General features: G+C 32.6%; 3 protein-coding genes across 3 annotated transcripts; all 3 read left to right on the plus strand.

Moving 5' to 3' along the window:
* Window positions 1-10,785: 10,785 nt before the first annotated feature.
* On the plus strand, window positions 10,786-12,450 carry LOC131072002 (linamarin synthase 2-like). The gene is made up of 2 exons (XM_058008002.2): window positions 10,786-11,254; window positions 11,337-12,450. The coding sequence occupies exons 1-2, from the start codon at window positions 10,792-10,794 to the stop codon at window positions 11,804-11,806; spliced, it is 933 nt and encodes a 310-aa protein (XP_057863985.1). The 5' UTR covers window positions 10,786-10,791; the 3' UTR covers window positions 11,807-12,450.
* Window positions 11,807-12,292, plus strand: LOC131056861 (UDP-glycosyltransferase 85A1-like). Its single transcript, XM_057991131.2, has one exon. The coding sequence runs from the start codon at window positions 11,807-11,809 to the stop codon at window positions 12,290-12,292; it is 486 nt and encodes a 161-aa protein (XP_057847114.2).
* An 18,176-nt stretch (window positions 12,451-30,626) lies between the features above and the next one.
* On the plus strand, window positions 30,627-31,508 carry LOC131056859 (7-deoxyloganetin glucosyltransferase-like). Its single transcript, XM_057991133.1, has 2 exons — window positions 30,627-30,981; window positions 31,063-31,508. Exons 1-2 carry the CDS (start codon window positions 30,627-30,629, stop codon window positions 31,506-31,508), a joined length of 801 nt encoding a protein of 266 aa, XP_057847116.1.
* The last annotated feature ends 40,581 nt before the right edge of the window (window positions 31,509-72,089 follow it).

Here is a 72,089-nt window from a genome sequence, read left to right on the forward strand (position 1 = left end):
AAAACAACTAGAAATTACAAAACAACAAACCTCTATTACATAATAAAAAACATAACCAGAACAATCCAACTTAAACTACTCAAAACATAACCTATACGATGACTAGCCATAAACCTACTATCCATAATAATAAGTTGGTACACATGCCTTAAAAAGGTCATAAATAGAGTACAGTCTATCTTAACCAGGTTATAAAACATTAACAAATCAACCAACAAGACACCGCCGCCTTCAAAAATTATGAAGAAACAAGGAAACTAAACCATGAAACCTAATTTCTTGGGCCTTTGATAAGACCCCAATTCTTTTCAAGCATCTATAGGTTCTTCTTCCAATCTTCTTGTTCAGGATTGCAGCCTTGACTGTCTTCATAATTCTTGTTGCTCTTCCCTACAATCTTGTTTTGTTTCTTCTTAATTTTTCTTTGTCCCGACACCATTCCCATCACAACCTTGCACATTATGACATCAATGATTTAGTGAGGGTCTTGATAGCGTATTCAAAGTTCTTCTTCCCCACTTTGATCTTCTCAACTCTGGTTTCTATTCTTTCATTTTCACCTACATATCAGCTACTTGAGTTGTACGGTTTGCAACCATTCCATTATCTTCCATAAAATCATTAGTAGATTCTTGGATGTTTTCGCAAGGGATTGTATCATCTTTAACTCCTAGAGTATCAATTTCCTACACTCTTGATCTTCCTTTTCTTTTTCCACATCTTTAGCCACAACAATGTCCTCACTAAAATCCTCCATATCATCTTCTTGTTAATTGTATTCTTCATATTCAAACTCATCACTATTGATGTATTTTAATTCTTTGGCTTTGGAATCCTTCTCAAGGAGTCTAGTAGATCAATGACCACTAGGGCTTGTATCTTGCTTTGTCATCTCCTATTTTGAAGTCTCCTTAACTTTATTATCTAGGGAAGGTTCATCAAGCTTAATAGTATTTTTTTTAAATTTTGGTAGACTTATAACCAACTTTCTAACTTTAGAATTCCCTAATTTTGGACTAGGACTTACATTTTTTAAGGATGGGTTTTAGGAGTTCAACTTCCTTAACACCCTCTACATTTTCTAGGGATGGTTTTCAGGAGTTTACCTTCCTTAACACCCTTTATAATTTTTTAGGGATGGGTTTCAGGAGTTCAACTTCTTTAACACCCCCACTATGGTTTTTCACAGGATTGCCTTTTTTGTGCCTAGGGTATTGGCGTTTTAGGGGTATGGAGTTTTCTCTCAGTAAGATTAATTTTAACACAGTCGGTAGGGTTATTAGTATTCTCGTTTTGGTTTCATTCAATTTTGTTTAATCAATAATATGATATGTATTAAATTTGTCTAGTTATTTATACTACACAGGAGATAGGACTCCATGGTGATAGGTTGTAATAACTTATAATATAGATTTTATTTGTTCTAAGAATTTTATTTAAAATTGTTTATAATTTTTTTTTTAAATAATTATAAATATAATTTGTAATCTAAAGCATTAAGACTTCAAAACAATTTAATCAATTTTTTATATTGAAATGTTTGCTTAAAATAATATATTTTAAAAACATAAATAGAGTTCGAATATACATTCATTTTTTTCAAATTAGTAATGTGTCATTATTTGTATATATGAAAAAGATTCATATTAATTGTGACTGATATATATCCTCTTATTAATAGTTATATGTATTTTACATAACAAGACATAAGATTTATGGCTGGAAAGTGACTCGCTTAATATTGTGAACTGCATCAGGGGTAGTACTGAGCCTAGTTGGACTATTTTGAGCCTGATTAAGGATTACCTTGAAATGATTTCTGGCTTGGAGGAATTCAAGATCTCACATATTTTTTGGGAAGGAAATAAACCAGTAGATCATGTTGCCAACTTGGTTGTTGATAACATGGCGATTAAATGGTGGAGGGGAAGGGAAACCTTCCCCCAAAACTCTGTGCAACTTGCCAAGAAATGATGCCAATATCTTTGGACTTACAAATGACTTTAATATTGAAATATTATGATGGGATGGGAGTCGTTGGGATGGTATTTCAAATTATTACCACGTTGAGAAGTTCTAGAACTTTCAACTCACACTATTTTTGGTTTTGTCTCTTCCTCATTTTGCATATGGAGTGTAGCTTCCTGGAGTGCCTGAATAATAGAATGGGAAGGGACAAGAATAGGCATGAACCTATGACCTATGATAAGTGGAAGAAAAATAAGGAGGTCTAGTATGAAATCTCTGATGGTGGGATGGTTCCCTATCTGGAGAGACTTCATGGTAACTCTCCCCTGATTACTGAAATCTTTGTCAAAGGATGGAAAAAGGGTGTGTTAGTTGTGTATGGGGCGGAATTCTATTTTGACGAAACCCTGGTTGCCATTGTTACTGGTCTTGAAATGGAGGGAAGGAAATTTTGTAGAGAGAGGAAGTTAGTGAGGAGGCCATTGCTTCTATTTTTTTACAAGGAAAAGGAACGACAAAGGGTGACAAAAATGGCAGATGATGGATACAACATGAAAGAACTGAATTCCCTCTTGGCAGACATCGCGGAATTCATCATGAGGTATATCACTCTTGATGGCAGATATGCTAGTATTTTCTTGTATCATTTTACAATCTTAAATCACTTTAGGTTTGGTAAAATTATTTCCATCCTCTTCTATTTGGTTTCTTCCTTGGAAAATAGTTTAGCTAAACATGTTGAGAAATAGGATAATCTGATGCTTCATGAGGGGCTTATCATGTTAATAATGGAGTATGATAAAGCCCATGAAGTGAAACCCTCCCCCATGGATAAAACCCACATTTCTTCTTCTAACCCTGAGGTGTAGTTTGTTTCTGACACAAAGATGGAAGAGGATGACAGTGGCACTGCCTTGGATTGGCATGATATCAAGGATTCAGAGGGCCCTAAGTATAGAACGAAGAAAGAAGAGGAGCCTATGGTGACCCCGAGAACTAACAGTAGTAGAAAAACCAACCCTCCAAGGTGGGCGGCAAGCAAATTTAAATCGAGTAGCAGGAAAATGCAAGACCTGGAGACCCCCATAAGAAAGAAAACAAAATTGACTAAGTCAAGTGGATCCAAAGACAAGGACCATGAGATTAGGTTAGAAATTCCCATCAATGTGGATAACGAGAAACAAGGCACTATGAATAAGGAGAAACAAGGGGAGAAAAGGGGGGAGAAGAAGCTGGAAGACCAGATTTCGGAGGTCACTAGAGGCCAGGAAAATTGTTGGAAGTGGGTGGATAAGAAAATTGGAAGTCTAAAAGATGGTATTAAAGGAATTATTGAAAAATTCACTAACTCCCCTGGGCCTAGTAAATTTAAGAAAATCATGTGCATGATTCAAAAGATATCTCAGTATGTTGAAACTACGAAGATCTTCCATGAGCACAGAATTGATAAGCTGAAGGAGTATGTGTATGACATCAAAGACAACCTAAATAATTTGGTGGAAATCAGCAAGGAGGCGATGAGTAACAACGTTGAATGTTTGGGGAAAATCAATGCCATGATGGCCGACTATAGAAATAAATCCATAGCCAGTGAGCCTCCATTGGGGGAAAATTAGAAAAAGAATCCTTGGGAGGGTGGTCAGAGTGTTGCTGGTGGGAAGACTAGTTCGAGTCCCTGTACTAGGACCAAGAGTCGAAAATAGGAATAGGGTACCCCTATATTCATCATGGAGGATCTGGAGAAAATCAACAAGAATATTGTTTAGAAGAACACTGATCTGGTGCACTCTCTTAGTTGAGTTCTTTTTCCTATTTTTTTGGATCTTTTCATCTTGTTTTTTGGAGTTGGGTCTGTGTGGGGTTCTTCCCTTGTTTCGCTTTTATTTAATGTCTTTTTGGTTGTCAGACTTAGTTTGTAAAACTTTGGGTTTCAAGTCCCCGTAAAACTTGTTTATCTCTATCAAAAACAAGATATAAGATTTCCAACCAATAATATATAAAAATCATCTTACCAATAATACAAATTGTTTCAAATATCAACCCTCTAGCAATAATTTGTAGTATAACATGTTCAACTACTAGCCCATTTAACATGCACATTTCCTGAAACAATCACAGATATACCATAAGGCTCAAAACATAAAAATAAGTAAATAAATGAAATCAATTATTAATATTAAATATTAAATCCATCTATAAATGTAATATTAAAGTAAACTCAAATTGTTTCATTAATTTTACAATCTTAAATGCATACTAAATCCAAATTGATTGTTCAAATTTGCACACTATTCTACAATCTTAAATGTGTTGTTAATAACTTTCTCAAATTAACCAATGAAATACAACAATGTACAAGTAAAGACAAATTTATCCAAAAAAAATTCTACAACTTATTTTAATATTTTCTTAGATATTTAATTTAATTCTTTTATCATAACCTCTATTATCTAATTGTAAATAAAACAAATATGTATTTTTAATTCTGCTGACACTTTATTTTTTTATAATTTTATTAAAAGTTCAAATATTTTAATTTTAATTATAAATTCAAACCAAAATAAAAGTTAAAATATATGTGTGTGTGTGTGTGTGTGTGTACACACACACACACACATATATATATATGCTCATATTATTTAATTAATAAGAAAGAAATGAAACTTTCAAGCTATTGAATGATAACGTTCATTTAAAAAGAAAGCATATTAAATGACACGAAAAAGAAAGGTATTATCATATATTTATATGTGTATACATTTGCAAGTATATATACATATACATAAATACATTCATACATATATACATATATAATTAGGCTTTAAAATATGGTATAGATATAGGACATTTTGCATTCACAGTTCGGTTAATAAAATGAAATTGGCAACTAAATAGATGGGTGGAAGCTGAAGACAGAGGTGTTTGGAGAAAAAGCAAAAAAAAAATTAGTGTATAGATGAAAATGAATTAATAAAATTTATGGATTGCATAGGCAAGAACAAAAGGAACTTAAACTATAGTCAAGACAAAATATATAATGCTCCACTTAAAACAAGAGTGAGGGAAGGGTTGTAAGAAAAAATAAGAGGGTATGTGCATAACTAAGAAGAATAAAACCGATGCTGGAAATTACAGATAAAAGAAAGAGATTTACAGATGTGTGGGTGAATAAGAATGAGGAGAGATACTAGGAAATTAAGGAATGAAAGCCATGAAATTAAAGCCATGTGAGCAGATCGGTTCAGGTCATTTGTTTGCTCTGCAGTAAGAAGGTGAGCAGCCACATCCCTTACTTTTATCTTATATTTTCTTTTCTTGGGATAAACATAACCCTAGTGCTCTGTTTACTTTTTTGTTCATATATTTTGCCGATAGCCAATTCCCTGTAAGGGTACATTGCCACCGGAATTGTCTCACATGGAGAACCGCCTGCCTGAAAACATTTTTTTTGCCGATCGATGGTTTGTTGTTTAATGGTACCGGGATGTGCGTGTCAAACTATTTTGTGAGGCCAAAAAAATGTTGCCTTCGTCGCTCGGGCACCACCATCGTCCTTGCCGCGTGGCTAGGGTTTCTCCTCTAACTGTGTGAGGGGTTCCCCATCGAACGCATTGGCAAATCACTATAGCTGTGGTGGACATTGTTGTGCCTTCCCGCATGCGTCTTACACTCCACGCGTTTCCGCCATGGCGTCTTTTATATTCAAAGGAAGTGACGAAGACAAGACAAAGGACGGGAAAAAACAAATCTTCAGAATATCGAATATTTTTAGCGTCTCTTGGTATGTAACTCTCTGCAATCTTGTGACATTTCATTGAATTCATGTCCACATGCATCAAGAACATAAAGGAGACCTTGAATTGATAGATGACTCAAACAATTAGCAATTTAACTGAGTCATCTCTTATGTTTGATGTTTAGATAGAACTATTTAAGACAAGAATAACATATTAATATCATTATTACTGTTAATATCATTATTACTGTAACTTGCAATTTGATTATATGAGAATTGAAGTGGGTTTCCATTTATTTGGATCAAGTTCTCCTTGCCAAAGATATAATATTTTCAGTCCAAGCTTACATACCTAAAGAATAACAAAAATGTGACAATGATATGTTGGGTTGTTTCTTTTTAGTGCATAAAATTTCTTATAGTGATAGGAAAAGTATTGACTATGTTGAGTGAGAAATGTCCCAAGTGTCTCAATATCAATGGTGGTTGAAGATTAAATAATATATGTAATGATGTGAAACAAAGTGTGCATTTTAAATCCTTGTTGTTGTGTGATTGACAAGATGAACAATGTATTTGTGCTAGTTTGGTAACTTGATTTAGCAACTAAGTCACACAAATAAATGGAGCACAAATCTTTAGAAATTTATAAATCCCAATAAATCGTGAAGACCTGTAGGATTCTTTCATTATGTCAAGTTCTAAATGACTCGAACCTTGGTTGGGTGCACATACAGTCCCTATGTGTCTATATTGTATCCCATGTATTGCTGCTCTTGCATGGGAATTGAATATTTCTCTTGGTTTTGGAACTATAACAAGAATTTTGGAACTGTAACCGTAACTAGTTTTGGGAACTTAAGGGGATGTAGGGGAAACAATAGCCCATAGAATAGTAGGGGTGTGTGGGGGGTTGGGTGGGGGCTAAAGTTTAACAGGCTGATTAATTAAATGTAGCAGGCTGATTAATTAAGTAGGAATTTCATTGTGTTCCGTTTCTGGTTTGGGTGGGGGGCACACCTTATAATAGTAGTGCCCTTGCATTGTTCTCCCACCTATCCCAATCTATAACCTCCAACCCAACTACAGTTTGACTAATAGTCTCATTATCCTTAATTATTTAACCTGCTAGAATAAGTTGTTAATGAAGCAAGGTGATAAGTATACCCCTATCCAACCCATGTTTACAAACAACTTATATTCTTGCCACAGGGAAAGGCACTAACTACTATCATAAGTGTGACTATCTTGCCACGGTAAGGGTGGCTATGCATCATTCATTTGAATATGAACATTTTGTCCATTTTGAAGGTCTGATATGATTTCTTAAAATAATTATTATGCGACAAATTGAATGTTTTTGTCAGTCTGTCTTCACTAAAACAATAGGGCGGCCATGGTGGTGGGTTTCCTATAGCTGCCATAGAAATTGATATTCTGAGATTTTGTTTATTGTAAGAGTTTTTTCTTTTTAAATTGTTTTTGATTGTGGAAAAGGGACCAAAATCCCAATCCTTTAACAAAATCCCACAACAGAAAGCTATCAAACGAGAAATCATTTAAATTGATAATTTTTAGCTTATTATTTAAAATTTATAATATAAATATCAAGATTTTTCAAAAGAATTTAATTAATGTCTAATATTAAAATGTTTATTAATAAGAGCTAATTTCAAAGAAATTAATTAAATAAAGAGAATTCAAAATATATATTCAATTTGGTTAAATCACTGATGAGTTTGTGCAAGTCTGGACATTGGATTTCACCTTATTGACAGCCCACTTTTAATTGGCCCTTGGATTAATGTGTTGATCAATGATTGGATTAGTAATATGATATATTGAGTGTGTCTACTTATTTATTATATTAATATGAGAGAGGGCTTCATTTTGCAGGTTCCAATTGACATAAGAATTGATAATGTGGATCTTATTTGTTGTAAGAGTTTTATTTTAAAAAAAAATTATACTAAAATCTTTTAATTTGTTAATTATAATTGTAATCTAAAGTATTAAAATTTTCATAATAATTTAATCAATATTTAACATTAAAATATTAATTTAATATAGTATTTTTTAAAAAGAATTAAATAAAGTGAATTTAAATATATGTTTAGTTTATCAAATTAGTTATTTTAAATATAACCATCTTGTCAAAAAGACATATTGTTCCAAATATAACCTTCTTGAAATAATTTGAATATCAAGATGTCCAGCTATTAGTCCATTCATATGTACAATGCCTACAAAAATACAAGATAGGCTAAAAAAATTAACCAATTACAAGTAAATAAATAAATGGAATCAATTATTAATATTATGTCCATTATGTGTTATATAAGAGTATATTCAACTTCATTAATTAATTCTACAATCTTAATTGTATACACAATTCAAACCCATTCATTCAAATTTTATATAGTAGTTCTAAAATCCTAAACATGTTGATCTCAAGTATTAAAAGTTATTGTATAATCTTTTTAGACTCAACAATGAAATGCAACCACACAAATAAAGATAAACTTAGGATAATTTTATAGATTTTATATATATTTCAAAGATAAAATAATTGTTACACAACACCAGATTTATGTGGTTTGCCAATTTGACTACATCCAGGGAAGAGCGGGAGAAATCTTATATATTACTTTTATGCTCTGGTTACATGTACAACTTATATGCTTCAATATTACAAATGATAATTACACTATTCACTCCAATTTCAAGTCTCCAAAGGAGTAAATAAAAGAGTAAAAATGATAATCTACGCAAACTTTTTAATCTCTTAATCTCTAAGATGGTGAGATAACTAATATTTTTAATCATATTTTGATTTCGTCAAATAAATAAATAAAAGCTTTTATTTAAGTGAAAATTATTTCAATAATAAAGTTATTTTCCATTCACAATCGTTGGCCTCTGACCTAACTCAATCACATGATCCACATTTCTCAACGCCCTTTCTAATTTGAACTGGTAGTTATGTCATCTGACGGTCTTATCAGGGAAGAGTGAGTTATATGGTGTTCCTTTCTGATAATTGTTTGTTTTGTTGACAGTATGAAGCGTACGCGAATAACTGTCAAAATAGTTATGGTGATACTGAACTTTGACAGTATAAAGTGTATTAAAGTTATGGCAACATTAATTGAAGTGATGGTCCAAGTATGAATTATCGTCAATTGATTTTAATATTACATATTGATGTGGACACAAAACATTGGTTACAAGTAGGAACTTTGTCAAATAAGCCAATGCAAAATATTGGGAGTTCTTAATATCAATTAAGCCATTGAATTTCTAATCAATTATAATGTTCCATGCAATCAATTATAAGTGTACTAAAGTTATGTCAACATTAATTGAAGTGATGGCCCAAGTATGGCAACATTACATCTAAATTAGAATTATAACTGTAAATGTATGGGTGCACTCCAAACACTGAAAGGATAACTGTAAATTTATGGGTGCACTCCAAACACTGAAATTCCTTGCCAATCGTTACTGATTTAAAGCATTTGTGAAAGTTTGCCATTTCTATTAGGCATACAATTCTAAAATTTTCATTAGAAACACTCTTTACTCAATATAGACATTCAATTAGATTTAGAATCAGAGTTTATAATTTTTTTTAATTGTAATCATTTATATAAATTTTAAAATTTATAGTGATGATCAGGACTGAGGATTTAGTAGATAACATGTTTGAATAATTGTCACAGTATTTATTGGTTTAATGTTCAATATTTTTAATAGAATAAAACTAGTAATTATGATTTTAATATTGTTAGCATTGATTGTGAGTACTTATAGTTAAATGAAACATATTCTTCTAATCTAAAAACTAACAAATCATGTAATGTAATGTCTCATCAATGCATCAATAAAATATGACTTAATGCACCATTATTATAGTTTAGTGCACAATAAGTGGTCTATATTTTTGGGCACTTCAACAAAAAACATAATGATGTGGACATAAAACATTGGATACAAAAAAGCCAATGCAAAATATTGGGAGTGATTTGAAATAGCCACATATAATTTTGAAAGGCATATAATTTTGAAAGGCACTAAGTAAGGATGCTCAATTATTGAGTCACCGCTCTTAATATCAATTAAGCGATTGAATTTCTAATCAATGAAATTTTCTCTGTGATGAACATTTTATCCATTATTAATTCATTGAGTGAGTGATTGGTTGTGCTCCAATTGCTTGTTTGCACTGTCTAGTAAAATTGCAATAAATGACAAGCAATATTTTTAAATGCTTGATATGCCTCACCTAAAGGTAAATTAGATGCCAAACCAAGTTATGTAGATATTTTTGAAATAATGTATTAATCAATTATTATGAATAAACAACTAATTTTTTTTTGCTAACTTATATGTTGATAGAAGTTTTCACACAATATTTCAATAATACATTTTTTGAATAGTCTCTACTAGCTTTTTTTAAAATTACAAATTGCTCTCTTTTCAAATATTTGTTAATCAATTAATTAATGTCTATTTAACTAATTAATTAGTCAATTTCCATCTTCTTATTAATTAAATAATATTTATATTTAATTAATAAAGTAATTATTCACTCAATCTCATTTCTAACATGAAATAATTTAAGCAATATTCTTAAAAAAATCACTTAAGAAAATGAATGTAACGATTTATTTTCAAAGTCTTTTATCCCCCCTCCAAAAAAAATAATTAAATATACATGTTTGTTTATTTTTCATCTATTTTTATTTAACAAGTTAAATTTATCAATTTATTAATCTGCCACTTGTACACATTAACCTCACTCAATCTTTCATAAATCTTGCACATCCTCACTTTTGTGCACAGACATGTCTTGGTGTTCATGACATGGACCTTGATACCATGTTACATGGAATAAAGACCCACCCATCCCTTATGATACTCCAAACAACCACTTTTCCAACTCGCTCTTGTATTTTTTCAAAAGAATTCAACACCACATATTATTCTTTAATCTTGAGTTCTTCTCCATCAACCAATCATGTGAAACACTTGTATCTCATTTAACCTTCCAATATTCTCAATCAATGAATGGCCTGCACGCAGTGATGGTGCCTTTCCCTGTGCAAGGCACTATAAATCCTCTTATCAATTTCGCTCACCTCCTCTCTTCACGAGGGGTTTTCATTACCTTCGTCAACACGGAGTGGAGTCACAAGTGCATGTCCAAAACCGCTCATAATGATGATGAACTCTCCATTTCCACATTTAAGTTTCTCACCATTCCAGATGGGTTGCCGCCAGATCATGGCCGTCACTCCAATCCTGCCGAGTATGCAATGGCAGTGGAAAAACTTGGCCCCGTCTTGGAGTATCATTTGCAGTGCAGCTTATCTGAGGGAACTCCTCCGTTCACTTACATTATAACAGAAACTTTTATGTCTTGCACTTATGAAGTGGCCAACAAGATGGGATTGCCCCGAGTCATCTTTTGGACAATGTGCGCCGCCTCTTCCATTGCTCAGTGCAACGCCAACCTTCTCCTCTCCCGCGGACATATTCCTGTCAAAGGTACAAAATCTATGGTAGTAATCCTCAAGTTTATTTTGATTGCTCAAAAATGTTTGTAAACACTGAACATTTACAATTTCAGTGGAGGAATCGAAGAGGGCAGACAAAGTGATTACTTGTTTGCCAGGTAATCTTCCGCCTTTGTTGCCGACTGATCTACTTTCCTTTTATCGCGCTACCGATACCTCAGACATTATTTTTCAGTACTGTCTCTGTGAGTCCCAATTTCAAAGTAAGGGAGATTATGTGCTGGTCAACACGTTCGATGAGCTGGAGGCTCCCGACACGGTAAGCGCGCTGTCCTGTAATGGTTGCCCTGCTTTGGCAATAGGCCCTGTATTTCTTCCCAATTTCCTCCAAGGAAAAGATGTAAACGGGCGCGCGAGTCTGCTCGAGCAGGACGAGAGCTGTCTCAAATGGCTTGACGCCCAACAGCCAACTTCTGTGATATACGTTTCCTTTGGTAGCGTCGCCGTGAAATCAAACGAGCAGCTGGAGGAGTTGGCAATGGGGTTGGAGAAAAGCCAGCACCCATTTCTGTGGGTGTTGTGAATGGATATTGCGGGAGGCATGCTTGCAACTCTGCCCGAGTGTTTTGAAGAAAGGACAAAAGATCGCGGGCTGATTGTGAAATGGGCGCCTCAGGTGAAGGTTTTGTCTCACCCTTCCGTAGGAGGGTTTCTCACCCACTGCGGGTGGAACTCGTGTTTGGAGAGCATGAGCATGGGAATTCCAATGCTTGGATGGCCCTATAACTGTGATCAGTTTCTCGATTGCCGCTTCTGCAAGGATGTGTGGAAGATTGGCATTGATTTGGAGGGCGTGGGCGTTGATGAAAATATGCTGGTCAGAAAGGAGGAGATAGAGAAAGGCGTGAGGAGACTGATGCAGGGCCCACAAGCGCAGGAGCTTAGAAAAAGGGGAATGGAGTTGAAGGAGGCTGCTTGTAAAGCGGTTGCGCAGGAAGGTTCTTCTTTTACCAATTTAAACAGGTTTATTCATGATATGGCACAACTTTCCAAATCGGCTTCTGTTTAAAAGCATTTCGGCCCTCATCGATCACTAGGTATTATTGCCATCTCCGATTTTCTTCCGTAGTCTGTTTTAACTTACCGTAAATAAAACAAGTTTATAGAACGCCTTCCTTTTGTGCTTGGCACGTCGTTATTCAGCTCTCATGACAACTACTAAATAATCAGTATTGGCTACCGATTATTTCTGGAAACGTACTGTTATCAATTTGAGATTTTTAATATGCTTTTTACGCTGCTAATATTGAGCTAACTGTATGACATTTTGTACGCCGTAGATTTTGTTGGTATTCACTAAAGTGTTCAAATTCAGCTGATTGTGGAAAGTATAGATTCATTTCAGAGAGCTTGGAGTGCATTCCAGGAAGCTTAGACTGCGGGAACAACTGTTGCAATTCCCCTTTTGTTTACTTAAAATTTACTTTCATGTTGGATGGTACTTTGTGATAATTGTGTCCCATAATATAAATCATCATGTCACTCACTTTATTTACTTTTTAAGAATATTGTAAATCATTATGATTCTTTTATTTTATTTTTTTCTTGTCTATCCAGAGTTCAAAATATATCATTCCCTTACAAATAAATAAATAGTAGGTATTAGTTTTCTACAATCTATATTATTAAGAGTTTTTTTTGTAGTAGAGAAAGAAGAAAAAATTACAAATACAAGATCAGAAGCAACTGATCAGCAACAACAACAACATATACAGCTGTAGAAAGTCAAAAGCCTTAACAAATAAGAAAAATTTACAAATATAGAAAGTCAAATCCCTTAACAAATAAGAAAAAATTACAAATACAAGATCAAAAATAACTGATCACCAAAACAGCAACATATATAGCTGTAGAAAGTCAAAAGCATTAACAAAATTAGTTGTTCGTAGGCAAATACATGAACAAAGATACAACTGATCAGCAAATACACCATCATATACAATTGTAGAGCAGCAAAAGCATTAATAGATGCAGCTGGGAAATTAATCTTGATTGAGCATTGATACATGGAAGTCTCAACATGTCTTCTTTGCTGAAAGTGACAAATCTGGGATTGGGTAGAGCACAATAGCCTTTACAATAGGGGAAAGGATCCATTAGTTGAGCATGTACCAATTGTTGTGAGGGTTGTTAATACCTTTTGTTCCAAAAACTGAACAAATAAAACCTATTGTTTGAAACAAAAAATATCATTTTTTGTTAGGAAATGTATCATCAGTAGTTGTTAAGAAATGTACTTATATTGTAAAAAGTAACCAATCAGGTGATGCCATGTCAGCTGCACAACTATTGGGGTCTCTTTTGCATGCCTATTGGTCTTACTTTTTGGGGGGCTGTTTTGGACACCTTGGCAAAAAGCATGCTGATGTGACATCATATTTGATGATGTGGCCCTGAAACCTTAGTTATAAGCAGGGGATTTGCCAAGTACTCGAACCATCCTCGTTATCAATGGTATCCTCCTCCTTCATATACGGCCTGGCTTAATTGGCACACTCTAATCTGACAGATTAGGTGTCCGGGCCCACATCTCTCAATACACCTCAGTTTCCGTTTTTGAATTCATCATTGCCGTTCTCTCTTCCGTTAAGTTGACTCCACCGCATTTTATTTGTTTCCATGTTTTTTATCCCACGTGGTGAGTAATAACAAGCAAGGAGATTATATTGCTATAAGGAGGAATTACAATGCCGTGAGGATACACAGGGTACCGTAGTTTGATTTTTTTTTGACCTTTTTTCCTTTCTACACTTAGTTTTATTATTAAAATTGTAAATCAATACTATAAAAATAATAATAGTTTTATTTCCATTCAACGCATAAAACAATGTTAGGTTTGTTTTTTGGGGGTTTATTTATATTTAATTGTTTTATTATTAAAATTGCAAATTAATATTATAAAAATAATAGTTTTCTACAATTTGGATTTTTATAATAAAATTATTTGTAAATTATAATTTATATTTAGTAAGAGTAAATAATATTTAATTTTAGTTATATTATTAAAAGATAATTAAATTTTTTTTATTTTTTATTTTTTAAAATAAAAAGTAAATTATATTTAGTAAGAATTAATTTTAATTGTTTTAAAGAGTTTTAAGTAATTAATAATTATTAAAAATAAAAAAATTATTTGCAAATAATATATTGTTGTGGAAGTCTAGAATTTAATATTCTAAATGGTTGTTTATGTAATTACAAGTTTAATTGGTAAATCATAAAATTTTACTAAAAATAAATAATATAATATAGTATTCTATAACTTAATAACATTACTATAAAATATAATTTGATTTGTATTTTTAAAACATTTTTAATAAGAATGTTTAGGTATTTTTTAATATGAATTTAAAAACTTGATTATAGTAGATGCACTTTCAGATAGGTTAGTTATTCTTAGCTCCAGGGAAAAAACTAAAATACGTTGTGACTCATCAAAAAAAAGTATAGTGGAAAAAACTAATTAAGAACAACTTTGATTTTTTTGTCTTTTCATCAGGTTATACAAATAACTTTCGACGAACAAATATATATCAAGTCACTAAGAGAATATGGATCAAAGTATCTCGATGATAGTCAAGGATATAAGGATATGGTCAATCAAGTCCTTGCTTTATAGTATGTCAAAATTTGAAATGTCCAAAATATAAATTATATTTGAATAATTTTAAATATAAATAATAAATAATTAAAATTGTTATTTAAATTTTATTTTTAATTAATAATTTAATAATATTTGTAAATTTATTTATTTTTTTATGGTAATTGATTTCATAAATGTCTTTGAAACAATTAAAATTAGTAATCACACCCTAAACAAATTTGGTCTATTAATTGCATAAATTTGTCAAATATACGAGATTAATCAAATAATGTTGTTTGTGCAACAAATTTCTCAATGGAGAAGTGATATCTTTGAATAAATTATTGAGCCTTCTAAAAACAAATAAAAAAAAATCTTTAAGTCAAGAAGATAATGAACATCCTTCTATAATTTTTTTATATATTTTACCTTAGTGTTTAAATTTTAGTTTATTTTGTTTAATTTAATTATTGCTTATTTTATTTTATTTTATGAATTGTAGATTTGTTTGATGTTAGATATGCTCACAATTAGACCTCAAATGTGATGGTCAACCCTACTTGTCAAGAAAATTTTATGATAAGATTCTAATTAATATAGAGTTTTATTTTAAAATATAAACATTATAAAATCGTGTATATATATTGATATTAAATGATGATAACTAATGTATATTGCAATCTTAAAGTGTATATTATAAGTAAGTTTTTAAATTTATATTAAAAAATATTATTAAAAAGGTTTTGAAAATTAAATTACTCAAATTTCTAAATTCATATTTGAAACTATTCTAAAAATTTGGAACTTCATTTTTTTAAAATATTCTAAATTAATTTGTATTTTATTATAAATATTATAAAGTTATATATTAATATTATAATGAATTAGAATACTATATTGTGTTTATGTATAGTAAATAAAATCGATTTATTAATAAAAGTTGTAATATAAAATCTAAAATTGCAAAAACAAGCACTTAGAACATCAAATTCTAAACTTTTTCACAACAACATATTTTAACAATTAAAATATTTATTTTTAATAATTATTAATTATTTAAAAGTCTTTTAAACAATTAAATTAATTTTTACTAAATATAAATTATTCCTACTAAATATATATAATACTTTGTTGATTTACAATTTTAATAATAAAACTCTAAGTGAAAAAGTTCAAACTACGGTACCCTTAGTTGTACCCGTCATAACATATAATCCCCTTGCTTGTTATTACCCACCACGTGGGATAAAAAAACATGGAAACAAATAAAATGCGGTGGAGTCAACTTAACGGAAGAGAGAACAGGTAATGATGAATTCAAATACGGAAACGGAGGTGTATTGAGAGATGTGGGCCCGGGCACCTAATCTGTCAGATTAGAGTGGGCCGGTTAAGCCAGGCCTCCATGGACTTCAAATTTTAATGGTATCCCACTCCTCCATATACTCCCCGTCATCACCCTCATCAAATTTTGATAGCTCCTCCTAACCATCCTAACTATGCGAAAGTCTCTGTACTTTATGAGAGATATTGATAAACATAGTTTATGTCTTCTCTTAAATACGAAGCATATTTAAATCTATATTTTATAACATTTCCACACACATCATATGCAGATTTTTCTATGTTTTTTAGAGCTACTAAGTGGTCATAACAAAGAGAAATTTTAATAGTGTGATAAATGATTTAAACTACCAACCATTTGAATAAAACTAAATAATTTAGGTGAAAGAAATTCATATCTATTGTTTAGAAAGGATGTAGTAATGATCTACCACTAGACCAATAGATAACATTGAATAAATTGTATGAAATACTAAGATGCATGAGTGATAAAATGCTTTGATAGTTATCGGGTTTTAAATTTTGTCATGTCATAAAAAATTTTGTTCAAGTTGAGTGAAGAAGAACCTTTGTGCCCTAAAGATAACTGATGCTTGAACATTTAGGTCCACCTTGTCCTTCTACCATACAATTCACCATGCTTGGAAAGTAGCTTCAGTTAGATTTTTAGACAATAGCTATAATTTGCATCAATTTAGTCTTAGTTATATGCATGAAAATAAGCATGTCCATTCACATACATTAATTTTTTGATTAGCCCCTTTTAGTATGCAAGGTAGTTTATTTTAGTTTAGTTTAGAGGCTTTGTTTCTTTTTCTAGAAAATAATGTAAAGAAATATATATTACTAGCATTCTACTATTTGTTTTCAAAAGTTGCAAATGACACATCTATGCATAAACTACAATTTAGTCTTAGTCATCAATATATTATCTTAGATGTAACGATTTGTTCCTATAGACTACAAACTATTTTTAAATTTCAAGTTCCTTATTTTTTCTTTAAGTTCAGTAAAATAAACGTTCTGCATATAGTTGAAAATCATATTTGCCTATTGGAGGTGTATGTTGAATATTTTGTATTTATGAGTGTTTTACTGGTTGTATAAGTTTTGATATTTGTTTTGTTGTTTTACAAGATTTGAATGATCATCGATTGAAGGAATTGGATTTTTTCAGATTTTACATTAGGTATTAGAGAAATTATTTCATTTTGGATAAAGTTTTTTCTTTTGAAATTTTGGCAAAGTTTATCATGTTGAATTTTAACAATTTGCTTGTCCCAAAATTTGTTGGAAATGAGTATTGATTATTGGAGCATAAAAATGATCTTTTTTAATAGGAAAATATATGTGAGATATTGTTGAGTTAGGTTACTACGACCTAGCTGATTGGAATGCCCTTTCAGCTAATGATAAAACAACCAAGAAGAATACTCAAGCATTGTTTCACATTCAAATAGTTCTTGATAAGAACTTATTTCCAAAATTTTCAGATGCAAGGGCAACTAAAGATGCCTAGAAGACTTTAAAATAAGCTTACCAAAGTAGTGGTCAGGTCAAAGTTGTCAAGATACAAACATTGAAGAGAGAATTTGAGATTTTGAGGATGTAAGAAGCTAAAATGCGAGTGACTATTGTGTTAGAGTCAAAGATGTGGTCAATAAAATAGCTACACTTGGGGAACTATGAGCAATGAGGTTTTGATAAAAAAAAAAAAGTGATGTGGAATCTAGCACCAAGATGGAACCATGTTGCCATAACCATAGAAGAAATCAAGGATTTGATAACCCTTCCATTTGATCACCTGGTTAGATCTTGATGTATTATGAAGAAAGATTGAGAGATTCTTTTGGAGAAAGTGTTGAGAATGCAATTTTCTCCAAATTACAAATCACAAAGAATGAAGACGTCAACAACAACTCCAAATACAATCAAGACCAAGGTAGAGGTCAAAATTAGAATCATTCAAGAGGAAATAGAGGCATAGGAGGCTCAAGAGGAACAAATGGTTCTAGAGGAAGAGGTAGAGGCTAGTTTGATAAGAAAATTATTCAATGTTACATTGTAACAGGTGTGACCACTTTCTAAGAGATTGTAGATTAAAAGAAGGTAAAAGTGTTTATTATTCTCAAGAAGGTGATGTGAATCCTCTAGATCATTTATTTTGTATCTAATCCCAAAGGTGAAAATACTAGTAAAGATTTTTTCGTATCAAGTTCTAGATGTTCTAATCATATATTAGGAAATGAGAAGTTGTTTTGAATAGTAGATGGAAGTTTCAAATCCAAGATCCAATTTAGTGATGATGAATCATTGGAGCTTGCTGAAAAAAGAGCAATGAAAGTGAACACAAAAGAAGATATGAAGAGTGTTCAAGAAATTTATTACACTATATAGTTGGTAATTATGTGAGAAGAAGTATAAAGTTGTATTTGATAATAATGCATGTACAATTTATGATAAGAATCGGGGAAATGGGATGGTTAAAATTGTCTCTATGACAAAATATAGGATCTTTCCATTGAATTTTGGTGAACATAACAACAACCTTTCTAATATGGCATACGAGGATACAAGTTCATTATGGCATCCTAGGTATGGCCATTTAAATTTTCACAATTTGAAAATTCTAACATCACAAGCATTAGTTTCTAGTTTGCTTAATGTTGAAGAGCAAAAGGAGACTTATGAAGGATGTGCTAAAGGAAAGCACTCAAGGGAGAAATTTTCAAAGGACAATAAAAGGAGGGCCCGTCATCATTTCATCTTGTTCATTCAAATATTTGTGGTCCTATGCAAACAAGGAGTCTGGGTAAAGTCATCATATTTTCTAACTTTTATTGACGATTACTAAAAAAAATGTCGGGTGTACTTTTTGAAGGCCAAGGATGAAGCCCTTGATACATTCAAGAGGTTTAAAGCCCTTGCATAAAATGAGAAAGGGTACAAAATCAAATGCTTAAGGACTGATCATGGGGGAGAATTTTTTTTAAAAGGTTTTCAGAGTTATTGTGATATGAATGGCATCATGAAGAAACTCACCACTACATACACACCTCAATATAATAAAGTAGTTGAAAAGAAAAATTATACAATGGTCGAAATGGTAAGGAACGTGTTACAAACTAAGGGATTAAGCAATTCATTCTGGGGAGATTTGGTTGCTACAATAGTATACATCCTCTTTTGGAGTCCCACCAATAAACTAGACAAGATGAATCCTCACTAATAGGTTGTATAATCCCTCACGAATAGGCTTATTGCGTCAAGATATGTAATTTTTTATGAAGGGAGAGTTTATGATCATAGAAAAGGCCATGTCGAGAAGACAAAATATATTTTCAATGTTGTTATTATTGATGATATTGATCTTGAGCAACCCACTAATGTTTCTATTTCAAGTGCTACAAACCCACCATATAGCCCCTTGTCTAGTTCTTCAATTCCAAGTGGAAGTCTAGCTTTAACTCCAAGTTCTACGAGGAAGGTAAGAAGATTAAGTGATATTTATCAAAGGAGTGAAAATCAAGCACATGAAGAAAAACTAATAGGTGAGGCTGTGAATATTGCTTTACTTGCCAAGGCTAATTTTGAACCATCATGTTTTAAAGATGCATGTACTAATGAGGTTTCAATGCAAGCAAAACAAAAACAGATGGATTCAAGTCACAAGAATGACACTTGGGAGCTTATGGAGATTCAACATGACAAGAATAAGATTGGCACCAAATTGATCTACAAGTTAAAGTACGACAGTGATGGAAGTGTCGAAAGGGATAATGAAAGATTAGTTGGTAAAGGCTTCACACAAAAGTATGTCATTGATTATGAAGATACATTTGCACCAGTAGTAAGACAAGAGACTATTAGAATATTAATTTTATTAGCAGCTCAAAATAATTGGAGCATCCATCATATACATGTGAACAGTCTCTTCCTGAATGGGTACCTAGAAGAGGAAGTATATGTGAAATAGGCCAAAGGTTTTGAAGTGGAAGTAAAATAATATCATGTCTAGAAGTTGAAGAAAGCTTTGTATGGCCTCAAACAAGCACCAAGAGCATGGTATGCTATTATTGATGGATATTTATAGGAGAATGGCTTCAAGAGAAGCAAGAGTGAACCCACCCTTTACTACAAAAAAGAAGGTAATGATAATCTTATTATAAGTTTGTATGTTGATGATTAGTTGTATATGGGTAATAGTTCTAAGATGAAAGATGGGTTAAAAGTTGCTATGATGAATGAATTTAAGATGAAAGATCTTTGTCTCATGGAATGTTTTCTAAGAATTGAGTTTTTTTAAATTAAGGATGAAATTTTCATTTGTCAAACAATGTATGCAAAGGAAATAAGAATTTTTTTTTATATGGTTAACTGTAACCCATCCTCCACTCCAAGTGATCATGGAGTTATTTTGTGTAGAGATGATGGTACTATAATTATTAATGAGACCACTTACAAAAATATTATTGGGATTTTGATGTTTCTAACCCACACAAGGCCTAATATTGCATATTTAGCTTCACTTGTTTCAAGGTACATGACAAATCCTTAAAAAATGCACATGAAGGCAACCAAGAGAATTTTGAGGTATGTGAAAGACACTTTAAATTTTGGTATTCATTACTACTCTTCTAAAAGGTTCAATCTTGTTGGCTTTAGTGATTCAATTTGGGGAAGTAGTTTGGATGACCGTAAGTCTACATCTAGAAAATGTTTCTCCTTTGGATTTTGTTTGATTAATTGGAGCTCAAAAAAGCAAGTCATTGTTGCCCTCTGATCCACAAGATCAGAGTAGTTGCAGTCACCTTCTCAAGTACAAAATCTCTTTAGCTTAGAAAAGTTTTAGAAGAAATTGGAGAGAAGCAGATTTAGCCTACAGTAATTTTTTGTGACAATGTAAGTGTCATCAAATTAGCAAAGAATCTAGTCCATCATAGTAGGACAAAACATTTTGATTTGAAGCATCATTTTACCTAAGATTTGGTACAAAAGAACGAAGTGGAATTAAAATACATTAGTAGTCAAGATGAACAAGTAGATATCTTGCAAAAATTGAGTTTTCAACACTTTGAGCTTAGATTGTGAGTCCTCTCAGCAGCAAGGAGGAGTATGAAGATAACTAATGCTTGATCGTTCAGTTCCACCTTGTCCTTCTACCATGTATTTCACCATGCTTGGAAAGTAGTTTTAGTTATATTTTTAGACAACAATTATAGTTTGCATTACTTTAGTCTTAGTTACATGCATGAGAATAAGCATGTTCATGCATTGATTTGATTAGCCCTTTTTAGTATGCAAGGTAGTTGTTCTTTTTTTGTAAAGTTCAATTTAGAAGTTTTGTTTCTTCTACCAATGAATAATGCAAAGAAATATCTATTATTAGCAAACTGGTGTTATCAACCTCTACCATAGCATTCTATTATCAATTTCGAAAAGCTGTAAATAATACATGTATGCATAAACTCTAGTTTAGTCTTAGTCACCAATTAGCTTAGATGCGATGATCTATTCCTAGGCTGGGAACTCTATTTATGTTCTAGGCTCTCTATTTTTCTTAAGCTTCAATAAAAAATTGTACTGCAACTGTTATACAGTAGAAAATCAGATTTACCTATTTGAGGTGTATGCTGAATATTTTGCTTTTTATGACTGTTTCACTGGCTATGTAAGTTTTGTTGTTTTACAATATTTGAATTATTAGTGCCCCATCCTTCAAATCCATTCCCCTTTTTCTTAGCTCCTCCACTTCCATTAGTCTTCTAATGTCTTTATCAATCTCCTTCCTTTTGACCACCAGATTTTCATCAACCTCCATACCCTCCAAGTTAATGCCAATCTTCGACACATCCTTACAGAGGCGGCAGTCAAGAACTTAATCACAAAAATAGGGCCATCCAAGCATTGGAATTCTCATGCTCATGCTCTCCGAACAAGAGTTCCACCCGTAGTGTGTATGAAACCCTCCTACACAAGTGTGGGATACTAGTTTCTCCTTTGGTGCCCATTTTAGAATAAATCCCCGATCTTTTATCCTCTCTTCAAAACCCTCTGGCAGAGTTGTAAGCTTGCCTCCTACGATTTTCATTCGTAACACTCAAATAAAGGGTTGCGGACTTTTCTCCAATTCGATTGCCAACTCCTCCAGTTGCTCGTTTGATTTGATGACAATGTTGTCAAGGAAAACGTATATCACATAAGTTGGTTATTGGGCATCAAGCCAAATAAGACAGTTGTCATCTTTCTCTAATGGTCTCGTACACCCTTTTAAATCCCTCCCCTCCAAAAAATTGGGAAGAAATACAGACCCTACTGCCAATCCAGAACAACCATTACATGACAGTGCGCTTACTATCTTAGGGGCTTCCAACTCATCGAATGTGTTGACCAGCACATAGTCTGCATTACTTTGAAATTGGTACTCATGGATATAGTACTAAAACAAAACGTCCAATGTGTTAGTAGCACGATAGATGGAAAGCAAATCGGTCGGCAAGAAAGGCGGAAGATTACCAGGCAAACAAGTCATTACTTTGTTAAATGCCCTCTTTGATTCCTCTATTACAACTAGGAAGTGTTCAGTTATTACAAACATTTTTGAGCAATCAAAATAAACTTGAGGATTACTACCATAAATTGTGTGCCTGTGATAGGAATATGTCTGCAGGAGAGGAGGACGATTGTGTTGCAGTGAGCAATAAAAGAGGTGGTGCACATTGTCCAAAAGATGACTCGGTGAACTCCCAGATTGTTTACCACTTGGTAGGTGCAAGACATGAAATTTTCTACTATAATGTAGGTGATGGGAGGAGTTCCCTTCGGTAAGCTGCACCGCAAATGATGCTCCAAAATGGAGCCAAGCTTTCTATTGCGATTACGTAGTCGACAAGGCTGGCGAGCTAACCATGATCTGGCGGCATCCCATCTTGAATGGTGAGAAACTAAAAAGTGGAGGTGGAGAGTTGTTCATCATTATCTTTATGAGCTTCTTTAGACATGGAGCAGTGACTCCACTCTATATTGACGAAGGTGATTAAAACCCCTCGTGAGAGAGCAACTGGTCCAAATTGATAAGAGGATTGATACTGCTTGCACAGGGTAAGGTACCATCACGCCATGTAGGCCATTCATCTTCATTCCTTCTAATTTCTTAGGATGAATTGAGCCTGACCTTTGTCTATATAAAACAGACTAAAGCTACACAAATTTCTTGTTAAAAATGTTGTACCAATGGTGTTCATGCACTTCCCGTTCTATGATTTGTGTCAAAAACTTACACGTTGACATTTGTGCCGATGATTGTAAAGCCCTATAATCTAGGTTGAACAAAATGTTGAACTAGTAGCACCTATATCGGAACAAAATGTTGAACCGGTAGCACTTCGCGTTCTATGATTTGGAGATGACAAAGAATGCATGATCAAAGGAAAAGGAACAATATCATTGGATGGTAAGCATAACACTGATAATATTTATTATGTTGAAGGTTTAAGGCATAATCTTTTGAGTGTAGGATAGTTGGTGGATAAGGGATTTTAGTTACAGTTCAAGGATGGAAAATGCAAGACTATCAATAGATCTAGATTGAAGATTGCAACCGGTACATAGACTAAAGATAATATATTTCATTTGAAATCCGGTTAGAAGACATGTTTGATTGAACAAATTGATGAGAGTTGGCTATGGCATAAGAGGTTGTGTCATGTGAATTTTGATTGCATTGTGAAGAGAAGTTCTACTAAGGCAGTTAGAGATATGCCTATGATTGTAAAGCCCTATAATCCGGTATGTAAGGAATGTCAAATGAGAAAGCAAGTCAGAATTTCTTTTAAGAGTATACAAGACAAATCTAATGATGTTCTTGATCTTATTCATACGGATTTGTGTGGTCCTGCTAGAATCAAAAGTTTTCAGGGTGATAGATATTTCATGTTAATTATTGATGACTATTCAAGAATGATGTGGGTTGTTTTTCTAAGAGAGAAGTCTAAAGCATTTGTAAAGTTTAAAATCTCTAAAGCTAAAGTTGAGATAGAGACATGGTCAAATATTAAATGCTTAAGGTCACATCAGGGTGGAGAATTCACATCAGGTGAATTTAACAGCTATTGTGAAAAGAATGGGATAAGGAGACAGTTGTCTGCACCCCCGAATGCCTCAGCAGAATGGAGTTGTGGAAAGGAAGAACATAACTATCTTGGATGCAGCTAACTCTCTTAAATACGGCTAGAACCATGATGATGGAAGCTAATATGCCTCATATATACTAGAGAGAAGCTATAAGAACAATGGTATACACATTAAATAGAGTTCATATCAAATGAGATACCAGCAAGACACCTTATGAGTTATCGTTTGGTCATGTACCGACAGTTAAGTATTTCAGAATCTTTGTAGTAAATGCTATATCAAAAGAGATTATTGCATTGGAAAGTTTGATCCTAGATGTGATGAAGGAATATTTCTTGGTTATTCTAATGAAATAAAAGCATATAGATTTTATAACAAAAGATTGTAGAGAATTGTGGATAGCACAAATGTCAAGGTGGATGAGGAGAAAAGAAGTCAAATCAGAACTTATGAGAAAGAACTGGCACTGAAAATGATCATAACTGAACCAGTAGCACCTATATCAGAACAAAATGTTAAACCAATTGTGAGAAACTGAACCAGTTACTCTGGTTCTATGATCATAACTGAACCAGTAGCACCTATATCCGAACAAGTTGGTGTTCATGACCTTTGGAGGACAAAATGATATAATAGAAAAAGAGGCGCTAAAGCTAGGGGAAAGGATAGGAATTACGGAAAGTTAAATAGCTAGCCATAGTGATAGAGAATAAAGGATTAATGGGTAGATGAAAATAATAAATTATTGATTTATTCTTGATGGAATAAAGAGGTAATAGAGGGGCCTAACATCTACATTATTTTTTGCAGAAAACCAGAGAAAATGCAATAGAATTCTGGAAGGAGAACGACTCCATTGGCACTCCCAACTGAGGAAAATATTATTGTAGATTTTAAAAGACACGATTTTATTCCACATTTGATAGAAAGAGGGAATAACTGGATTGAAGATGTTTAATGATGGAGTAAGTTTTTTATGAAAGAAACAATTCAACAGAGTGTTATTTTATAAAGAAGAATTCGGTTGTGTAAGAAAATAATTTCCTCTTATAAAATTATAATATTATTAAACTTGAGATTTGTTAAAATTGTGTTATTCAAGAAATGGCATTGAGAAAGTATTAGGGTATTTATTGATATTGATTGTAAGACTAGGTGGTTTGATAAGACTTCCCGAGCTTGATTGCATCAAAGAAGGAAGTTAATTAACTAGAACATGTGCATGATATTTATATGTTCTCTAAACTCATGCAAATAATGGTAGTATAAATTAATATACAAGGAAGGGAGATGAGTTGTTGGGTATAACTATATCATTTCACCTCCTATTTCAAAAATGTTAAAACTATTGAAAACTAGTCAAGGCTTGTAGAGCTTTTGGAATTTGAGTGTTGAGTTGGATGAGGAACTTGGGAAAACCACTAAATTTGGAGCAACAATTGAGATTTGAGATGTGTTCTAGTGACCCAAGTCCTCCTAGATTGATTTCTTCTTATTGAAGAGAAATGGGCCCTAGTGCATGCAACTATACAAAAAAATTAAGACAAATTAGTAAATTGTGCCTTTGGAAGCCAATTTCCTTAGGAAGGCACTTGATCTACTTTTACAATTTGAAAGACAAAGATTTATTTTTGAATTGATCTTATTATATAGTAATATTGTATTTTGGATTGAATTTTATTTGTTTAAGAATCTCTATAACATTTCAAGTATCTAATAAATATGGAACAAAATGGAATAACAGTTGTGCATTAAAGGTAAGAAGGAAGATTATGGTAAAAACTATTTATTCGTTGCTTCGTGATTAAGCAGGGTTCATATCATAGGATTTTTTCAGAAGGTTGGATCAATATTTTCTTACATGTGCATAGCTAGACATGATCACCAAGTAGAAAGTTGTGCAATGCTTGATAATGGTCATCGTGTTGCTTGTATCTTTCAATTGCCTACTATAGATTTTTTTGTACTTGTTAAATGTTCTAAATGAACTAACAACTTATTCAAGTTTCTTTTGGGTTGATAGAGTTGCTAATTATATAACAAGATAAGCTATATAATTACTTGGAAAGATTGGAAACACACACAAATTTAAATGATTATTATAGAGCTGTGTAGAGATTCACTTTACTATTCTTGAATGAAAGGTAGGATTTCATCCTAATTGTGTTGCTTTAAATTGTACACTTTGAGAAGATGTATTATCATATTGTTTATCACTTCAATCTATACATCATAATACCATATTTGAGAATCTATCAACCACTACAAAAGCAAAATAATTATCATGTTTGGTAGTAGGGCGGTCCTAGTGAAAGTTGATGAGATTACACTCCTACAATTTTGTTAGCATTGCTTGTTTTTTGTTGACCAATTTGTTAATTGTACATGTAGTACAAGATAAATGTATTTGGAAATTTTTAACATGTTATTTACAAACTAAATACATTTACAACATTCAAGAAGATTTTGAACTCCAAAGTGTATTTTAACTTATTGAAATGGATCATTGATATTAATTTCTATCTCTTTGCCTCATATATATTCTACAAATACTGAAGGTGGTATACAAGTCCATCTTTTACATATATATTTGAAACTAAATTAGCACAAAATTACTTTTGATAGATATCACAAAATCCTTGTTAAAAGAATATAACTCTTACCATTGATTGACTGCTTGTCCACATGCGTAAAGAACATTAAGGAGACCTTGAATTGATAGATGACTCAAATAATTAGCAATCGAATTGATACTTGATGTTTAGATTAAACTGTTCAAGATAAGAACAACATTTTTAATATTTTGTTGTTGTAACTTATAATCAGTATACATGAATTGAAGTGGCTTGCCATCTATTTGCATGGAGTTCTCCTTCCCAAGATATAATGTTTCCACTCCAAGCTTCCATACCTAAAGAATAACATAAATGTAACAATGATACGTTGGATTGTTCCTTTTTAGTCCACAAAATTTCTTACAGTGATAGGCAATCTAATGATTATGTTGAGTGAGAAATGCCCCAAGTGCATATTTTTATACATTTGTCTAAATCTTAGTGGTGGTTGAAGATTAAGTAATATAAGTAATGGTATGGTTACTGCTCTGTAAAACGTCTTTAGGAAGAGAGAATACTTGAAGGTGTGAAAAAAAAGGTATACTATGTATCTATACATGTTAAGGAAGATAGTATGGATAGAGGTGGAGGAGGAAAAAAAAACTATTAATATATATTTAATTAATTAAACAAAGATAATTTATTCTTAATAAGTAATATTAAACAAATGTATTAGGGTCAATAAAGAATAATAAACAATATTTGAATATATTTATCATCTACTTGATTGATAGATGCACATTATGTAAATATATAATTTTCCATTTGTGAGGTAACTACTATTTTATTTTATTACTTTTGTGCATCTAATATAAGGCCGTCCATATTGGTATTTTCTACTATTTATCTTTTCAATTACTTGAGACTTGAAGAAATTTTATATTACAAATATATGTTGTATTTGATCATATATATTTCTAATATTTTAGTTATATGAAATGTCAATATTATCAAATTTTTACTGAATAATATCTTTTTTTTGTTCTCATTATATATGATTTACCATATTCAATGATGAAAAGTTATTATCTGTCTATTCTTTATTGGAAAAATAAAAATAATAATTTACTTCGATACTAAATATTATCAACAAATTTTCTACCCAAGGGAACCTTAGAAAGTCTATGGAGCACGCCAAGTATGAGTTGGAAGATCTGAAGAAACTATCTCAAAATCTGGACCAAATTGAAGCAAAAGTTGTTGAAGCCTTGAAAAATCTTTGTTAAGTTTCTGTTGTTCTGTGTTTAAGGTCTATTGTGATTGCGGCCTATTTCTTATTTTTATTGTTGCTTGATTATGGGTTGGCTATGTGTATCTTGTTGGCATCTTTTTGTATTTTAGGTTTCAAACCCAGATTTTCCTTTAATCATTTGAAAACAAATTTTCAATGCAAAAACAAATTACACCAACCCCTCCTTGACAATCTTGAAAAACCAGTATATTCCAATACAAAGGTAAATTATACCAGCCCTTTTTCAGAATCTTGAAAATCCAACATAATAATAAGCATTAAAACAAATTACATAAAAATCTCTCCAAACCAACTCTTAATTTTAAATATATTAATATAAAATTATACTCTTCAAATATTTGTATTTCTATATTTTATATAAAAAATGATTGTTAATGTTTTTTATTTAATCTACAGAAACTATTTAATCTCTGAAATAGTGAGATAAATAATATTTTTAATCATATTTGATTTTATCAAATAAATAAATAAAAACTTTTAATTAAGTTATCTCATCTGCCGGTCTTATGAGGGAAGAGTGAGCTGTACGTTCCTTTCTGACAACACATTTACTGATAATTGATCGTTTTGTTGACATTTTTTTCTAGATGACAGTATAAAGCGTACGCGAATAACTTTGAAAAAAATTATGATGATATTGAACTTTGACATTATAAATGTATTGTCCAAGCACTGAATTTCCTTGCCAATCATTGCTGATTTAAAGCATTTGTGAAACTTTAACAGTTTTTATGGGCATACAATTCCACAATTTTCATTAGAAACACTCTTTACTCAATATCGACATTCAATGAGATTCAGAGTTTATAAAACTTTTTATTGTAATCATTTATATAAACTTCAAAATTTACAGTGAGAATTTAGTAGTTAGCATGTTTGTTAATAGTTTCTATAATATTTATTTGTTTAATGTTCAATATTTTTAATAGAATAAAACTAGTAATTCTGATTTTAATATTGTTAGCATTGATTGTAAGTATTTATAGTTAAATGAAATATATTTTTCTGATCTAAAAAGTAACAAATCATGTAATGTAATGTCTCATCAATGCACCAATAAAATATGACTTAATACACAATTATTATTGTTTAGTGAACAATAAGTGATATATATTTTCTCGAGGTCTCTTTGGGGACTTCAACAAAAAAACATATTGATGTGGACATAAAACATTGGTTATAAGTAGAAACCTTGTCAAGTAAGCCAATGTAAAATATTAGGAGTGAATTGAAATGGCCATATGATTTTGAAAGGCACTAAGTTAGGATGCTCAATTACTGAATCATCTTTCTTAATATCATTTAAGAGATTGAAGTTCTAATCAATTACAATGCTCCATGTAATCAATGAAAATTTTCTATGTGATGCACATTTTATCCATTATTTATTCATTGAATGAGTAATTGATTGTGTTCCAATTGTTTGTTTGCACTTGGTGTAGTAAAATTGTAGTAAATGACAAGCAATATTTTTGTATTCGATATATTTAAATGTTTCATATGCCTCACCTAAGGGTAAATTAGAATCCAAACAAAGTTAAGTAGATATTTTTGAATAACGAATTATTCAATTATTAAAAATATATGATTATTTTTTTGTTGCTAACTTATATTTTGGTAGAAATTTTCACACAATATGTCAATAATACATTTTTTTGATAGTCTCTACTAACTATTTAAAATTTTTAAATTGCCCTTTTTACAAATATTTCTTAATCAATTAATTAATGTCTATTTAACTAATTAATTAATCAATTTAATCAATTTCCATCTTCTCATTAATTAAATAATATTTATATTTAATTAATAAATTCACTAATCACTCAATCTCATTTTTAACATAGAATATTTTAAGCATTATTCTTAAAAACTCATTTTAAGAAAATGAACTTAAAGATTTATTTTCTAAGTTTTTTCTATTCCCTCTCAAAAAAAATAATTAAATATACATGTTTGTTTATTTTTCATCTATTTTACTTTAGTGAGTTAAAATTTATCAATTTATTAATCTCTCACTTGTACACATTAACCTCACTCGATCTTTCATAAATCTTGCACATCCTCAAGTGTATATAATTATAACCCTTGTACACAAGTCATGTCCCCTAGTTCATGTGACATGGACCTTGATACCCTGTTACATAGAACAAAGGACTCATATGCCCCTTATGATACTCCAAACTACCATTTTTCCATCTCACTCTCCCATTTCTTCAAAATGATTCTTCACCATAGAATATTCTTTAATGTTGGGTTCCTCTCCATCAACCAATCATGTGAAGTCACTTGTCTCTCATTTACTCTCATTTATCTTTCCAAGACTCTGAAATCAATTTAAGTTTTTCATCTCTACATTTAATCCTAACTATCTTAAGTTTTCATCACCTTCTTCAACACGGAGTGGAGTCAGCAGTGCATGTCCAGAGCGGCTGATTTTGATAATGATGATGAACACTCCACCTCAACATTTAGGTTTCTCACCATTCCAGATGGGTTGCCGCCAGATCATGGCCGTCTCTCCAATCCTGCTGAGTATGCAACGGCAATGGAAAAACTTGGCCCCGTCTTGGAGTATCATTTGCTGTGCAGCTTATCTGACGGAACTCCTCCGTTCACTTGCATTATAACAGAAACTTTTATGTCTTGCACTTATGAAGTGGCCAACAAGATGGGATTGCCCCGAGTCATCTTTTGGACAATGTGCGCCGCCTCTTCCATTGCTCAGTGCAACGCCAACAATCTCCTCTCCCGCGGACATATTCCTGTCAAAGGTACAAATCTATGGTAGTAATCCTCAAGTTTATTTTGATTGCTCAAAAATGCTTGTAATAACTGAACGTTTATAATTTCAGTGTTAGAATCGAAGAGGGCAGACAAAGTGATTAATTGTTTGCCAGGTAATCTTCCGCGTTTTTTGCCGACCGATCTACTTTCCTTTTATCGCGCTAGCGATCCATCAGACTTTTTTTTTCAGCACTGTCTCCGTGAGTCCCAATTTCAAAGTAAGGGAGATTATGTGCTGGTCAACACGTTCGATGAGCTGGAGGCTCCCGACACGGTAAGCCCGCTGTCCTGTAATGGCTGCCCTGCTTTGGCAATAGGTCCTGTATTTCTTCCCAATTTCCTCCAAGGAAAAGATGTGAACGGGTGGGCTAGTCTGTTGGAGCAGGACGAGAGCTGCCCAAAATGGCTTGATGCCCATCCCCGAACTTCAGTGATTATGCCGAGAGGCGTGGCGTTCCTACACAGTCTCAGCAGGGGAGTGAAGGATAGAATAAAATTAGAATATTCTCTATAAACATTAAAGAAAACGGACATGATGGAAGACCAAACACCACCTCAAGCTGTGTGGAAGAAAAAGGATTTTCTGACAGTTACATCAACAATGAATATTGCATGCTCATCTCTAATGCACGAACGTCACTATAACGGTTCATGCAAGCTACGATTGTAACGCAATGTAATGTTACTGTAATGTCATTCATTGTAACGCAATTTTAGACTACTGCATGCTACCCTCAGAGTTGCATTCATTATGAAGGAAAGTGGAAGGGTTTCAGCAAACAAGTTCATGCTATATAATAATCCTCCCGAGAAGAGAGAAAAAACGTTTTTGATCCCAAACAAGAGGAAGAAACAATTCGCATTTGAACAACAATAGATTAAGTATGCAAACTATTCTGCAATCATCGTATTTTGTAATGGATTTTCTTCGATGATTTGTTGTTCCTTTCACCATGTCATGGCATCTAATCTTGATCTCTTTCCACATTTTTGTGTTGCAGAGAAGAAAACAACACAACTTCTTCGACCAGCACCAGAACAACAAGCTTTCAGGTATGCGAATCGAGCCATGTTTTGTTATGGGAAGCTCAATATTTGGATGTGTCATTCGATTGATATTATTATACTTCTCCATTGTCTTAAAATGCATTTGGCATACCAATATTCATACAGTTAAATGATATTGTTGTAACGGCTCTGCATTGTAACGTTGCATGTCAGTGAAGCCCAATCATTCGAGCCTGCATGTAACTGAAGAATATGATTCCAAAACCGTTGCTTATCCTAGCTACTGTGATGGTTAATAGAGATATAGGTGAGTGTTGTTGTGTATTGCATGGATGTAATTTTAATAAAAGAGTTGCCCCCTTCTTGAAGAGTGGATGTAGTCCAGATTGGACGAACCACTATAATTTTCTTGTCTCTTTCTGTGCATGTTGTTTGGTTTTTATTTCATTTTATTTTTCTGCTGTGTTCTTTATAACTCAACAATTGGTATCAGAGCTGGGACAACTTGATTTGATTTTCTGCTAATCTGGCAAATAAATGGAAGATCGAAAAGTTTGCAGGTCAAAATTTTGGGTTATGGAAATTGCAGATGGAGTCACTGCTTATTAAGCAGGATCTCTCGCCCGCATTGCAAGGAAAGGCGAAAGGGCAAGGCAAATTGTTAGATGAAGAGTGGGAAAAGCTCGATCAGAAAGCAAGAGCAACGATTTTTCTATCACTCTCAAACAATGTATTGTTTAATGTTTCAGCACAGAAAACAATGAAGGAGTTGTGGGATAAGTTATCCTCATTGTACAAGATTGCTTCAACATTGAACAAGGTTTTTATCATGAAAAAGTTATACAATCTGAAGATGAAAGAAGGCGGAGTTATGGCGAATCACCTCAATGAGTTCAATACTCTAGCTTCTAAATTGGTTTCAGTAGGAATGACATTAGATGATGAAATGAAAGCTATTTTGTTGCTATGTTCCTTACCAAATAGTTGGGAAGGGGTGGTAATGGCAGCTAGCACTTCAGTGGCTGCCAAAACTAAATTGAATTTTGATGAGGTTGTTGCTACACTTCTCAGTGAAGACATGCGAAGGAAGAATCAAGAATCTTCCTTTGGTGATGCACTCACTGCTGTGAGTACAAGCAATAGAGATAGAAGTTGTGAACGAGGCCAACATAACAACAATGGAAGGTCAAAATCTGCACATCATTCAAAGTCTAGTGGCAGAAATGGCACCTGTTGGTTTTGTGGTAAACCAAGACATACCAAGAAGCAATGTTGGAATTACAAAAAGACTCAAAATAAAGTGATAAATGATGGTGTCAACACTGCAGCTGCTAAAGATGATGGTGTGTTGGTTCTGGCAGCTGGTGACACAAATGCAAGTTCATGGGTTCTCGATTCCGGAGCCTCATTTCATGCTACTCCATGTCGGAGTGCTTTCACAAACTATCAAGTAGGTTCATTTGCTAAAGTTTTTCTTGGGGATAACAAAGAATGTGATATTGTAGGAAAAAGTGATGTTTTATTGTCGTTGGAAAATGAACAATAGATTTTAAAAGATGTTAGACACATTCCTACACTTAAAAGAAATCTGATTTCTGTTAGCTAGCTTTATGCTCAAGGCTGCAATGTTAATTTCTCATTGGATTCATGGAAAGTAACAAAAGATGTGTTGGTTTTAGCAAAGGGGAAGAAATTAGGAAGTTTGTATCTTTTAGAGTGCAATAATGAAGTGGGAGTTGCTATGGTTGTTACGGATAACAATGTTGAACTTTGGCACAAGATGCTCGGTCATATGAGCAAGAAGGGTCTTGAAGTTATGCTTTGACGAGATCAATTTCCAGGTCTTAAATCAATCGATTTGGTTTTATGTGAACATTGCCTTTATGGCAAACAAAATTGAACTAGCTTTGTGTGGATGGGTCATGAGAAGAAATCTTCTCCCTTAGAGCTTGTGCATTTCGATGTTTTCGGTCCTACGAAGGTAACTTCTATTAGTGGTGCAAACTATTTTGTTACATTTCTTGATGATTTCACTCGAAAAGTGTGGATTTATATGCTGCATAAAAAATCAGAAGTGTTTTCCAAATTTAAAATTTTTAAAGCTATGGTTGAAAATCAGATTAGGAAGAAAACTAAATGTCTACTAACAGATAATGGTGGCGAGTTTTGCTCTTCAGAATTTGACAAATTTTGTGCAGATAATGGTATTTGAAGGATTAAAAAAGTCCCCTTCACACCTCAGGAAATTGGTGCACTGAGAGGTTGAATCGGACTATTTTGGAAAGAGCTTGTTGTATGCTCTCAAATGCAGGTTTGGGGAAAGAATTTTGGGCAGAGGCATGTAATACAACGGTTTATCTAATCAACTGTGCTCCTTCATCTCATCTTGATTTTGACATTCTGGAAGAGAGGTGGACTTGTAAAATAATTTATTTCAATCATTTACGTGTTTTTGGCTGTGATGCTTATGTTCACATTCCCAAAGAGAAGAGAACGAAATTGGATTTCAAATCTAAAAGGTGTGTATTTCTGGGGTATGGTGAGCACCAATTTGGTTTTCATTTGTGGAATCCGATTGCTCAAAAATTTATATGCAACAGGGATGTTATCTTTAATGAGAAGTCTTTCTTAGGTTTGCACAATCAGAATTCTACTTCTGCTGATTTTATTAAATTTGATTTGGTTGACAATGGCAATCATGTGCAAAGAGTTCCTCAGGTTACATTCCACCCATCCACTGCTATACGACTTCCTTTCACTACTGTCCAAACTCAATTGTTGGACACAACCCAGCCCCAAATTCAGATTTCTACTCCCACATCATGGTCTAATTCCCAGCAGTCACAACATCTTGCCTCTGAATCAGTCATTGCTAATTACCAAAATACATCTGCACAACCAGCTTTCACTCAAATTCAAACACAAGGGGCTTTGCAAGGTGAATATCCACAGTATGGTGGAAATGAATTTGTTGGTGAAAATACAAAGGGTCTTGATGAAGTGCCCAACGAAGAAATTGGACATAGTATTCAGCTACGAAGGTCTACAATAGAATGGAAACGTCCAAGCAAATTCGATGATTATGAATTATTATTTTCATTATACTCTAAACAGACAGAGCCTCAAACATTTAAACAAGCTTGCAATGATGTGAATTCGGTGCATTGGATGGATGCTATGAAGGATGAATTGGAGTCTTTAGAAGTAAATGATTCTTGGGATTTGGTAACTCCTCCCCCAAATCGAAAAATTTTGAAAAATAAATGGGTCTATAGACTGAAAGAAGAAGATGGAGGATAGAAATGATATAGGGCCAGATTGGTGGTGAAAGGTTTTGCTCAACAAAAGGGCATTGATTTTACTGAAATTTTTTCTCTGGTTGTGAAAATGCAAACGATTCGGTTGGTTTTGGGTATGGCAGCTGATGTCATGGAAATGGGGACAAGGCAACAACAAAGTTCAATGTTAATAAGTTAGTTTCAACCATAAAAACAAAATAAAGAGCTAAAAACCATTCCAAACATATCAAAAGAGATTTCAAAAAGCATGAAAGAAGTTTAACAAAATAAAAGAAAGGAGAAGAGCCTCCCTAAGATGCTTCCATGATGCCTTTTGATGCTTCTCCCTTGTTTCTCCTCTCTCCAAGTCCAAAATGAGTGTAGCTCTCAGCTTTTAGCACTAGTCATGGATGCCATATGGAGATTCAAGATGGTTGAATATGATAAGCAAATGCTATGCAAGTGTAGATAGTGATGCTATGAAAAAGCTCTATGCTAATACCAGTATAACAACAATACTCTAATGCTTCCTCCTTTGCTTGAGGAGAAGGGTTCTATTTATAGAATAAATGGGGAAATGAAGGGTTAAGATTGAGCAATCTTAACAAGGGTTAGGATTGAAAGATATTCAATCCATGTGAGACTTTCAACCTAATCCCATGTTGACAAGTGTCACCATGAGGAGGCTTGAGAGGAGAGATAAGGAGCATTAAATGCTTGAGGGGACATGATGGTTACCCTAGGGGGTTGGGTTAGGGTTAGGTTAATGGATATTCCTTTTATCCAAGGGATAAATGAATGTGCAAGGGTTAAATGGTTACCTTAGTCAAAGAAATAAATGCCTGAGGAGACACATGGGTTACATGAGGGTTAAGTTAGGGGTCAAAGTCCTTAACCATGGGTGCAAGTGGAATTAACCATTAATGGTCATGTAAGAGCCATAAGTGGTTTGGAAGACTTTAGAGGTTAATTTGTTGAACACACAAAGCATTAATTGCTTTTCAAAGACTTTGGAGTCTTTGAGAAGTGACTCCAATTTGCTTAGGAATGTGACAATATTTAGGGGATGGATTAGGTTAATTAGGAAGGGTTAGAAGAATCTAGAAGGGGTTTAGGCATGCAAGTGGATTTTGTAGGAAAATGCAAGTGGGAGGAATTTTGGTATTTTCAATTAAAATAAAATCATTTATTTCAATTAAATGGTGTAATTTGCATTTGGGTAAATATTCAAATAAATATTAATTTATTTAAATGAGAAAAAGGAAGATAAAGCATTAAATGCTTAAAGACTTTAAGGGAAACCATTAAAGGTTTGAGAAGACTCTAGAAGGAAGCCATTAAATTTGAAGACTTTAAGGGAAACCATTAAAGGCTTAAGAAGACTCTAGAAGGAAGCCATTAAGTTTGAAGACTTTAAGGGAAACCATTAAAGGTTTGAGAAGACTCTAGAAGGAAGCCATTAAGTTTGAAGACTTTAAGGGAAACCATTAAAGGTTTCAAGTGGGTGAGGATAAATAGGATTTTAAATAAATAATTTTTTTATTTAAAATAGTTGTGCAACTTGCATTTGTTGGAAAATGCAAGTGGGTGGAGGATAAAGGTGATTTAAATAAATGATTTATTTAAAATAGTTGTGCAACTTGCATTTGTAGGAAAATACAAGTGGGTGGAGGATAACGATGATTTTAAATAAATCATTTATTTAAAATAGTTGTGCAACTTGCATTTGTAAGAAAATGCAAGTGGGTGGAGGATAAAGGTGATTTAAATAAATGTTAATTTATTTAAATGTGAGAGGTGGGATTTAAATAAATATTAATTTATTTAAATGTGAGAGAAGATTTAATTAAACAAATATGATTTATTTATTTAATTAATGGTCTGAATTTGGTTAAGTGAATTAAATCAAATAAATCAAATAATTTATTTAATTAATAGGAGAAGAGGGTTAAGATGAATTAATTAAATATATTAATTTAATTAATTATTAATTGATGGTTAAATAATCAAATAAATATTAAATATTCATTTAATTAAGTGGACAGTTTTATGTGACTACATTTGCCCCTCTTTGAGATGGTGCGGTTTTATCGCATCGTTTCAAAGAAAGAAAAATAGGTGTGAAGAAATATGCCCCATAAATGTTAATTTAGTGGGTGGTATTTCCCCTCGAGAGATGGGCCGAATTTTTTTGAAAAATCGGGCGATCTCTCGAAAAAGAATGAGAAGTGGAGGGGAGCTAGAATAGAAGAAATTAGCAACAAAGGTGAAAGAATGGAAGAAAAATAGAGTGAATACGAAGAAATGGCAAGCTAGTGATTACCTGTAGGTTATGCAGGAGATATGGTGCAAATGTGGTGTTGTGCTTTTGAATGATGCTATATAATTGATCAAAATGGTTGGACAATCTAGTGCAATTGGTTAAATTGCCCTGGTCGAGTCAAAGCATGACATTTGATGTCAGTTGGTCGCTTAGACAGGATAAAGTCTGAGTATGTGAATCAAAGTGATCTGATGTGACTTGGACAATTGATGTAATTGCCCGATGAAGTCAAGGTATATGAAGCAAAATTCTCGTTGAGACGTAGACAATTGATGTAATTGTCTGTTGGATTGTGTTTGTTTGGTTGATCAATTGATAGTGTGTGCGTGTGATGGATGGTTGTGGGGAATCATGGCAACCCCGTTGAGACTAGGTCATTATGATAAATGCCTGATGTAGTCTAGGATTACCATGATTGATTACCTATTGAGACCCGAAGATACTTGATCAGAGTATCTGTTGATAGTCTAGGTGTGTGGGAGTCAATGTATCTGTGTAGACAGAGTAACTGGCTTAATTTTGTGGATGAGTGAGGATGGGAAGCAATGAAGGGATTAGGATGATGTTGATGATCAAGATAGGGAGGGTGAGGGGGGATTCGATGTTAGATAGAAGATATGGAGGACTAGGACCGAGTCCTATGGAAGAAGATGAGTAAAATAGAGTATGCATTATTATGACTATGTATGCATGATATGCAGTTGTTATGAATGTATGGATGGGTGGAATGCAATGAAATGCAATATATACAGATGAGATGAGATGATGATCCATAGTGCTCTATTTTCATCATTGAGCTTTAAAATGTTGTAAGAAAATACAAGCAACTTGACATAAAGATTCAAGATGACCAAAGTATTTCTTACATGGATTTGATATAGCAAGTTAATACAAGCAACTTGATATAATGGATCAAGTTGACCTGAGTATTGCTTGCAGAATAGACAAGGATTATCTCCTTTCATGCATGACTTGGATCATCCTCCTTGATCTTAGGCTGATCATATCCTGAGACAAGTGCATACCATAATAAGAGATAAAACCTTTATCCAGTTTGGATGAGGTAGGAGGAACCAAAGAAAGAGCATTGTACCTGCAAACAAATAGTATATACATAAAGAATAAAGAATATGGATCCTTGGTAATGGTTCATGCTCATATGGTCAAGGTATACGCTGTAGTCAGCAAGCCGTAGTGACCTATGACTGTATTTTTGCCTATGATCATGTAGCTTAGTGAACTTCCCACATAGAAACCATTAGTACATGCCCTAGAACTTCATCGGAATAATGCGCCAAAGATACACAAACAATGTTGTAGGAAGTTGATACATATAAATGAATGGATTACTTTACTAATCAACCAAGTATTTGATAGCTTAACACAATTTTCTTGTCAAAGAAAATGTCATTTTGTCTTTGTTTTGGTAAGGAAGGATGCATCCTTGTTGAAGACAGTTTGATTGTTGATGTCGATTGTTTTGGTCAATTTGAGAAGTGATCATCATGCGAGGATTTTTCAATGTTTATTTGGTATCTGCTTGGATGAGTATGTACAATGTGGCACCATGTTTTTTGTGTGATTTTCAATGTTTTCTGATGTTTTTGGATTTTGCGAGATAGTTTTCCAATTTTTTTTATATTTTCGATGATTGTTTTGAATGTTTTTGGATTTTTGAATTGTTTGGAATGTTTTTGGATTTTGTGAGGTTGTTTTGAATGAAGAACTTTAATGAATCATAAGACAATGTAGAATCCACCTCCATTAATAGGTTAAGGGAAGTGCCCCCAGTTTAGACATGACTATATAAAAAAAGCAGGATGCAGGATGCATTCAGTACTTTCTTGGATTTGTAGATTTATAACAAGCCACGGTTGATGGATGGATGGATGTATGTATGAAGTAGATGTGATCGCAACAAATCTGAAAGACAATGGAGCCATAGCCTTTACGAGTGGTGCCTATTTGCCAGGTTTTCACCATCGCACTTACCCAAGGTGCCACTGGAGTGTTTGTTCACCGTTTGGATGCATGATTTTTCTTTACTCTTTTGATGTTTTTGTATTTTCTTTAGGTCATTTATCTGGATGTTTTTGGTATTTTTTCCAGTATATATGGGAGCTTGATGCTCTGTGTATCTTATGTGTAAAACCATTTGAGGTGCATGCTATTGATCAGATCTGCTAGTGGTTCTCCTTCTGAAGTAGCCAATTGATATGCCCCACACCCAAATATAGCAGTGACAACATATGGGCCTAGCCAATTTGATTCAAACTTTCCTTGATGTTCTCTGTTTAGTTGGTTATGAGGATTTTCTCGAAGAACAAGATCACCCACCTCGAACGTACGAGGCCTAACTCGATGATTATAACTTCTACTCATGCGCTGCTGATAGGCTTTGAGGTGGTTGTATGCAGCTTGTCGCTTCTCGTCAAGTAGCTCTAAGTCCTGAAGGTGTGAGACTCTATATACTTCATCATCTATCAGATTATGCAAGGAAACCTGTAGTGATGGTATCTCGACCTCAATAGGTAGAATAGCTTTGGCACCATAGACCAATGAGTAGGGAGTTGTGCCTGTAGGGGTTTGAATGCTAGTTTGATATGCCCATAGTGCTGGATTCAATTGAATGTGCCAATCACGACCAGCATCATTGACTATCTTCTTTAGGATCCACAATATGTTTTTATTCGATGCTTCGGCCTGACCATTGCCTTGTGTGTAATAGGGAGTGGAAAAGCAGTGTTGGATGTGAAATTTCTCATAGAGTTCGCAGACATCCTGATTTTTGAAAGGAAGGCTGTTATCTATGATGATGGACATGGGTACACCATACTGACAAATGATGTAATTGAGGATGAATGAGGCGACCTGCTTGCTAGTGACTTGGGTAAGTGGAACAGCTTTGATCCACCTTGTGAAGTATTCGGTGGTGGTAATAATAAATTTGTGGCCATTGGATGAAGATGGATGGATTTTACCCACAAGGTCAAGACCCCATTGACAAAAAGGCCATGGTGTTGTGATTGGTTGCAGTTCCTGTGCCGGTGCATGTATTAGGTCTCCATGAATTTGGCATTTCTTGCACTTCCTGCCAAAGTAGTAGGAGTCTTTTTCCATAGATGGCCAATAGTATCCATTGCCCAGGAGTTTCTTGGCTAATGACGAACCACTTGCATGTGTTCCAAAAATTCCTTCATGTACCTCTTCCAAGGCCTTTGTTATCTCATCTTGTTCCAAACATCGAAGGAGAGTACCATCAAGACTGCGTTGGTATAGGGTTTTGGCAATAATGGTATATCGAGTAGTTTGGCGAATGGAGGTTTTACGTTGGTTATTCGATTGGTTGGGAGGAAGGGTGTGATCGCGAAGATAGGTCATGGGAGAGATTCTCATCTACTCAGAGGTTGCGACCTGAGTTGTCTTTCGAGGACAGAGCTTCCATCGAGGAGATGGGATTGAGACATGTGCTATATGTGCCCGAGTTTCGGGCAAACATGGGTTTGCTGACTGCATTAGCTGAGAGATGGCATTCTGAGACGTGCACGTTCCATTTACCGATGGGTGAGATGACAGTCACCCTGGAGGATGTCTATAGGATTTTGCAGGTACCGGTCGAAGGGGAGCTGATCCCATACGATCGGGATGGAGACAGAGAGGCATTGAGATGAGTATTCCAAGAATTTACAATAGAATTTTATGGCAGATCCTGTGAGTGTTAAGAAGACAAATACATGATCAACTTGGGGAAATCTACTATCAAAGCTAAGGTGGTTGGGGTTTTTTATCCATTCATAAATTCATTTTAATGAATGGAGTTGATGAACTTGCAGGAAGATGTGTTAGTATAATGTATTACATTGATTAAGGTAGATAGTTAGAGAGGTAGTTTCTGCACGGTTAAACTATTTAACTGCTCTTTGTCGTCTCCACCACTTTATAAAATGCATATAAAATATAAGATTTGATATTGGAATAAAGGAATATTTTATGTATTTTTCATAACAACTGGTATCAGTGTGATCTCCTTGAATGCCTGTGAATATGCAATGAGTATCTAAATATGTGCATATGTTTATGTGCCTATGAAAATTGTGTGATAGAATATAAAACAATTTTTGTGTCTATGCTACGACAATCCAAGCAATCTTTGTGTATTTAAATTGATAGTAGTTCCCTCTTTCTTTAATCTGCAAGGGGAAGTTAGGGCTTAGAAACAAATATTGCAATTATAGTGAAGTAATTACTGAAAAATAAAAGGGATATTTGACTATGGAGATTGTGGCTGATATGCTAGATGAATATTCTGGTTTTAACTTTCATACTTGGAAAATAAGAATTCATTTGAATTTAATGAATAAATATTTATGGGGAATAGTGAGTGGAAAAGAAACGAAACCTATAGATGCATCTAAATTATTAGAGTGGGAGAAAAAAGATGATAAAGCCAAAGCTATTATTGGTCTTCCTCTTTCTGATTCAGAATTACATCATATAGATTTGGATACATTAATCTCAATAAATTGTTTGGAGCAAAGGTATTAAATGCAAAATTCTCTCTAAAACTTCGATTATTTAGGTTCAAAATGGAAAATGGAGTCAAAATGTCAAGCCATATAAGTAGTTTGAGATCTCTTATCAAACAATTAACAGAAGTTAAGGCTCTAATAAATGATGAAGATGCTAAGGCTATCTTGTTAAACAACTTGCCTACAAAATACAATAATATTATTTTTACACACAGCCAAATAACCTCCCAGAGTTTAGAAGATATCAATCCATCCCTTTTAGCAGAAGAAAAGAGAATAGATGCAGAAGGTTTAGAAGGTGTTTCTCAACTGGAAAATGCTTTATATGTTCAAAACCATAATAAAAGATCAAGCACAAGTAATGAAGACAATAAATCTTTCTATTGTAAGAAAAAAGGTCACAAAGCTTGGTCATGTAAAATTCAACCTAGAGATGTTCTTAAAGGAAAATTCAAAGAAAAAATGAAGAAAACATTTCTTATATTGAGAATGGGGATTCATCAAATGATCAAGTAATAATTTATGATTCTCTTAGTGATTCTGGAGAAGTGCTAAAAGTCTTCACTTCATTCGAGGCTGGTGGTACAAGAGGATGGAGGATTTCCATCATCTCAAGTTAGCTTCTCACTTTGAGATGGTGTTTTGCTTGAGAAGCGTTTTTGGTTTTTTGGTTTCTTGTTTATTCCTTGTTGTTGGTGGAATATTTGAAGATACATGTATTGTGAAGTTTGTTTTTGGATACAGGTAAGAGTTTGGTGCAAAGATCAATATGGATGGTTGTCCAGTAGTACTCGTGGTTGTGTTCGAGAATTATACCCTTCCGAGGGTTATCAGACATCTTGATGAAGCCATGTGGCTAGAGGGCTCGGTATGGATTGTTGCTGAATAATTTGGGATATCAGATAGGGGCTACACCTTTCCGATGGTTACGAGACAATTTGATGGAGCTAAACTTGATTCATAATTTGTTTCTTCAAATAAATTTTTCACAAAATGTTTCTATATGTATTCTATAATCAACAATTTTTATTATGTAAGGCTTAGGGGTGGTTTCTTCATAAACATTTATAAAGAACAATGTAATAGGGGGGGATTGTTAGTATAATGTATTACATTGTTAGTAAATGTATTACATTGATTAGGGTAGACTGTTAGAGAGGTAGTTTTTGCACAGTTAAACTATTTAATTGCTCTCTATCATCTCCATCACTTTATTAAATGCATATCAAATGTAATATTTGATATTGGAATAAAGAAATAGTTTATCTATTTTTCATAGCTAAATGAACTCGTAGGGACAGTGCATTAGACATTAGACAAATCGGATCGGTTTAGTCTATCAGTTAATTAATGGATATGGAATTTAAAACAACTATGCATAAACACAAACATTATGTAGATGTTGATGCTTATATAAAAACCATTGCAAAGAGAAACCAGTATATATACAAAATATGAATTCCAAACCATATCAACAACATTTTTCACTTGTTGGCATTTGTTTTTCTTTCACAAATTTGTTGACCACCTTTAGATATGTTACCATTGTAGGGTTACATCTAATTGTTAGATAAAAACTGGTAACAGTGGTTTAAAAAATGAGAACTGTGCAAAGGTAACAATTGTGTGCTAATTATATTTGAAAAACGAGAACCGTACAAAGGTAACAAATGCCTCTCCTTGTCTTCCTTTCCTCGATTAAATCCATCATATATTTATTAATTCCAGTCAAGGGAGAACTATTACATTAAAAAAATTAATTTTCTCTGTATAAAATCATATATTATCTCTTTTATTAACTATTTGTTCAAAGAACATTTCAAATCTTTTATTTTTTTTAGTAAAGACTTATGTAACATTCAATAATATTATTTGAAGATCTTGTTTTATGCTATAATTTGATTTAAAAATATTTTACAAGATATATATAGATATTATTAATATTTTAATAAAAAATTATTTGTAGGAAATAAAAGATATAGTGCAAATGTTTTTATTTGAATAATAAATCTGATTAAATAGAATTTAAATTATTTAAGTGATTTAAGATTGAAATATTTAATTGTAAATGATGATTAAAAAGAAAGGATATAGGATGCAATAAAATTTGTCTGAAGTTTCTCCTTGCGAGCCATGGATACCAAGTTAATTCAGATATCTAGACAATGTTTTTAGCCATAACACTATCTATGGGAAAAAGGAAACTGGTGGAAGAAGAAATGTGTCGCTATGTTTTTGAAGACACTTCTATAGGTGACTTAGGTAGACTTATTTTGTCGATAGATGAAAGGCTCACAATTTTGATCTCAAGACAATATTTTGTTGTTAAATCTGCATCATGAGATCAAAGGAGGTGTCAAGGCTTCCAATCCTCACTATATGGAACCAATAGAGCTTTGAGGCAAAGAGAATTTTGGATTAGAAGGGGACTAGATTTCCTCAAGAAAGTAATGGGTTTCTCGGAGTAGGGTTGGGAAGAGGGAGTCATAGGCGACGATGTGAATGAAGATGAAGCTTGGGTGTGGAAATACAAGAATGATGAATGCTTGGAAGGTATGGAAAGTCTGGAGTCTAGTGAAGAAGATGAGACGAAGTTGAGCTTAGAGCAAGTGGAGTGTCTATCAAAGGAAATTGAATGTGCTCAACGACAATCATCAACAACTATCCAAGAACCAAGGGTGTAAGGCAACAAAATCTTCATCTTTTTTCTTATAGCAATATCTTTCTTTGTTCCCTACCACTTTCAATTTTGTCTCATTTTAATCTGGATATAATAGGTGTTGTTCTTCATCGGATACCATAAATTGTTATGGGACATTCAGTTATATGGTGTCCCTTGTTTTGTTCATTTCCTCAAAAATCTATATTAACTGATTTTAATATTTAATAGACCTTCTAACTTGGTTGTTTACTGAACAAAAAAAGGATATAGGATATTGTTCAGCTTTTTTTAATTATACATAATTTTAAAAAATTATATTTTATTACATATGATATAATAATCTAAATAAATTTTAATTTAGTATTATATACCATTTTGATATAATTTTAATTATTAAATATACTTTTATTTAATATTATATATTTTATTTATGATAGATATATTATATCTTTATTATTTATTGTGTTTTGTAATATGAGGTTGGGGCCTCTTGGTGCTCAATGGTTGTGTTGAAGCTCAATCTCAGTGGATTGGTTGGTTCCTACAAACATGATTGTGAAGATAATAGGGTCTTTTGGGTCATAATTCTTGGAGGTTGGTGATAACAAAATCATTGTAAAGTTGATATTATTTTATGAGGCTATGTTTGGGCAATATATCAAAGAATCTATTCTCACGATAGTTTTTCCCTTCTATTTTTCCATGTAAATCTGGTGTTCTCTTGTGTGAATGTGCTCATTTCTTTCATAGTGATTGATTTTTTTTATTATTGTAAGATTTAGATGTATTATTATATATCATGCTTAATAATATACATTATTAAATAAAAATATTTTATAATTTTAACATATAATACTGATTAAAACATTAAATATACTATTTGTATTATTTATTCATATTATTTAATTAAATATGGGTATCTCTTTAACTCTTTTAGATATTTATTTATAACTCATTGGCTCATTTCATGCAAATATCTAGAATGTCATCTACAAATAATAAATATATTTCAAATTATTTTATAAATAAAAATACTCACTCACACACAAAGTCTTTGTTTCTCCCTCCCTATCTATATCTCTATCTCTCAATGTCTATCATTATTTCTAACTATTACTCCTATATCTTTTGCTTCAAATATCTCCTCTCACTCTCTATCTATGTTTTATTATTTGCATATCTCTCTCTTATTTGTTTCATTCCTCCCCTATCTCTCTTTCTCTCTCCCTCTCTCTATGTATATATTTACCAATCTATACTCTCTATGTATCACCTCCTATATCTTTACCTCTCTATCTCTCCATCTCCCCCTCTCATTATCTCCCTCTTTCTATCTCTATTTCTCTAGATCCCTTTTACTCTCCCTTTTTAAACATCTCTCTCTCTCCTCTTCTATAAACACTATTGGTAGGAACTTGACACATTGCATCCCTTATTTTTAAATGTATTCCTTCATTTAGCTTTTTTTAAATTATTTCTAAAAATAAATTAAAATAACTAATTTAAGGCTATGGTTGATCACACAGGGTTTATATACATTGCATCATTAACATAATGTAATGGGAAAACATAAAATGAAACCATGTATTCAATCACATTAATGTTGGACAAAATGTGAATTTATGTCAAAATGCTTATATCAAAACTAAGATACCATTATTTACATCAACAAATTTTTATATTGTGTTTATGAAAAAAAAATTATTATTGTGAAACCATTTAATTTAATTCATGCCACTTTAATAACATTCTATGTAATTCATCATTAATTCCACTTTGGTCATCCTTTTTCTTATTGAATGTTGAAAAATGGTATTTACTTTCACTTATAGCTTTGTCATCCTAGCACAAGGATTCTATTATCTATTAGATTAGAATATTTAATCGAAATATAATATATCAGTAAAATAGCATATTTTCTTCAATTTATTTTATATTTACCTATAATTCTATGTATTACTATTTATTTTTAATTCTATTGAAAAAAATATTATATTTTGTTAAAGTTTTATGTATTAAAATTATTTTAAACTCATAAATATTAATAATTTCTTTAATTCTATTAAAATGAAATTTCTCTCTAATTTTAAATTTTGATTAATCACAGTTTGTAAGATATTTTTCATTCTATTATATTAGTTATTATCAATGTAGAAAAAATAATATTTAAATGTTATATTTGATTTAATTATAAAATTAAAAAAGTGTATTAAAAAATTATAAAAAAATATAGAAACAAAATGATTTAAAATTTCTTTTACAATAAAACTTGATTTGAAATTTAATAAAATTATTTGTTACAATATGTAGATTACCATCTTTATGAATTGAATTATAGTCCTCAATCTAATGTAAATATTATTAAACATATACCAAACTTAAATAATGTGTACCATGTTTTAATTGTAGTTAGAGTTGAGGTTAAGATTAGCTTAATGTTTTGATTAGAAAAAGTGGGATAGGATTGTACCATAACAAAAAAACGGGGGGATAGGCTCATTCCGCAACAAGTTGCCACAAGAGCATGCTAAGGGAAGAGCTCACAAGCAATGAGACGACTCAGGTAACATCAAAAAAGAAAAACCCTTCTTTGAAAATAGGATATTAACTGAAGCCATAATTGATGGAAATAGAAGTCCCGAACATACAAAACTACCTATTTAGAACAAAGGGGTTTAGGAGCACACCCAACCAACCAAGGGGACAAGCAACAACCAATAGATTTTGGAAGTCTTTTTGTAACCTTTTCCCCAATAGGGGAATTAAATAAACCAGTGAAGACCACCTCAATAGGCCAATTATCAACATAAATATTGGGGAAAAAAATCCCAATAAGGAAAAATACAAGAGAGAAGGCCCCAGATAATAAACCAAACATAAAACGATCCCAAAACCTACAAAGAATGAGAGGTCCTATAGGAAATAACCCTACAAGGCAAATCAAATGATAGGGGGAGAAAGGGGAAGAAGAAAGGGTCCTCAAGAAAGAAAGCATCTAGCACCAAAGAATACACACAAAAATAAGAGCCCTCTTTGGTTAAACTCTTATAGGGTAGCCATTCCTTAGCACCTATCCAAAGTCTATCCACTCTAGCACAAGAAGAGAAACCACTGAAAAGAATGTTCACCACCATCCTGGAGAACAAATAAAAAAACCCCAAACATATCTATTAAGAGGAACCTTACTGAACATAGTAGCTTCATGACCCAACTCCATAGGGTTACCTGGAGGAGAAAGATAATAAGCACCACCAAAACCCTTACTAATAAGGAAGGGAAAAAAAAAATATACTCTCACAAGGGATGAAAAGACTATCCCATCCAGGAGGCTCACAACACCAAAGGAAACCCCCATGTTTAGTAAGCAAGACCCCCTTATTAAAACCAACATAATAGAATAGAGGAGCTCTAATCCACAAGGCACAAAAAGCATGCAAAAGGACCCATATGGTAGAGATCACGCAACCATCCACACAACATCTATCACTAAACTTGACCTCCAGAAAGGAGTAGCCACCAAAGCACACAACCACACAACATCCTTTCAAGAAAAAAAAGCCCAATAATGAGCCCCTTTGCAAAACTAGAAACAAAAAAGGCTCGCAAACCAAACAGCATAGAAGCTATAGACCACAGCATGAAAGACTACAAATGCAAGTGCAAGGGCTGAGAGAAAGTGGGGAACCTCGAACACAGGTAGAACACAAACCAAACCAAGAAAGTTGGTCCAACCCACAAAGACTCCCCACCAGAACATGCAGGCCACAAAGAGTCCATGTCAAAGAGCGCAACCCCAACAAGCCCCAAAGGAACAGGGGCCACATCAATGCCCTCCATAGGCCCATAGGAAAAATCCCTTCCCCCACAAACCATGCAAAATAAGAATCCACACACCAATTCACAAACAAACTGTGAAAGGAAACCCACATGCAGTTAGGGCCAATATGGAAAGCGCCAAACCACAACCATCACTATAGGAACAAAGAATGGGACCTAGAAACTACTCAAGGTGGGAAAAATGACTAGTTTGAGGGTTAAGATGGTCACTCGACCACACACTTGAGGCAAAGCAAGAAGTCTCCCACAATCATAGGGTAGGATACCCTGAAAGAGGAAATAGAACCAAGAACCCCAAGACCAAGACTACCCATAAAAGGGCCAAAGCTATAGCCAAGTGAAAACCCACACCATGTCCCTTGCCATCCACATTCCCATCTCCATCCACATCACCAAGTCCTCATCCTCCCTTGCAACCTCCCCTCCTCTTAAAACCCTAACACTCTTCATGCCCAAGGTTAGCTTAATGTTAGCATTAGGTGTTGGTTAAAATAAAAATTTTATTCTAAGATAAATCTTAGGTTAGGGTTAGTGCTCATTATTACTTGCTTGTTCATGTTGAGGCGGTGGTAATTATTACTTAAATCATGGAGATTGCTCCAAACACATCCTGACCCTCCGATCTCGGTCATCTATCTGTTTCTATCATTTCACTATGACAAGTTGAGTTGTATTTCTTGATTCATTAAACTCCTACTCTATTTAGTCTATTTAGCTTGGGTTTTGGCTTATTCATTTTTTAATTATTCTCATGGATACTCTGCTAAGACTTATAGGGCTCAAATGACAGATGGCCTTTGTGGGTGAAATCAAGGAGGAGAGATTGAAGGGTATCTTGGTTCATCGAAATCCCCTAGTCACCGGAGTGGTTATGAAAACCCTGGGGAAGGATTATATTTTAAATGAGGACCAAACCAGAGCCAATTATAACATCACAACAATGTTCCTAGCACTAGCTATGCATCTTCAGAAAGATAGGAATGTGGTGGTGAAACTCTGTAAAAAGGTCTTCAAGACGGAACTGCTGGGTGAATTGGAGTAGGTAGTGGTCAATATTGATGAAGAGGTCACAACTCTGAAGCCTCATGATTATGATATCCTTATCAGGATGAATTATCCAGTGTCGCGATACCTAATTCTATCTATAGAAAATCCACTAGCTTTTGAAGCCTATAGCCCAATCAGGCGTAGGAATTATTTCTTTCTTCTATGGCTCTTGTAGGATAGAAAACTGTCGAGCAACAAATGTTTTTTCAATTATCTCGAAGTGGAGAAGATTGAAGTGGTTGCAAACGAGGTGGCTATTCCTCCTTCCCTAGCTTCCCCCTTTGCAGATTTTCCAACTAGCTCTAGAGCCAGGGCTCCACAGGAGCAGGGAAGGAGAGGTTGAGCTGACTAATGAAGGGCGGCACGTCTTCATGCCTCTCATTCCTTTTTGCCTGTTATATGTCTCTAGTGTGTTTCCTTTCTTAAGTAGCTAAAACTCTTTCAGTCTTTTGATCGTTATGACAATTACTCTTTAAAACTATAGTGATGTTTTCTCTCTTAGATCATTATCGAAATCTGGACTTGGACTTTTGGATGTATGGTTATTTAAGGTTAATTTTATCATCCCTAATTTGATAAGTTGCTATTTTCAGTTTGGTCCATTCTTTAATCAGTTTAAGATCTGTAATTTAAATTGTAGCTTATGTATATATTCATAGATTCTAGGATTTAATCTATGTCTCTAGCTTGCTTCCTTTCTTAAGTAGCTAAAACTCTTTCAGTCTTTTGACCATTATGACAATTACTCTTTAATACTATAGTGATGTAATTTAAATTGCAGCTTATGTATATATTCATAGATTCTCAGATTTAATATATATAATATATAGATAAATATATAATATATAGATAAATATACATATATATGTGTGTATATTTATATATACCTATATATCTATATATATGTATTTATGTTTATATATATATACTCATTTTCTCATGCATTTATCCGTACATTTCACAGATTTATATATGAGCTCTCTGTAGTAGGATTCAAATGTTTAAATTTTCTTTTCAAAATACATAGAGGTTGATGTCTGACTCCATTTTAGCAGTTCGAGGCTATCATTTTTGAGATATTAATTGATTTAGTAAGCTTATTATCCTTATCTGCACTCAGAATGTTATAAGGTGACTATGGGAGTTTGTTTCTATATCTTGGCTTTGGGATTTTGCCTGAATGTAAGTCTACGCTTGTGAGGAGGTAGTTCTCTTGATGTGTCTCTATAGGATAAGGGAGGAATTGTCGGTTCTATATCCGTCATAAATGGCTTGTGTGCTCCTAATATCTCCTACATTATCTATGGATTTTTGTAGTTACATTATTAAGGTTGGAATCACTATTTGGATGGCCTTTTGTGCTTACATTTTGTTGAGTGCTTGCTGGAAGGTTTCATGCAGGTTTGGTTATGATTAGCCTAGCAGGGCCTGTCCTTTGGAGAACCTAGGGTTTTAACACTCTTTCACGAAGTCTTCTTGACACTGCTCTCTTAATAACAATTTTACAGTTTACTCTATGTTATTGAGCCTGGCTGATAGACCTTTTGCAGATCACTGGCATCATGCTTCTAAGGTTAAGATCTAGGCCATTACAGGCATAGCAGTAATTTTTTGATTATGTAGCTATTTCAGTTTGCTTGTTGTAGCTTGGGCATATAGCTTAGATGGCTGGGTCCTACCCGGGGGCATTTGTATCTGCTTCTTTTCTTTTCTTTCTTTCCTACTCTATGTATCATTAGATTTTGATCCCCTAAGGGATCTAGATGAGACCAGAGGTTTTCTTCCTCCATTATTTCCTACCGGTGCCCACATTGAATGGAGTATGTAATCTTTTTTTTTTTAATTAATAAACATTATTTAGACCCCGACCTTTTACCCATCAAAAAAAATAAAAAAAATTAATTGATCTAAAATTTATTTTGCAATAAAAATTATTAAAATATGTAAATTGCCATCTTTTATGAATTGAACTACTATCCTTAATCTAATGTAAATGGTAAACAAAATATACTCAAATTTAATAATATGTACAATCTTTAAATTATAGAACTATGGTTAGAGTTAATGTTAGCTAAATATTAGGGTTAAGGATTAGTTATAATTAAAGTTTCCATTGTAAAATAATTCTTAGGGTAGGGATAGTATTATGGCTCAATTAGGGTTAGAGTTAGTGTTAGGATTCAAGTACAGGATTACCATTCTAAGATAAAGATTGGGGTTAGGATTACAGTTCGATTAGGATTAGAATTAGCATTAGGATTTAGTTAGGAATGGATTTGGTGTTCCTATGATTTAAATTAAGGTTAGAGGTGGTGTTAGAGTTAGGATTCAATTAGTATTAGGGTTAGGGTTAGTATTATGGTTAAAGTTAATGTGTGTTATATTAGGTGTAGGATGTAATAAAGGGTTTGGTTCTATCTAGAATCCTAAATACGATCATAATCTTGACCCTAACACTAGGAATAGGAGCATCCAACAATAACTAAGAAGAAAGTAGATAGTACATAAATGTGAGCTTGAGAAATCTATATTTGAAACCTTTTGTTAGGGCCTTGAATGCCCTTAATAAACCCACCACCAATAATTCAAGTGATAAAGAACAAATTACAGGCTCAACTTGGAATATTAAGCTAGCAATGATGTTCTTTACTACTAAATTGTATATTATTCTTAAGCACATGTAACATTGCATATAATAAATAATAATGTAGGGTATTATAAAATAATAAAATAAATAAAGTATTAAACTATATCTATATCTCCCTCCCTCTCCCTCTTCATAGACATCTATATCTATCTCTCCATATTTATTCTTCCATCTCACTCTATATCTCTAGCTCATTACCTATCCATCTTTCTATCCCTCTATTTCTCTCCCTAACAAATGACATCTTGTACTACATATATGTATGCAAAAGTATAGACAAATTTTTTTCCTAATTGACCTTCCAATCCTCTTTAGTGTATCCATTTCACACTAAGATGAGATTGCTAGTATGTACTAAAAGTTAAATTTTTTAACTTTATCGTTAACCTAAAAAAGACATTCTAAGAGACAAACTTTCTTAGTCGATTAGATGACCAATAAGTTGTTTCCAAAATATTAAAGAAAAAAAAAACTTCAAATTTGCAAAGATAAACATTTGGTCTTGGGTTCAACTCTGAGGCCTGGAATCAACTGATGAATCTAGCTTACGGGAAACTTGGTTCATCTCCAAGGACTAGTGTTGCCTTAGCTCACCCCATAATGAGAAAGTATGTCACTAGGCTGAGTTGCGGGGATACCCTAGACTAACTAAAGAAAATTGTAAGGAAGTTAAGTAGTGTAACAACTTCCTACACTAACCTTGAGAGGAGGGTAATGCAAAAAAAATTACAGATTGTCACAATAGTTACAAAAAACAAAAATAGATATAATAACATTCAAACCATAACACAGTGATTTATGTGGGGAAAACCCTTTCGGGAGAAAAACCCCACACTCCAAAAGTCGCCCAATATATTATTTCGCAATAAAAAATAGATTACAATATACTTGTAGAGAAAGCTCTTTACAAGAGTACGACCAATCAGAGATTCAGAGGTAACTCAATAGCCATAAGACTCTTGCACACAACCTATATCTCACGTACCTCATATATAGGAGATACAATACAAGAAACCATCAAACGATATTATAAAACCATGGGCAAAAACCACCCAATAAAGTGTAGCTGACCTTATCTCCTTTCTAGATGCCCTATGACATGTCCCTCCCTTTTTACAACTTATTTATTTGTCCAATGTATTTTATATTTCCTATTTTAGGAGTACAAACTTCTGAAGACCATAACTTGAGAATTGTGTGTCTTACTGATGAACTGTTTGAAGTGTCAAAAAACTTGTGAAGTTCTCTATTGCCTTGTAAAAAGCTACACCATTGAAACCCACTTTTCAAGGTGTTTTGGGGCCTATAAATTCATCAAAATCAAATTTAAACCTTTCATTGGACCCCTCCAAAATGAAAAATTTAATATCTTCAAAACTAGTTGTGATCTTGTGACGTAACTTTATCAGAATTCTTATCTAGCCAACTAGAAGCTTCGGGGAGAATTTTGTACCTTTTCATGGTCAAATGAAAATTTACTATAAATAGTAACCTCATGTAGATGCAAGGTTGAGACACCATTTTCCCAACAAAAATATCATAAAATCTTTGTTAGAAGGATATAATTCTTACCATTCATTGAATTCATGTCCACATGCATCAAGAACATAAAGGAGACCTTGAATTGATAGATAACTCAAATAATTAACAATTGAATTGAGTCTTATCTTATGCTTGATGTTTAGATAGAACTATTCAAGACAAGAATAAGTTATTTAATATATTTGTTGTTGTAACTTGCAATTTGATTATATGAGAATTAAATTGGCTTTCAATTTATTTGGATCAAGTTCTCCTTTCCCAATATATAACCTTTCCAGTCTAAGCTTACATACCTAAATAATAACAAAAACATGACAAAGGATATGTTGGGTTGTTACTTTTTAGTGCACAAAATTTCTTATAGTGATAGGGGATCTATTGACTAGATGTTGAGTGAGCAATGCCCCAAGTGCATATTGTATACATTTGCCTCAATATCAATGGTTGTTGAAGATTAAATAATATAAGTAATGATGTGAAACAAAGCATGCTTTTTAAATCCTTGTTGTTGTGTGATTGACAAGATGAACATTGTATTTGTGGCAATTTGATAACTTTATTTAGCAACTAAGTCACACAAATAATGGAACACAAATCTTTAGAAATTTATAAATCCCAATAAATTGTGAAGATCTGTAGGATTCTTTCATTATGTCAAGTTCTAAATGACTTGAACCTTGGTTGGGTGCACATACAGTCCCTATGTGTCTATATTGTATCCCATGTTTTGTTTCTTTTTCCAAAAGAACTGATAATGTAGATTTCATTTGTTATAAGAGTTTTATTTTTTAAAAATTATAATAGAAAAATTTAACTTGATATTTATAATCTTCCAATTCTTAACAATAAAATGTTTATTTAAAATAGTATATTTTGAAAGGAATTAAATAAAGTGAATTTAAATATTCATTTTAATTGATTAAATTACTAATTTGAAATTAAATGTATATATGAATAAGATTCATATTAATTGTGACTAACATATATCATCCTATTAATAGCCATATACATTTTACATAATAAGATATAAACTTTCCAAACGATAATATATATCACCCATCTTGTCAAAAAGGCATAAACTGTTCCAAATACAATCTTCTTGTGTTATATAAGAGTAGATTCAAATTAATTAATTAATTATATAATCTTAAGTGCATACAAAATTCAAAAGCATTCATTCAAATTCATACACTAGTTCTACAATCTTAAACATTTTCATCTTATTTTTTCAAAATTGTTGCATATGATTTTTGAATTGAACTGTGTAAAATTGTTTTTCAAATTAGCCAATTAAATACGATACAAGTAAAAATAAATTTATGATAATTTCGTAGAGTTGTAGTTTATTTATTTGGTCACAACCTCCTATTATTCAATTGTAAGCTGAAATTATTTATTTATTTATAATTGAACCCATGAATTCAAATTGTTTAATAAAAAAGCTTCATTATAAGTTCAAATCTTTTTCTTTCATTGATAAATTCAAACCATTTAAGCTAGAAAATGCAAGGTGGGAACCACAATCTAGAAAATGCAAGGTGGGAACCACAAACATACATGTATATGCATACATATATACATAAAAATATACATACACACATGTGTGTATATACATATACATATACATATGTATGTATGTATGTATGTATATATGTATGTATGTATGTACGTATGTACGTATGATATGTATGTATGCATATGTGTGTGTATATTTATACATACATACATACATAATCATTGGCACTATTGAATGAGAATGTCCTCTATTCCTAAATAGACATTGTCATTCAATAGTGTCTATGTTTGTGTCTTTGTGTGTGCACACTATTGAATGCTAAGTATGTATGTGTGTGTGTGTGTGTGTATTTATACATACATACATACATACATAATCATTGGCACTAATGAATGAGAATGTCCTCTATTCGTAAATAGACATTGTCATTCAATAGTGTCTGTGTTTGTGTCTTTGTGTGCACACACTATTGAATGCTAATGTCTATTTAGGAAGAGAGCATATTAAAAGATATGAAAAAAAGGTATTTTGTGTATCTATACATGTTAAGAAAGATGTTATGAATAGAGGTGGAAGAGGAGGAAGAAATTAACTAGAAAATATTCTATCAATAGAGATCTAATTAATGAAACATAGATAATTTATTCTTAATGATTTTCTTAAACAAATGAAGTAGTAGGGTCATGAAATAATAATAAATAATATTTAAGTACATTTATCATTACATGATTGAAAGATGCACATTATCTAAATATATAACTCCCCATTTGTGAGGTAACTACTATTTTATTTTATTAATCTTGTGGATCTAATATAAGGTCATCAATATTAGTCTTTTCTACTATTTATCTTGACAATTACATGAGATTTGAAGAAATTTTATATTACAAATATATGCTGTATTTGTTCATATATATTTCTAAGATTTTAGTTATAATGAATTTCAATTTTATCAATTCTTTATTGAATAATACCATTTTTTTTATTCTCATTATATAAGTTTTACCATATTCAATGATGAAAATTTATTATCTATCTAATTTTTTATTGAAAAAATAATAATAATAATTTACTTCAATACAAAATATTATCAACAAAATTTCTACTAGAGGGAAACTTAGAAAGTCTACGGAGTTGGTCAAATTTGGACCAGATTGAAGCAGAAGTTGTTGAAGCCTTGAAAAATATTTGTTAAGTTTTTGTTGTTCTATGCTTAAGGCCTATTGTGCTTAAGGCCTGGTTTTTTTTGTTTTTGTTGTTGCTTGGTTACGGATTGGTTATGTATATCTTGTTGGCACCTTTTTGTATTCAAGTTTTAGACTTTGTTCAAAACCTTATTTTCCCTTAATCAAAAACAAATTTTCAATGCAAAAGCTCCTTGACAATCTTGAAAAACTAATATATTTGAAAGCAAAGGCAAATTAAACCAACCCCTTTTTCACAATCTTGAAAATTCAACATGATAATAAGTGTTAAAGAAAATTAAATGAAAATCTCTCCTAACCAACTTTTAATTTTAAATATACTAATATATAATTATACTCTTCAAATATTTGTATTTCTATAATATATAGAAAAACCATTATAACGGTTTTCAATCTATGCAAACTTTTTAATCTGTTAATCTCTGAAATGGCGAGATAACTAAAAGCTTTTAATCATATTTGATTATGTCAAATAAATAAAGAAAAACTTTAATTTAAGTGAAAATTACTGTGTTAATACAGTCAGTTTCTATTCACAATCGTTGGCCTCTGACCTAACTCAATCATATGATCCACATTTCTCAACGCCCTTTCTAATTTGAACTGGTAGTTATCTCATCTGCCAGTCTTATGAGGGAAGAGTGAGTTATACGGTGTTCCTTTCTGACAACACATTTACTGATAATTGTTTGTTTTGTTGACAGTATGAAGCGTACGCGAATAACTTTGAAAATAATTATGGTGATACTGAACTTTGACAGTATAAAGTGTACTAAAGCTATGGCAACATTAATTCAACTGATGGCCGGAGTATGAATTATCACCAATTGATTTTAATATTACATCTAAATTAGAATTTTCCCAGACAGACTCATAAGTGTAAATGTATGGGTGCACTCCAAACACTGAAATTCCTTACCAATCGTTACCGATTTAAAGCATTTGTGAAAGTTTACCTTTTCTATTAGGCATACAATTCTACAATTTTCATTAGAAACACTCTTTACGACATTCAATTACATTCAGAAATAGATTCAGAGTTTACAAAACTTTTCATTGTAATCATTTATACAAACTTCAAAATTTATAATGATGATTAGGAGTGAGGATTTAGTAGTTAGTATGTTTGAATGGTTGTCACAGTATTTATTGGTTTAATGTTCAATATTTTAATAGAATAAAACTAGTAATTGTGATTTTAATGTTGTTAGCATTGATTGTAAGTACTTATAGTTAAATATAATGAAAGGCACTAAGTAAGGATGTTCAATTATTGAGTCATCTCCCTTAATATCAAGTAAAAGATTGAATTTTTAATCAATTATAATGGTCCATGTAATCAATGGAATTTTCTATGTGATGAACATTTTATCTATTATTTATTCATTGAGTGAGTGATTCGTGGTGCTCCAATTGCTTGTTTGCACTTAGTCTAGTAAAATTGCAATAAATGACAAGCAATATTTTTGTACTTGGCATATTTAAATGCTTGGTATGCCTCAACTAAGGATAAATTAGAAACCAAACCAAGTTAAGTAGATCAATTTATCAATCTCCCACTTGTACACATTAACCTCACTCAATCTTTCATAAATCTTGCACATCCTCACATTTGTGCACAAGACATGTTCCCCTGAACAAAAGACTCATCCATTCCTTATGATACTCAAGTCTGCCACTTTTCCAACTCACTCTGCCATTTTTCCAAAAGAATTCTTCACCATAGATTATTCTTTAATCTCGAGTTCCTCTCCATCAACCAATCATATAAAGACACGTTCATTTCATTTATTCTTCCAATACTCTCAATCAATTTAGGTTTTTCATCTCCATATTTAATCCTAACTATCTTATATTATTCAAAAAAAAATACCAAACTACAAAATTGTCATCCATAAAGTGGGTATTGCCCACGAGGATTGTTTCACGCATCCGTAAAAAGCTCACGCCAAGGTTTCGACGAGAGAAAGTTCCGTTTGCTTTTAAAAAATTTATTGTGGCACTTCTTAATGAAGGGTATAAACTCATCTTTTAGAATTAAAATAAAGATAAAATAATTAAAATTAATATATATTTTAGATTTAATTTCAAGTCTCCACTAAATATATTAATGTAAATATTTTTTATATATAATTTAGTTATTAATTTAAATTATTTTTTTAATTTAATTATAATTTATTTTCTTAGTAATAGTGTTTATAAAATATTAGTAAGGATATAATAAGAAATAATTCAATAATAAAAATTATATAAAATCATATCAATTAGAATAATATGAAAATAACAATATGATAATTTTAACATTAATAATATAATATTAACATTACTCTAATATAAATATAAATTTATATTATAATTAGATTCATAGTAAGAATATTAAATTTTAAATGGGCCATCATGGAATCTGACAGATCCAAAAGTTGTACCAATAACTCCAATATCACTGGGAACAGAAAACAAGTCCCGCTTAAGATGGCCTAGGCTATAACAGTCCACAAATCCCAAGGCTTAACACTCCAGAAGGCAACGATTGATATAGTAGCTATTGAAAAGAAAGGCTTGACATTTACAGCCATATCTAGAGTTAAAACATTAGACAGTCTTCGTATAGAACCTGGATTCTCCTTCGAAAGATACTCTAAAATGCAGAACAACCCATATAAAATCATTAGGAAGCAAGAAGAAGCAAGACTACAACAACGATCACTGTAAAATAAAATAAAAGTTATATATCAGAACTATTGGATATTGGATGTATGGTTACGTATCCCTATAATGATATTTGTTCAGAATTTGAGACATTTAAATCTTTACAAATTTATTTAGTACTAGAAAAGGTTGTTTAAAAACTAGTAGATTACTTTATGTCAATTGCATCTGAAATGCCTAATAGATATAGTTTTCACATCCTAATTTTATACTCTCCAACATAATGATTAAATTATATTTTACAATCGGCTAATCATTGCACCTTTATTTTGGTGCAAGCGCTAGTTATAACCTTCTTTTTGTTTTTAGTGATGTTTGGTAACATTAATGTTCAATTCCAATATTGCACTATTTTCATGTACGCGCACCAGTTAACCTAACATTCCAAGATACCTAATACTTGTTAAAGTGTATAGATATGAAGGCTAGGCTCAACTGATCTCAAACAATTAGAAAGATGAAGATGAATGGCACTATATATCCTCTTATCAATTTGGCTCACCTCCTCTCTTCACGAGCGGTTTTCATCACCTTCGTCAACACAGAGTGGAGTCACAAGTGCATGTCAAAAGCCGCTCATAATGATAATGAACTCTCCACTTCCATATTTAATTTTCTCACCATTCCACATGGGTTGCCACCAGATCATGGCCGTCTCTCCAATCCTGCCGAGTATGCAACGACAATTGGAATTTCCTCTTGTCAGTGGTAATCTTGATATTATGAGAAGTTCAACATAAAAAGGAGGATTATTAAAAATATGGTTTAGAGTGACCGAGATTGGACCAAAGGGGAAGGTCGGAGTGTAATAGATAGTTGAAATTTGTAGATGGCCATGATAAGGCCCTGGTAGAGAGGAGGATTGGCCTCATCATTTGCACAGTTTTGGACTGACAAAAAGCATGTAGAAACGGAAGCTAATGAGTTCCCCATTAGGAATGTGGAAAACTTTATAAAAGCTCCCTTCTAATGAAAGATATTTCATGACATAAAAACTCACCTGGTCCCAAGGATGAGGCAACTTGGTTCTTTTGAAGCTATTTTGTTATCTCTCTATCTTTTCTTTTCTCTTAAAGAAGTTTTCTACAAATTTCCTATGATCTTCATTCCTCCTTATGACTAGCTTTTGACCTTTGTAACTCAAGCCAGTGACTTGCCTAATTATCTCTTGAGTAACTTCAAACTTCAAGATTTCAATAGTAACCCAACCTTCTCCCAAGAATTATAGAAACTCACATAGAGTTGATTGTTATAGCTTTTCATTGCTTGTTATGATACATTATAATATAAAAAAATATTCTAATATAATGTATCATAACAATATATTAGATTATATATTATTATAATATATTATAATTTAAATGTATATTATTAGATTAATATATATTTATTTATTCAATTCATTTCTTTGATTCAATTGCCAACTCCTCCAGTTGCTTGTTACTTTGTTAAATACCCTCTTTGATTCCTCCTTTACAACTAGGAAGTGTTCAATTATTACAAACATCTTTGAGCAATCAAAAGAAAATTGAGGATTACTACCATAAATTGTGTACCTATGATAGGAATATGTCTACAAGAGAGGAGGATGATTGTGTTGCAGTGAGCAATAAAAGAGGTGGTGCACATTGTCCAGAAGAAGATTTGGGGAACTCCCAGATTGTTTACCACTTGGTAGGTTTAAGACATGAATTTTTCTACTATAATGTAGGTGATGGGAGGAGTTCCCTTTAGTAAGTTTCACCGCAAATGATGCTCCAAAATGGGGCCAAGCTTTCTATTGCGATTACGTAGTTGACAAGGTTGGCGAGCTAACCATGATTGAGCGGCATCCCATCTTGAATGGTGAGAAACTAAAAATTGGAGGTGGACAGTTGTTCATCATTATCTTTATGAGCTTCTTTGGACATAGAGCAGTGACTCCACTTCATATTGATGAAAGTGATTAAAACCCCTCGTGAGGGAGAAACTGGTCCAAATTGATAAAAGGATTGATACTGCCTTGCACAGGGTAAGGTACCATCACGCCATGTAGGCCATGATGTGATCTTAGGTATTAATTGGTTGACTGAACATAAAGCCATAGTGAGCTATGAAGATAAGGTCATTAGTTACATTGACGATTTTGGGAATTCCATTGAAATTTTCGGGTCTCAAAATCCTCTTGAATTGAGATAAATTTCGGCAATGCAACTCAAGAAGGACCAAAGAAAAGGATGTTACATCATTGCCATCATGGTTAATGATTTGAATAATGTAGAGAAAAGTTCTACAGATTATCCTGTCCTTGTAGAGTTTCTAGATGTCTTTCCATAAGATCTTACCAAGTTACCACCTAAGAGAGAGTTCGATTTTTCTATAGAACTCTTACCTGGAATGGAGCTTCAATCTTAGGCTCCATATAGAATAACAACAACAGAACTGTATGAGCTTAAGGCTCAATTGCAGGAGTTGCTTAATCAAGGTTTTATTAGACCAAGCGTATCCCCGTGGAGTGCACCGGTGATCTTTGTAAAGAAGAAAGATGCTACTTTGAGATTATGCATTGACTATAGGATGTTGAACAAAGCAACCATCAAAAACAGATATCCTCTACCAAGGATAGATGAATTATTTGATCAAATGAAAGGTGCATCTGTATTCTCCAAGATTGATCTTCGATCCGGATATCATCAATTAAGGATTAAAGATGAAGACATTCCTAAGACTGCATTCCGAACAAGGTATGGGCATTATGAATTTACAGTTGTACCATTTGGTTTAACTAATGCCCTAGCAACATTCATGAACCTCATGAATAGTGTTTTTCAGAGAATACTTAGATGATTTTGTTTTAATCTTCATTGATGATATATTGATCTATTCTAAAAATGAAGAAGAACATAAGGAGCACCTGAGGATAGTTTTGCAACGATTGAGAGATCGTAAACTTTATGGGAAATTCTCTAAGTGTGCCTTCTTTCAGGAAAAGGTACAATACTTAGGTCATGTCGTATCCGCCGAAGGAATTTCAGTTGATCCTACAAAGATAGAAGCAATAGTAGATTGGCCAACACCCCAGAATGTTTCAGAAGTTCAAAGTTTTATGGGACTTGCTGGATATTATAGAAAATATGTGGAAGGGTTTTCTAGGATAGAAGCACCAATTACCTCACTTCAAAAAAAGGAAAACAGGTTTGAATGGACTGAGAAGTGTGAGGAATCATTTCAACTCCTGAAGTAGAAATTGACAACAGCACTAGTATTAACAATACCAGATCCCAATGGACATTTTGTAGTAATTACAGATGCCTCGGGTGAAGGTGTGGGAGCAGTGTTGATGCAAGAAGGAAAGGTGGTTGCATATGAATCACGAAAGCTAAAGCAATATGAGATGAATCATGCTCCACATGATTTAGAACTACTAGCTATTGTGCATGCATTACAAATGTGGAGGCATTACCTTTTAGGGAAGCCTTTTGAGCTTAAAACGGATCATTTAGGATTGAAGTATATTTTTACACAACCTAACCTAAATGCAAGACATAGAAGGTGGCTTGAATTTCTAAGTGAGTATGACTTTGGTATTGAATATATCCAAGGGAAGGAAAATAGAGTAGCTAATGCTCTTAGCAGAAGAAGACACCTATCTACTATGGTTACAACAAGGACAAACTTGAAGCAACAAGTGTTGCAGAATCTTTCTGAAGATGAACATTATTTAAGAGTTAAACAAGCCTTGGAAAGAGACTCTTCAGACCATCGTTATGATGGATATGAGATAGAACCAGAGGGTATTTTGAGATACCAAGGAAGGATGTACATACTAGAAGGGGGAGAGTTGAGGAAGTTGATATTACATGAGATGCACAATACACCTTATTCAGGACACCCTGGAATAACAAAGATGGTCGCTGGTTTGAAAACATTGTATTTCTGGCCTAAACTCAAGAAAGAAGTGGTTGAGTATGTAGCACAATGCCTAGAATGTCAAAGAGTAAAAGTTGAACATGTTCATCCTGCAGGACTTCTATTCCAACATGTTATACCAGAATACAAGTGGTCGGTAATCAGTATGGATTTCATCCAAGGATTACCGATGAGTAAGAATAAGCATGACACTATCTTAGTAGTGGTGGACGAGTTGACTAAAGTTGCACATTTCATACCTGGAAATCTAAAAGATGGATCATTTGTTCTTGCCAAGAAATTTGTGCAAGAAATTTTTCAGTCACATGGAGTTCTAGAAACTATAATATCTGATAGGGATTCCAGGATGACTTCCAGATTTTGGACAACATTGAATGCAACATTGGGAACAAGGCTAAATTTTAGCTTAGCATATCATCCTCAGACTGATGACCAAACAGAAAGGGTTAATTAGGTAGTGGAGAATCTTTTGAGAATGTATTGCATGGATCAGCAGTACAAATGGGAGGAGTACTTGCCCTTAGTTGAATTTGCTTATAACAACTCCTTTCATGCATCATTAGGGATGGCACCCTTTGAAGCACTCTATGGGTGAAAATGTCGCACACCTATTAGTTGGGATAGATTAGAGGATAGGATCATTATTGGTCCAGATTTACTTAAGGAAATGGATGAGCAAATGGTGTTGATTAAGAGTAGCTTGAAGGAAGCAGCTAACCGACAGAAGAGTTATGCAAACTGAAATAGAACTTTTAGACAATTCGCTACAGGAGATAAAGTCTTTTTGAGAGTCAAACCTCATAAGAGCTCTATCTCGTTTGGAAAATCATCAAAATTGGCTCCAAGATATGTGGGACCCTTTGATGTACTGGAGGCTATCAATCTAGTTGCTTATAGATTAGCTTTACCCCCTACTCTAGTTCGAATCCATTATGTGTTTCATGTGTCTTTACTGAAACCTTACAATGCTGATGCATCTCATATTCTTGATTGGCAATCCTTACAGGTTCAGGATCCCAGGGTGGTGCTAGTGGAGCCCATTCGAATCCTAGATCAGTCTAGTGTGAAGCTACGTAGCAGAGATTTCACTCAGTATAAGGTTTAGTGGGACCAATATTCTGAGGATAGTGCTACATGGGAGAATGCTGAGATGATTGACCGTCATTTTCCTCATTTGCTTTCTTAGGAAATAACTGCTATTTATTTTGGATATTTTGTAACAATGATTTAAATTTTATGATGTAAACTTGGATAGCCTGTGTGCTATTGGTATTATTATTTGAATTTGAGGTATGATTGACATTTTATGAGATATTATTGTTTTGTGATTATTGCTGAGTGGCAAGACATCGAGACGATGCCTCTTCCAAGAGGGGAAGGATGCCACGAATCATATTTTTAATAAGGTGAATTTGAAAGATTTAATGTGATTTTTATGTATGTATTGAAATTAAAATAGATTTGATCATTCATAATCCAGTTATGAGAAAATATTGTATGCATTTTTACTCCTGCAATTGATATGAAATTCAACATTTAGTATTCTTTTAGGTTTGTCAATACTGATAAACTATCGAGTGCAAGTAATGTAGGATCAGGTGAACGAGGTCGAAGGCGAGAACACGAATCAAGTAGACTTGTTTTTAACTAAATGACTTCGATGGAAAAAGGGAATCTCACACACCACATTTACTATACATTTATCTTTGCATTTATGAATGAAATATTATGTTAAATTCGACCAAATAGGATGAAAAATCGATTAATGATTGAATTATATAGTGATTCTATGATTATAAACTTGTATATTCAAAAGTGAATATAGTTCATGTTTAATTTATTCGATTATGTATTTATTTTTATAGGACTAATTATATTGAATATTTTAGTATGATTAATTAGTCGTTGAATAAATTGAATTATATGACATAGTATATAAAATGATTATTCGTTTGGTAGACAACTTGATTTTGTCGATTACACATATTCGTAGATGTAGATTTTTAGGCGAAATTGTAAATTTAATTAAGACGAAAATTTTTCATATGCAATAAAAACAATTATTCTTAAAATATATTTCTAAATATTAGCATGTATTAAATTTATTATAAACTTTAAATGTATAAAGTTTAATATTTACATAAAGACGCATGTAAAATTATAGATAGTTGCATTTTAAAAGGTGGTGGAATTAGTTTGAAAAGCGACTATGTCGCATGACCAAATGAAGACCGCTTAGACTCTAGTAGACAAATGCATATTGCCAAACAACATGGAGTTAAAAACAACGACTACTAAGAGTCGATTGGTGCCATAAGGCAAAAACGATGGACTAGACCATTAAACCAGCGACTAAATGCATGGATTGGATGATTTTAACGTGGGAACTTTGCATGCAAAGGAAATATACCATGGTTAACGTTAGAAAATGCATAGACTAGTGGAATTAAATGCAAAATTAAGAGTTCCAACATGGTGTAATAGCAAGCAATCAGTTCATAGAACAAAATAGGGAATGTGGCCATGCATGGAGCGATGAAATTGCCATTGCACATGTTTGAAACCCCAGTTTACTTCTCCATTCCACGCAGCAAGAGAAAGACCCTTAGTGGTGGCATAAACTAAGTATAGCTAGCTTCAACATGGCGTAGACCTGGCAGATATAGCAAGGAAATTGTGAAATACAAACACATAAGAGTTTGTTACATCTTCCAACCTCTCCATTGGACCGATAAGAACTGCTGTAATCATGATCAAGGAAAGGAGAAGCAATAGATAGCTTAGGGATGAAGTCATATCATGGAGATCACGTGGAGATATACTTCTATTGTGGTGTTAATCTTGCACAATAATAGCAGAAATATAACAAAAGATGCCATCTCTCTCAGACGTGGAAGAGTAAGAGTAAAAGATTTCTAAACAATTACTATCACCGAGCCCTTGAATAGGGAGTAATCTTAGGGAAAAATTGGATAAATAGAGGGAGAAGATAGAATAAAGGATCATCTTTTCTTCACTAGCAAGGAAGGACGAGAGAATCAAGAAGAGAAGGATAGAGTAGAAGAGAAGAATAGAATAGAAGAGAGGAGAAGATACTTTGATAATATCAAAGAGAGAGATAGAGATAGATTTGATATACAAATAGGAATAGTTTGGAGAAATAATTGAGAACAAGGCAAGGAACTATTTGACGAAAGAATGTCAAGGTCATACAAACTGGATCAAGTTTACAAGAGGTTAGAATTCCTTTGTTTATGGTTATTATTTGTTATTATTTGGTATAAGAATGTATATAATTAGAAGCTTTAGATATTAGGTATGATTATCCAAATTTGTTTCATATGTCATTATCTTATTTGAAATGCATTGTAAATCATTTTAAAATAGAAGAAAAGTATATAGAGAATAAGATGTTAACTAATTGTTAATAACGTATTTTGTCCAAAATAATTAGTTCTAATTCTATTTAAGAATGTGTTTGCGTACTTTTTGGTTATATATGAGATTAAATTCATACATGTATAACACCTTCTTTTGCGTGTATCTTATTTAGCCGAAAGATTGATTATGAATCTATTGCTTATGAAATTTTATCATTTTCCAAAGTATGAAAGATTGTTCGTCAATTAGATACACTAGAAAAAAATAATGATAGTAGGGAAAGTGATATTTCTATTTTTGTTTGAAAGAAAGATTGTATTTTCAATTATACTTGTGTTTGAGGGAACCAAGCTAGGGTTAAGCTTGAGTTAGAAAATTACCTATCGGGACAGGTGCCGAATGTGGATGTTTTTAGGGAGAATAGTTGCTTTTTCCAACTATTATTTTGTTGTGCATGGCATTATACTCGGCTGAGTTATTATTTGAATTATCCATAGAAAATGATGGAAATTCCTTATTTATGCTCTCTACCACATCCTAGTATGATAGTGAATGCTTGTTTCTTAGAATGAAGTAGAAAAATGAAAATGCATATATTATCTAGCCATGCACTAGATTCCCTCTTGCTTTCGAATTCTTTGGTTAAAACAATTCGTGCAGGTTCGGGTATTCTTGATTGACCAAGAATTTTGGGGAAGCGTAAGCTTCAAGGTTGGGCAGAAAAAGTGCCTGATTCTTGTTCTTGTCTATGTTCAAAGGACTGAAGGAAGCAACTTAGACTAAAGATCGACGGATGCATCTTCTTGTATATTTTTAAGGCAATTTGGAAGCCTAAGTAGAAAATAAGGACTTCTGAGTGAGAAATTTGTATTATTCATTTACATTATAATGATATATCTATGAATGTTTTTATATCCATATTCGATGTTTTCTTATATCTTGTATAAAACATGCTTAATGATTGAAATTTAAGTTTATTTATGAATAAAGAGTAGTTTAGGGTTAGATCTTAGATTGACGTCTTTACAAACTTCAACTAATAAAAAATAATCTTAACTATGATTAGCCATAAACCTACTATGCATAATAATAAATTGGTATGCAGGCCTTAGAAGGTCTTAAATAGAGGATAGTCAATCTTAACCAAGTTATTAAACATTAACAAATTAACTAACAAGGCACCACCACCTTCAAAAAATCAGAAGCAAAAGGAAACTAAACCATGAAATATAATTGCTTGGCTCTTTGATAAGACCCTAGTTCTTTTCTAGCATCCGCAGGTTGTTCTTCCAGTCTCCTTGTTTAGGATTGTATCCTTGAGTGTCTTCTGGATTCTTCTCGCTCTTTCCTGCAATCTTATTTTATTTCTTCTTAATATTGCTATGTCCTAAAACCATTCCCATCACAACCTTACACATTATGACATCAATGATTATAGTGAGGGTCTTGACAACATGTTCCAAGTTCTTCTTACCCACTTTTAACTCCTGAACTTTGATTTCTATTTATTTCATTCGCACTTGCATATCAGCCACTTAATTTTTAAGGTTACCCACCATTTCATTATCTTCCATTAAATCATTATCAATGTTCTACAGCTCTTGGTCTTCCTGAGCTTCTTCCTTATCTTCATGTACAACAATGTCCTCATTATTTTGCTTTGTCATCCCATGTTTCTAAGTATCCTCAACTTTATTATCTAGGGCAAGGTCATCAAGGTCAATACTAACTTTTTTAATTTTCGTAGACTTAGAATCCAAGTTTCTAGCTTTAGAATGACCTAATTTTGTACTAGAGGACTTACGTTTTTTAGGGGTGAGTTATAGGAGTTCAACTTCCTCAACATCCTCACTAATGTTTTTCACAACTTTGCATTTTTTCTTGCCAAAGGTATTGGGTTTTTCAAGGGTATGGAGTTTTTTCTCAATGAGCTCAATTTTAAAAGATCTAGAAGGTTATTAGGGTTGTCATTTTGGATACATTCAATTTTTTAAAATCAATAATATGATATATATTAAATATGTCTAGTTATTCAAAGTACATAGGAGATAGGACTCCATGGTGGTGGGTTATAATAACCGATAATAGGGATCTTATTTGTTCTTATTTTTTTATTTAAAATTGTTCAGAATTTAATTTTTCAACTCATTATAAATATTATTTGTAATCTAAAGTATTAAGACTTTTCAAAATAATTTAATCAATCTTTAATATTAAAATGTTTGTTTAAGATAATATATTTGGAAAACATAAGTAGAGTTTAAATATACATTAAATTTTGTCAAATTAGTACAGTGTCATTATTTGTATATATGAAAAATATCCATATTAATTGTGACTAATATGTATCCTATTATTAATAGTTACATGTATTTTACATAACAAAACATAAGCTTTCCAACCAATAATATATAACAATCATCTTATCAACAAGACAAATTGATCCAAATATCAATCTTGTAGCAATAATTTGTTGTATAATATGTTCAAATATTAGTCCATTTAAAATATGTACATTGCCTAAAAAAATAACATATATACTATAAGGCTAAAAATAAGAATGAAATGAAACTTTCAAGCTATTAAATGATAAAGTTCATTTAGGAAGAGAGCATATTAAAAGACATGAAAAGAAAGGTATTACTATATATTCATATCTGTATACATTTGAATGGATACATACATATGTACATTCATGTACATACATACATCCATAATTAGGCTTCAAAATATCCTATAGATATAGGAGGAAGAGGATGATGTAGGAGCATCCCAGGTTGGCGCATGGTATGTCCTAACAAAAAGAAGATAAATTGTTCTGGAAAACATTTCTTAAAGCTAATACTTTGTCTAGAATATGAAGGGATTTTCAAATAAAAAACTTAAACAATGATAGATCATGAGGCATTGAAGAAAACATGAATCATTCAAAAGATCAAAATATTTTGCTCGAGTCACAAAGTCAATAAGATATATAAGACTACAATAGTTGAAGATAAGAGGCATTGAGGATGTTATATATTCACAGGTTGGTTAATAAAATGAAATTGGCAACCAAATAGATGTGTGGAAGTTGAAGATATAGGTGTTTGGGGAAAAAGTATAAAAAAAAGTGTATAGAAGAAGATGAAGTAATAAAATTTATGAATTGCGTAGGCAAGAATAAAAGGAACTTCAATCTATAGTTAAGCCAAAATATATAATGCTTCACTTAAAACAAGAGTGAGGGAAGGGTGGTAAGAAAAAAATAGAGAGTATGTGCATAACTAAGATGCATAAAACCAATTCTGGAAATTACAGATAAAAGAAAGAGATTGATAGGTATGTGGGTGAATAAGAATGAGGAGAGATACTTAGAAATTACGGTATGAAAATAGGGCAGCCAATAATAAAATTTGGGAATCTCATTTAAATTATGATGAGAGAAAGATAATGAAGGGGCAAAATAGAATATAGTGGACACCTAAATTAATTTCATCATAATATATTGTAGAATTAAATTTGATTAAAAGAGTAATAGAAGGGCATAAAAGACAAAGAGATGATGCTGACAAGAAGGACTTGAGTTGAGGTACAAAGACATATTTCCAAGTCAAAATGAATAAAGGAGTGAAGAAAGGTGTTGCATAATGTCTTGGAGAAGATTGTGCAAAGTAGATAAGATGAAGAGGTGTCAGCATTGAAGAAGAGTGTATAGGAGGTGTAAAAGATTTTTAGAGTTGTTTTATAAGAACAAATTATGTTCTTTCAAAATGTATTGTTTGTTACAAGAGTGTTCTATGTAATGATAAAAATAAGAGTGAGTTTTTTGGTTGGAAAGTGATAAAGCTATTTTCTTGGAAGAATAAAGAAGAGAGAAGTAGCTAGAGAAGATTATTTACAAATATTCTTGAACTTAATTATTGCATAAGTGAGTTTGTTATCTTGCAGTAGAGATAAATTTAGGTAGAAGGTGTATACACTTCTTCCACTTAGAAGAAGTGGGTAGAAGAGGTCTTAAAGAGGTACATCTTCTAGAGTCTTTGTTGTGTAGAGGATAAGTGAGTGTGAGGAAACTGTAGAGAAAATAATCTTGTAAATTGAAAGGTCTATGAGAATTGTTTGTGAAGATTGCAATAGTGAGTGAGATTTCCTTGAAGAAGAAAACAATATGGGTCAATAAAAGATCTATAATAATATCATGTTTGACAAAGTATTGGGAAGAAGTGGAAAATATGAAGCTCTATGAAGAATTGGGATATATTGAAGTTAGCTTAGGTGAATTGGAAAGGAGGATCAAAATGAAAGATAGAACACTGGAAGATAAGTTTGAGAAGAAGAAAAGGCCCTTGAAAAACAATAGTTTCATCCCTTAGATAGAGGAAATATAGATGTGTGAGAAAGAAACCCACAAAAGTATAGATAGCACAAATATAAATAAGAAAAGAAATCAAGAGAGAAGTGAAGAGAAAATCGTAATTGTGGACTATCAATTAGATAATGACAGTAGAGAGTATAAAACAAATGATAATACCTCTCTAGTTGAGGTAAAAGAAGAGGAAGTTCAAAGAGAAGATTGAGAGAGTCCTAGTTTTGATATGCAAGTTGACAAGGATGCAAATGATCCCCTAGTAGAAGATAAAATAAGAAGAATAAAAAGCTTCTTTGAAAGAGGAATGATAGGAGAAACCAAGAAGATACCATAGTGTCGTATAGATGGCACTAAAGATGAATAAATTACAACAAAGGTCGATCCTTTGGAGGACAAAATGATATAACAGAAAAAGAGGTGCTAAAGCTAGGGGAAAGGATAGGAATTATGAAAATTTAAATAGCCAGCCATAATGATAGAGAATAAAAGATTAATGGGTAGATTAAAATAATAAATTATTGATGTCTTCTTGAAGGAATAAAGAGGTAATAAAGGGGCATAACATCTAGTTTTTTTGGCAAAAAAACTCAAGAAAATGCAATACAATTCTGGAAGGAGAAAGACTCCATTGGTAGTCCCAACTGAGGAAAATATTATTGTAAATTTTAAAAGACATGATTTTATTTCACATTTGATCGAAAGTGGGGATAACTGGATTGAAGATGTTTAATGATGGAGTAATTTTTTTATGAAAGAAACAATTCTATAGAGTGTTATTTTATAAAGAAGAATTTGGTTGTGTAAGAAAATAATTTCCTCTTATAAAATTATAATATCATTACACTTGAGATTTGTTAAAATTATGTTATTTAAGCAATAGCATTGAGGAAGTATTAGGGTATTCATTGATGTTAATTGTAAGACTAGGTCGTTTGATAAGACTCCCCAAGCTTGACTGTATCAAAGGAGGAAGTTAATTAACTAGAACATGTGCATGATATTTATATGTTTTTTAAACTCATGCAAATAATGGTACTATATAAATTAATATACAAGGAAGGGAGATGAGTTGTTGGGTACAACTATATCATTTTAACTCCTATTTCAGAAAATTTAAAACTATTGAAAACTAGTCAAGGCTTCTAGAGCTT

Source organism: Cryptomeria japonica, chromosome 1, assembly GCF_030272615.1.
Source record: "Cryptomeria japonica chromosome 1, Sugi_1.0, whole genome shotgun sequence".
Classification (NCBI taxonomy): Eukaryota; Viridiplantae; Streptophyta; class Pinopsida; order Cupressales; family Cupressaceae; genus Cryptomeria; species Cryptomeria japonica.

Coding starts and splice junctions, on each gene's coding strand:
- LOC131056861 (XM_057991131.2), top strand. CDS start 11,807: ATGGATATTGCGGGAGGCATGCTTGCAACTCTGCCCGAGTGTTTTGAA.
- LOC131072002 (XM_058008002.2), top strand. CDS start 10,792: ATGGTGCCTTTCCCTGTGCAAGGCACTATAAATCCTCTTATCAATTTC. Junction 11,255..11,336: donor CGGACATATTCCTGTCAAAG/GTACAAAATCTA, acceptor TTACAATTTCAG/TGGAGGAATCGAAGAGGGCA.
- LOC131056859 (XM_057991133.1), top strand. CDS start 30,627: ATGTCCAGAGCGGCTGATTTTGATAATGATGATGAACACTCCACCTCA. Junction 30,982..31,062: donor CGGACATATTCCTGTCAAAG/GTACAAATCTAT, acceptor TTATAATTTCAG/TGTTAGAATCGAAGAGGGCA.